The 72,089-nt window shown below is 44.6% G+C and overlaps 3 protein-coding genes and 2 pseudogenes across 5 annotated transcripts in view; 3 read left to right on the top strand and 2 right to left on the bottom strand.

Moving 5' to 3' along the window:
* LOC120677448 overlaps positions 1-798 on the top strand; it is a 4,588-nt gene extending 3,790 nt beyond the window's left edge. Inside the window, exon 5 of the mRNA XM_039958602.1 lies at positions 159-798. Within this exon, the coding sequence (XP_039814536.1) occupies positions 159-184 (26 nt within the window). The 3' untranslated portion in view covers positions 185-798. The remainder of the gene's footprint in view (positions 1-158) is intronic.
* Positions 799-14,324: 13,526 nt separating this feature from the next.
* Positions 14,325-20,239, bottom strand: LOC120677447 (annotated as a pseudogene).
* Positions 20,240-34,421: 14,182 nt separating this feature from the next.
* On the top strand, positions 34,422-35,114 carry LOC120679951. Its single transcript, XM_039961611.1, has one exon. It carries the CDS (start codon positions 34,593-34,595, stop codon positions 35,076-35,078), a length of 486 nt encoding a protein of 161 aa, XP_039817545.1. The 5' UTR covers positions 34,422-34,592; the 3' UTR covers positions 35,079-35,114.
* On the top strand, positions 35,110-55,331 carry LOC120679949 (chitin elicitor receptor kinase 1-like). 3 transcript variants are annotated; one of them, XM_039961610.1, is made up of 11 exons: positions 35,110-35,705; positions 49,465-49,614; positions 50,135-50,180; positions 50,214-50,334; positions 50,548-50,637; positions 51,620-51,713; positions 51,800-51,951; positions 52,065-52,159; positions 52,259-52,397; positions 54,592-54,696; positions 54,803-55,331. In XM_039961610.1, exons 1-11 carry the CDS (start codon positions 35,414-35,416, stop codon positions 54,917-54,919), a joined length of 1,401 nt encoding a protein of 466 aa, XP_039817544.1. In that variant the 5' UTR covers positions 35,110-35,413; the 3' UTR covers positions 54,920-55,331. The 3 variants fall into 3 exon arrangements, 2 of the variants coding, with proteins under 2 accessions (XP_039817544.1, XP_039817542.1); XR_005677395.1 differs by having other exon boundaries at positions 50,135-50,334; positions 52,259-52,368; XM_039961608.1 differs by having other exon boundaries at positions 50,135-50,334.
* Positions 55,332-60,914: 5,583 nt separating this feature from the next.
* On the bottom strand, positions 60,915-66,396 carry LOC120679618 (annotated as a pseudogene).
* Between the last annotated feature and the right edge of the window lie 5,693 nt (positions 66,397-72,089).

The following is a 72,089-nucleotide window of genomic DNA, read 5'->3' as shown; positions in this document are numbered from 1 at the left end:
TTTGTTCTAATAGACTGTATTGCATTCTTGTATTACATTGTATTGTCATACATTAAAATTTTACATTTGATAAATCTTTGCAAAAGGAACAGCGAGCCAACAGCCTCGGTTTAACTTTTAGCATGGTCAATTTAACAATGAAACTATGTGTTTTGCAGTACCCTTTCTGGTCTCCTCTGCATGACTAGGCTTAAATCGTTTCACTGGTGATGCAACCTTTGGCTCAATTAATCATGATTCTGCTGTTCAGAGAAGCGTTCAACATTATACTGCAAATCATGATTGGTGCTATTTCACAAGCCCATGCAAACGCCACAAACCGAGGTTGTATGGCTGCTTGAAAATGAGCACAATGGCAAGGGTCTTGACTGTGCAAGGATGACTCAGTACATTGTAAACTCCTCACCAGCGCATAACCATACTGAAGTTAACCAGATTTAGTGTCGATTCATGCTCTGTTCTGATGGTGGCTGGTTTCTGCCAAATATGGGCATCTCCTCACCTGTTTCCCCCACGAAGGAAATTGTAAAAAGATATAGAGCTGATCGGAAAAGATACAGAAAAGATGTGTCCAATGGTTGATTTATATGATTTGTGTAAGAAAAGTTGTGTCAAATGACCGATTTATATGATTTGTGTAAGTAATACGTGCTTAGGCACGGTCGTGGAAAAAAAAGGGTACCGGAGTTGCGGTGAATGAACCGTCTGAAGTGTCTGAATGTCATTCATGGTACTGCGTTCCTCAAACTGTTAGTGTTGAGGAATGTATGAATCAGGTTCAAAGGCACTTGAGTTTAACAGACTGTTGGCTACTTGCTTTACTGATCCAGGTTTCTACACATGTTCTCAATTTTATTTGTTTGCGGTTATACATGAACAATCCGTAGAAAATTTATCCAGGAAAAAGAAAGTCCTCCACCTTTGCTCTCCAAAGGTGGGTGCCGTCCTCTTTTTCTGAAGGAACACCCGACAGAAGACACGCTGAAAACAACCCTCTCGAATTTTCGCTTGTCGCCTCCCTCCCCGTTCTCGTCCCCCTCGCTTGCCCCAGCGGCACACGGCACTGCTGTTCGGTCTGCGATCTCGTCGCCGCCTCTCCGTCCCCGTCTCCACCACGGCCGTCCGCAATTGTGCTGCCTCCTGGCCCCTCACTCTGCGTTGCCTGCTGAGCTGCCCATTCCCCAACCCTCCATTGTGCCGGCACGGGTCAGACGAGCTCGTATTTTCACCAAGTTTGCCGCCCCCCACGTGTTCGGTAAAATGCGTATGCCGATGCTGCTCCCTGGTGAGGTTCTGGATGAGCCGGGGGCCCAGCCATCACAATGCTTCCATCCAATAAGCTGCCGATAAATGAAGCCCGCATAGAGGTTTTGTGGAAAACTGAACACACTGCCATGCACGGTCGCGGGGTGGATCGTTGGTGGATGCAAACACTGCACAAGGGGCTAGTCTGTTTTGATTTCATCAAGGTATGGATTCTTGAGATCTGCACTGCAATCACTAATTCAGCTAGGTGCTGACTGCTAAATCACACTAGATGCTATTTCTGTCGGCTCCAACTTGTGTGATTGTTTACAGCTTGGTCTTTACAGAGTGTCATTTGGAAGCCTGATTGGATCTCGGCAGCAAACCTCCAAGAGCAAGGTACTAACATAAATCTTAGCCTGTTGGTGTCCCGACAATTAAATCATTGATTTAAGTCACCCAATCTTAGCCTGACTGTGTTCAATTTTCTTTCTATGGATAGCACGGGATCATTGATTCAGTTTGACAACAACTGCATACAAACTTCAGCGCTGTGACGGAACCGCCAAATTAAAACTCAAATTAAGCATAATGGCCGTTTAGTTTTACAAGCACAACTCACTACTTAAATATATAAACTACCAGATGATCCTGAGACGTTTAGTTTTACAAACTGAGATCAAATATACATATAATAATATAATCTACAAAACTTTACATTAAATAATATCGAAGTTTGGACGGAAAAGAACCTACACTATCACAATTTTTACCAGATCTGCTTTTACATGACCGGTCAGACCAGTCCAACCTGGACCAACCCTGACTACCGGCCAGACCAGTCCACTGACCGGTCAGACCGGTCGGCGCAAAAACTGAGGAGCTGCACAATCAGCCCTCAAGTGTGCCCTCCACCGACTCCCTAATCTAAAGTTCTCGCTCCACCACCTCCCACCCCGCTGCATCCCGGCGGGTGAACTTGATACAGCAGGGGCAGAAGTCAACGTTCGGGTGTCCTGAAATGGGTATACATAGCCCATTATCTAGACATGCACGGCTTTCTACCTAGTGGTTGGTTTTGCAGAAAAACATCTACAGTTGGATCCTTACTTTCAATATTTTAGCCACATATCTTATATAGATAGACTCTCATCTAATGTTTGCATATCTAAAGCAATCATGTTGGGGCATTACAATAATGATTCAAAATAGTTCCATCATTTATCACTAATATTCTAATTCATTTCTACGAGGCGGCAAAGAGATCAAGGCCCTCATATCCGCGAGACACAGCGAATCGATCTGATTTAACCTTGCAAAATGGACTTAACCCACACGGCACGCATAAGCCCCGTCGGACCACACGCACCAACCATTCCCCTCCCCGTCTCGAACTACAAGAACCAGCCCAACGACATATAGTCAGCCGAGCCCTACGAGAGACCGCCAAAAGTAAAACATGCAACCCATTTCTCCGCGGCCACTCGACTACCCTAGGAGTTGGGTGCGGGTTCCTGTACTTTCAACGCAAGGTAGTACTAGGCTTACCGGTTTCAACTACCTCCTACTCCCGACATGCGGTTAGTACAGTTCAATCCCTGATCAGCACTTCCGACAACGACCGGTCCTTAATCGACATGGACGGGACTAAGACACCCAGGAACCCTGTCATGCTGCCATACCTATATATCACCATCATTCCCCATCCGGTCTCAAGTTTCCATTCATTTCCATATTGCATTCCATATCTCAAATTCTGAAGTATAAAGGTAATTATAAATCTCGTGAGTAACCGGCAATTACTCGATTTCTAAATCTCCTACATCTCGCGAGTGACCCGAAATCACCCGTCTTCTACCGAGTCCTATTAAGCATGTCACCGCTATTGACCTATACATACTAGTATAAACTCATGGAAACCTAGGAATCACGCAACTAGGGTTCCAAACAATTCCTAAAACATAATGCACAAGTAATAAATAAACACACATATATATAGTGAATTATAATTTAAAATATTAGGTCATGCACCGGGGCTTGCCTTCGTGTTGCTGCACGGTGCTGGGGTGAACTGGGCCTTGGTCCGGGGCCTCACGCCTCTCCTCCTGCTGGGCCTACTCCAGGGGCTCCGGTGGCTCCGCAACCACCTCGAATACAACTTCCTCCGCCGCGGCTGCTACACGTGTGCATATGCATATGACATGAGGAATGCTTGTATGATTTATAAAATTAACAAACGAACAATAACCAACACGATTCCTAACTAATTACACTAACTACCTTAACTGAACCCTCTCATCTCAGCTAGACCGGTCAGACCGGTCCTACCCGACCGGTCAGACCGGTCCTACACGACCAACCACAGAAATCCATAGGAAGTCGGATGATCCGCTCATAAGTCGGATGATCCGGCCCAACAGTAGTTTTTGCCTCTGCGAAGTTTCGGATGATCCGACCCTGAGGCCGGATAACCCGAACCCCTACTACCGGTCAGACCGGTCCATCTGACCGGTCTTACCCAGACCAACAATGGAAACCTTGGCGCGGCGAAAAATCGCCCACCAATTCCAAAACCCATCTAGCTCTAGGTCCAGGGATGTAAGTAGGTGTGTTTGACCGGAGGCAATCGTCTAAAACCATCTAAAACAAGAGATCGAGCCAAATCACTAGATTACCTTGAATGGGCTCCTCCCCCACGGAAAACTTGGAATCCACAGCACCCCAAGGAGGAGCACGTGGAGAAGAAGCTCCCCCACGCCGATTTGATCCTTCCTTGGCCTTGGAATCGAGTTAGATGAAAGGTTTTGGGGTTCTAGGGTTTAGGGTGATGGAGGGGAGCTCGGGAGAGAGTGAGAGAGAGAGAGCTGGGCGTCGAGTGAACTGATGAGGGAGAGAGAGAGAGAGTGAGATTTAAATGAGGTGGGGCCCAAAACGATTGAAATAGGTTCAACCGGTCAGACCGGTTGTTACGACCGGTCAGACCGGTCCGAGTTGACTGCCCTAGAATTTGTTGAAAAGTGTTTCTCTAATGGTTTGTGGTGCTAATGACCATAATTAGCCTTAATAAAAGGTAATTAACACCAGAGGTGTTACAACCCTTTCTCCTAAAAGAAATCTCATCCCGAGATTTAACGGAGCTAGATTGCAGGAAAAATGGAGGGTTAGGTACCTTGGTAAGTTTGTAACATCTCCGGATATTTGGATTTAAGAAACTCTTCAGTTTCCCACGTGGCTTCTCGTTCGGAGTGATTGCTCCACTGAATCTTATAAAAATTGCTGGTTTGATTCTGAGTAACCCGAGTCTTGTAATCAACAATTTTTATTGGATGCTCCGGCTAAATCAGATCGGGCTCCAGTTGCAATTTCTCTATGCCAATCACCTTCTCCGGAACCCGTAGGCATTTCCGGAGCTGAGAGACATGAAATATATTATGAACCATGGATAATTGGACAGGAAGTTCTAGACGATACGCTACCGGCCCACATTGCTCAATGATAAGAAACGGCCCAACGTAGTGAGGTGCAAGTTTTCCTTTTACGCCGAATCGCCGAACCCCTTTCATGGGAGACACCCGCAAATAGACATGATCTTCCACTTGAAACAGGACAGATCGACATTTCTTATCCGCGTAACTCTTTTGTCGGGATTTTGCAATCTTTAAATTTTCCTGAATAACCCGAATTTGTTCTTTAGCCTCATCAACAACATCGGGTCCAAAAAAGTTCCTTTCTCCGGCTTTTGACCAGTTCAATGGGGTCCTACATCTTCGCCCATATAATGCCTCAAAAGGAGCCATTCTAATGCTCTCTTGATAGCTATTGTTATAAGCAAACTCAGCTAAGAGTAGACATTCATCTCATTTCTAGCTGTAGGTACACACGCTCTGAGCATATCCTCCAAAATCTGATTGATTCTTTCTGTCTAGCCATCTGTCTGAGGATGATAGGCTGAACTGCGGATCAGTTGTGTACCAAGGGCGGCGTGGAAGTGTTCCCAAAATCGGGCAATGAATTGAGTACCCCGTTCCAAAATGATTGTTTTTGGAATTCCGTGGAGACTCACAGTATGGTCCATATACAATTGTGCATAGTGTTTCGCCGTATGTGTTGTCTTTACCGGCAGAAAATGAGCCGACTTGGTAAGGCGATCCACAATAACCCATATTTAATCATAACCCTTGGAAGTTTTGGGTAAGCCGACAATGAAATCCATAATGATATCTTCCCACTTCCAGGATAGAATACTCAAGGGCTGTAAAGATCCGGCTGATCTCAAATGGCTCGCTTTAACCTGCTGACAAGTGTCACATTCGGACACATATTTGGCAATTTCCCGCTTCATCCTCGTCCACCAAAACCGCTGTTTCAAGTTTTGATACATTTTATTGCTGCCTGGGTGGATCGAATACCGAGAGATATGAGCTTCATCAAGGATTTGTTTTCGAAATTCTAAGTCCTTAGGTACCACTAGTCGATTTTTAAACCATAACACCCCCTCGTCATCCAAATGGAAGCATGCCACTCGAGGGTCTTTTTCTCCGAGCCTTTGCCTAATCTTTTCCATACCAATATTGTTTTTCTGAGCCGCAATAACTTGATCTCGAAGTGTTGGAGTGAGAATTATGTTAGCAAGAGTACCTTCAGCCACAATAGCCAAGTTCAACTTCTCCATTTCCTGGCATAAAGATGCATGCAACGGCGTCGCTGAGGTGCAGTTGCAATTTGCCTTGCGACTTAGCGTATCAGCAACAATATTTGCCTTTCCTGAGTGATAATGGATCTCTAGATCATAATCCTTAATTAACTCTAACCATCGTCTCTGGCGTAAATTCAACTCACTCTGGGTAAAAATGTACTTAAGACTCTTGTGGTCCGAATATATATGAACCGGATTACCCAAGAGATAGTGACGCCAGATCTTCAGAGCATGAACCACTGCTGCTAGCTCCAAATCATGGGTGGCATAATTTTTCTCATGTCGTCGGAGTGCTCTGGAAGCATAAGCAATTACTCGACGGTCTTGCATGAGGACACAACCTAAACCCGTACCCGATGCATCACAATATACATCAAAGGGTCGAGCAATGTCAGGTTGGGCTAAGACAGGGGCAGATGTCAAAAGTCTTTTCAAGGTCAGAAATGCCTGCTCACATTTATCATCCCAACTAAATTTCGCCCCTTTCTTAAGCAACTCAGTCATAGGCTTCGCAATCTTCGAGAATTCCGGAACAAAACACCAGTAATATCCTACTAGCCCGAGAAAACTCTGAATTTCAGGAACAGAGGTGGGAGCCTTCCAATTCAGGATATCCTGAATCTTGCTAGGATCCACAAAAATCCCCTTTTCTGAGATGATGTGGCCCAAGAACTGGACTTCCTTGAGTCAGAAATCACATTTGCTGAATTTGGCATACAACTTGTGCTCCCACAGGCGCTGAAGCACAATGCAAAGATGCTCGGCATGCTCCTCTTCATTCTTGAAATATATAAGAATGTCGTCGATGAAAACCACGACAAACTTATCTAATTCAGACATGAATACCGAGTTCATGAGATACATAAAATGAGCAGGGGCATTTGTTAGCCCAAAAGACATGACCAGATATTCATAAAGCCCATATATGGTGGAAAAGGCCGTCTTAGGAATATCTTCAACTCGGATTTTGATCTGATGATAACCCGAGCGGAGATCAATTTTGGAAAATACCTTGGCCCCGAATAGCTGATCAAATAGGATGTCAATCCGGGGAAGTGGATACTTATTCTTGATTGTGACGGCATTCAGAAGTCTATAGTCCACACACAACCTGAGGCTTTGATCTTTCTTTTTAACAAAGAGTACCGGACAGCTCCAAGGTGACGTGCTAGGACGGATATAGCCCTTATCGAGCAATTCCTGCAATTGTTTCTTTAATTCAGCCAGCTCGTTGGGTGGCATCCGATAAGGTCTTCTAGAAATTGGTGCCATTCCTGATTGCAATTCAATAGCAAACTCTATAGTGCGATCTGGTGGCATTCCCGGTAAGTCATCCGGAAAAATATCCGGGTATTCACACACCACCGGTATGTGAGCCAAAAGCTTGCCCTCGATGTGACTCAAGGTGGGAGTGGTTGACTCACGGCTCTTTAGAGATAGGGTCATACAACCATGAATAGAGGATTTAATATGCACTGATCGTGAGGTAGTGTCTAGAAGGACTCCTCGATCATCCATCCAGTTCATGCCTAATATAATATCCACCCCTTGAGTTGGTAGAACTATAAGGGCCGTAGGAAAAATCTTCCCTTGCAACTGTAGGGGTACTTGCTTAACAAATTGATTGGTGATTAATTTTCCCCCAGGTGAGTGAATATGGTACGGCTTGGACATGCTCTCAATTTTCAGCCCCAGTCTAATAGCACACTCTTTGCTAATAAAAGTGTGAGACGCCCCAGAATCAAACAATACGGTGACGGGACGATCGTTCACAGAAAACGTACCCGCCATCACTTGAGCTCCCTCCGGAATACCCTCAAGGGTAGTGTAGTGCACTTGTCCTGGCTTGAAGTGAGCTACCTTGCCCTTCTTGTTATGTTGACTTGATGGCTGGCCTTGCTTGGGCGGCATCGGACAGTCACGTGCAAAGTGACCCACTTGCCCGCAGTTGTAACATGGATATAAGTTGGGACGCGCCCCTTGCTGCGGCACCCAGACTTTCTGCTCAATCTGCTGAGGAACAGGAGGCCTGGCTACCCCCTGCGGCTGCGGGTACTGAGGCGGCCGATAGCCCCAATGCTGCTGTGGTTGTCTGGTCACAGGCTGGTGCTGGAAGGGGGCTCTCTGTGGTCCAGTCTGCACGAGGTGGAATCTCTAGGGGTTGCTGCTAGAGGACCCCACTGCCGGTGCTTTTATTTTCTTTTCTGCTTTGTGAGCTAGGTGGGCATCCTCCTGAACGATAGCCCCATTGACCAACTCGCTGAAAGTATTGAATTTGAACATCACCAGTCGATCTTGGAGCTTGCTGCTAAGCCCCTGCCTGAAGCACGCCTGTTTCTTCTCATCAGTGTCCACATGATACCCAACATATTGGGAGAGGGTGTTGAACGTCTGGGCATATTGCATTATGCTGCTGTTGCCCTGCTTTAGGGCCAAAAACTCGGTGAGCTTCCTTCTGATTACCACTGCTGGGACATGATGTGCCCTGAAAGCTTCCTTAACTCCGCCCAGGTAAACCAAGTGCCAGCAGGGAACATGGCCACGTGATTATCCCACCATGTGCGTGCGGGACCCCTGAGCTGCTGTGCTACAAATCCAGCCTTGTCATCATCATTGTATGGGTACAGGGTGAACTTCGACTCAATAGTCTTGAGCCAGCTGTCCGCTTCCAGTGGCTCATCCGCCTTGTGAAAAAGTGGCGGCTGGGTCCCCAGAAACTCCTGGTACCCAGGAACAGGTGGCGGGTGGTGGTGTCCTGGCCGCGGCGCTGCCCCCTGCTCCACAAGCTGACGGAGGAGTGCCGTCTGCTCGTCGCGTCCAGTGAGCATAGCCGCAATGGTCTGAACCAAGTCAGGAGGCGGCGGTGGCGCTCCACCACCCTCGTCTGCCATTTTGCATTCAACCATGATTGGTTTAGTCACATTATCTTTATTACACAAAAATACTAATCACGACAGCAACTAATATCCGAATCATGGAAGAATTTGCAGAAGATGCAACATTTAAACTCATTGTCAGGTGTTCTGTCTGCCCAAAACCGGTCGGACCGGTGCCGCCAATCGGTCAGACCGGTCTGCATGGTATTGTAACGGCTCAACGTAGAGGAACCGGTCAGACCGGTAGCAAGGACCGGTCAGATCGGTCTGCCCCCAGGAAATGAATTAAAATTCTATGTCTTAAGTGGTAAACCCCCAAATAAATTCCCAAATGCACTTTTCAATTAATGAATGGCATGATGCATGAGTACCAAAGTCATCTTCCACATGCAAGCGAAAGAACATACTTAACATGATGCATGGACGTCCTGCGTTAATCTCTCAACCAAAACCAATCCTCTAATTACGACTCTAACATAAACTATACAGGGCTATATAAGGCTATTACGAGTAATCCCCACCAACACTACTAAACTATTTTCACCCTAACTCAGAAATTCGTTTTTAATTTGTAATGTCTGAAAATTAGTCATGCTCGTACCACCCCCACTGCGTTTCGGCTCTGATACCAGCTGTGACAGAACCGCCAAATTAAACCTCAAATTAAGCATAATGGCTGTCATTTGAACACATCAGGCACATTAGCTTAATGGCTTAATTTGGCGATCCTTTCTCAACCCACGTCCTGATCGAAACATCACCGGTAGTCCCACGCAAAGGTGTGCGCAGATGGTACAAGCACAACTCACTACTTAAATATATAAACTACCAGATGATCCTGAGACGTTTAGTTTTACAAACTGAGATCAAATATACATATAATAATATAATCTACAAAACTTTACATTAAATAATATCGAAGTTTGGACGGAAAAGAACCTACACTATCATAATTTTTACCAGATCTGCTTTTACATGACCGGTCAGACCGGTCCAACCTGGACCAACCCTGACTACCGGTCGGACCGGTCCACTGACCGGTCAGACCGGTCGGCGCAAGAACTGAGGAGCTGCACAATCAGCCCTCAAGTGTGCCCTCCATCGACTCCCTAACCTAAGGTTCTCGCTCCACCACCTCCCACCCCTCTGCATCCCGGCGGATGAAATTGATACAGCAGAGGTAGAAGTTAACGTTCGGGTGTCCTGAAATAATTGTGGCAACAAATTCTGAGTATACTAATACTCAGTAAGGCTTACCCGACTATGGGTATACATAGCCCATTATCTAGACATGCACGGCTTTCTAGCTAGTGGTTGGTTTTGCAGAAAAGCATCTATAGTTGTATCCTTACTTTCAATGTTTTAGCCACATATCTTATATAGATAGACTCTTATCTAATGTTTGCATATCTAAAGTAATCATGTTGGGGCATTACAATAATGATTCAAAATAGTTCCATCATTTATACCTAATATTCTAATTCATTTCTACGAGGCGGCAAAGAGATCAAGGCTCTCATATCCGCGAGACACAGCGAATCGATCCGATTTAACCTTGCAAGGTGGACCTAACCAATACGGCACGCATAAGCCCCGTCGGACCACACACACCAACCATTTCCCTCCCCGCCTCGAACTACAGGAACCAGCCCAACGACATATAGTCAGCCGAGCCCTACGAGAGACCGCCAAAAGTAAAACATGCAACCCATTTCTCCGCGGCCACTCGACTACCCTAGGAGTTGGGTGCGGGTTCCTGTACTTTCAACGCAAGGCAGTACTAGGCTTACCGGTTTCGACTGCCTCCTACTCCTGGCATGCGGTTAGTATAGTTCAATCCCCGATCAGCACTGCCGACAACGACCGGTCCTTAATCGACACGGACGGGGCTAAGACACCCAGGAACCCTGTCTTGCTGCCATACCTATATATCACCATCATTCCCCATCCGGTCTCAAGTTTCCATTCATTTCCATATTGCATTCCATATCTCAAATTCTGAAGTATAAAGGTAATTATAAATCTCGTGAGTAACCGGCAATTACTCGACTTCTAAATCTCCTACATCTCGCGAGTGATCCGAAATCACCCGTCTTCTACCGAGTCTTATTAAGCATGGCACCGCTATCGACCTATACATACTAGTATAAACTCATGGAAACCTAGGAATCATACAACTAGGGTTTTCAAAGAATTCCTAAAACGTAATGCACAAGTAATAAATAAACATATATATAGTGAATTATAATTTAAAATATTAGGTCATGCACCGGGGCTTGCCTTCAGGTTGCTGCACGGTGCTGGGGTGAATTGGGCCTTGGTCCGGGGCCTCACACCTCTCCTCCTGCTGGGCCTGCTCCAGGGGCTCCGGTGGCTCCGCAACCACCTCGAATACAACCTCCTCCGCCGTGGCTGCTACATGTGTGCATATGCATATGACATGAGGAATGCATGCATGATTTATAAAATTAACAAACGAACAATAACCAACACGATTTCTAACTAATTACACTAACTACCTTAACTGAACCCTCTCATCTCAGCTAGACCAGTCAGACCGGTACACCCGACCAGTCAGACCGGTCCTGCACGACCAACCACAGAAATCCATAGGAAGTCAGATGATCCGCCCATAAGTCGGATGATCCGGCCCAACAGTACTTTTTGCCTCTGCGAAGTTTCGGATGAACCGACCCTGAGGCCGGATAACCCGAACCCCTACTACCGGTCAGACCGGTCCATCCGACCGGTCAAACCGGTCTTACCCAGACCAACACTGGAAACCTTGGCGCGGCGAAAAATCGCCCACCAATTCCAAAACCCATCTAGCTCTAGGTCCAGGGATGTAAGTAGGTGTGTTTGACCAGAGGCAATCGTCTAAAACCATCTAAAACAAGAGATCGAGCCAAACCACTAGATTACCTTGAATGGACTCCTCCCCCACGGAAAACTTGGAATCCACAGCACCCCAAGGAGGAGCACGTGGAGAAGAAGCGCCCCCACACCGATTTGATCCTTCCTTGGCCTTGGAATCGAGTTAGATGAAAGGTTTTAGGGTTCTAGGGTTTGGGGTGATGGAGGGGAGCTCGGGAGAGAGTGAGAGAGAGAGCTGGGCGTCGAGTGAACTGATGAGGGAGAGAGAGAGAGAGTGTGTGTGAGGTTTAAATGAGGTGGCGCCCAAAACAGTTGAAACAGGTTCAACCGGTCAGACCGGTTGTTACGACCGGTCAGACCGGTCCGAGTTGACTGCCCCAGAATTTGTTGAAAAGTGTTTCTCTAATGGTTTGTGGCGCTAAAGACCGTAATTAGCCTTAATAAAAGGTAATTAACACCAGAGGTGTTACAAGCGCCCAGACCTCTCCTTCAATAATTATTGGATACTGTAGTATATGATTTAGAAGTGCGTATACTGGTATTTTTTTGGAAAGGGGAAACTTTATTGATTTCAAGAGGATACATCAAGGTGATACATCAACTCGAAATGTTCCCGGCCTCTGCCGCAAATGCACACAGCCTAAAAAGAGTTTAAATATAATCAGGTACACTAGTGACCGTCAATCCTACGATTAGACTGCCACCCATGAGCCTGGGCAAAAAAATCCTTGGCCACCTGCGCCAAGAAATGAGATGCCGCTACAAGGATATTCTGCGAAGAAGGCCGTTGTAGGATAGCTCACGTACGAAGCCAATGTGTAGTCAAGTAGATAACCTGCAAAAAAGAAGATTGTTTGTTATCGAACACCACCGCATTCTTGCAGAGCCAAACAGACCAACATAAGATTGCCGCGCCCACAAGCACTAATGGCTTAAAATCTTTGGGTATTCCATTTAGCCAACTTTCGAACATATTAGACATATTGCGAGGTTTGGGTAATCCCCAGGCCGCATATACTATAGCCCATAACATTCTAGTGAACCTGCAGTCAAAAAACAGATATTGTATTGTTTCATTTTCATGACAGAAACAATACTGTTGATTTCCTTGCCAGTTTCGTCTCACTAAGTTGTCTTTTGTGAGAATGACACCCCTCCTGAGATACCATAAGAAGATTTTGATTTTCAGTGGGGTCTTCAGTTTCCAAAGTTTCTTATTCAGGTTTGGGGTATCTTGATGGATTAATCCCAGATAATGTGATTTCACAGAGAAAACATCAGACTGGTCTAAATTCCATCTAAATCCATCTCTCTCCTGTCTTAGTTCTATTCCCTCTAGCCGAGATAGAAGATTGTTCCACGATATCAGCTTGTTGCCAATTAGGTCTCTCCGCCAAGATATGTTTGGGATCTATGTACTTAATACATCAGCCACCGTATCATGTTTTTTCCTGGCTATATTGTAAAGCTGAGGGTATTGTTCCCGGAGAGTTATACTGCCTAGCCATCTATCCTCCCAAAAATGCACTTGTGACCCGTCTTTAACTATGAAGGTTCCGAATTTTAGGAATTCCTGTTTCGTTTTCATTAGGCTTGCCCAGAAATGAGAATCTCCGTTTTTCCATTGGACTTGCACCATTCATTAAGCTAGATACACCCATCTGGACCTTAAACCTGCAAAATGCATCATCTGAAGCTAGGATTAAACATTGTGATGCTTTGTTTTGGGATTACACTACTAATGAATTAAACATTTCGACAAGGTTATTGATTCATGGAAGTTGATTGAACTATTGCAGGTCATTGGAAGCCAAGGATGATGCTTTTCTTTTGTTGGACCTTGGGGACTTGCTGGTCGTATCATACTTGCCAAAACATGAATATTCTTCAGGTAATCCCCATTGATAATAATTCACCTAGCTAACTAGTGTTTTACAAGGACAACATACTGCCCCCCCCCCCCCTTAGGCGAATCTTTTTGAGGCAATAGATCTATTGCTTTTCACTGGACAGATATAATTATAGTGCAGCATTTATTGTTGGATGCACATTTTATCTATAGCCACTTAAAGTATAACCTTTAAAGTGTTCTGTTGAATGCCATAATATAACCAGAAACCATCCTTGTCAAGCAAACAACTATTTCATCCTGATTTATATGACCAAGGCATGATTGACTATCTAATGTTATCTGCACTTCGAACTTCTATAGACTTATTCTTGAAGACTCAATATGAGATTAAGTGAAAAGGACGGGCTGGGTGAACCAAACAGAGGTCACTCTTCCTTGCTTTGTCTGTTCTTGCTCCGCAAGGCGTGGAGGCTGGCCATAGATCTATACTTGCCCAGCCATTACACACAGGACAATGCCCGAGATTACAGTTCCGATATAAATTGGGCAGTAAATCCAACGAGAAACCTAAACTCGAGTTGGTGGCACTGAGCAAGAAGTTTTGCCCCCAAGTTCCAACCACGGAACTACCAACTAATCCTCCATATAATGCCTGTTTAACTTAAAACATCAACTAAAACTTCTTCGTGCATACTAAATTCATTTCCTTTTCCTCTTGCTTTCTTCGAAATAGAAGAGGCATTGCAACCCAATTCTACAAGAACGTTGACAAGCAAGGTAATAGAGGTCACGATGATGATCAATATAAGCCCTTGGATCAAACCAGATGGACATTTGATATATTTCCAGCAGTAATCTCACAGGCATAAACCGTATTCTGTTTTCTGTATTTTTTCTTAACCATGCTACACATTCTTTAAGGTCCATGAGATTAATTATAGGCTGAATCGAGCCCAACTAGCTGCTTGTTATTGGCACTGTATGCCACATATCTACCTTGGCTCAAGCTCCGAGATGGAAACCTCGTTCTGGGAAGCTGTTGCCGTCGACAGCTGTTCATCGCTCAAGGCACCAGCTCGGCAACTAGATTCAGTGATGAAGTTGGAGCTGAAGACGAAGGCCGGCCTAGACGGGGCTGGCCTGTCATCAGACGTGGAGGTCGGGCTGCTGAGCATAAGAACCACCGTGGAGGCATCTGGGCGATCTGCCGGGTTCTCCTGGACACAGGAGCCCGATCTCTATACAGTTGAGGACCTCGCTTTCGGGGTACTGTGACTCAGCAAGCGATGGATCCACCACATCCCCTGTAGAACCAGCCCTCCACTTGTCCCAGACCTGCACATACGGCCCATTGATGTACATGTAAGTGAAGCACATGTGTGACATGTCCTTACCACATTGTCCATGCAGTACCGTGCACTTACAAGGCTCAGCACAGACACGGAGTCTGAGGTGTCGCTGTACGCGCTGTTGTTCCTACGCCCGGTCACCATCTCTAGGACTATGACACCAAAGCTGAACATGTCTGATTTGGTTGAGACATGGCCCCAGTAGGCATACTCCGGGGACATGTACCCGCTGCGTCCAGCGATGACATTCAATCAAGGGTTACTAAGAATTAATCAATTTTGGCCAGTTGAGTACTATACTGATTGGCGCGTTGCTTGGCTGTTGGTACTTACAGGGTTCCAACAGGTCGTCTTGTTATATCTCTAGATTGGTCTCCGCCGAAAGCCCTGGCAAGGCCAAAATCTGAAATTTTGGGGTTCATATCAGCATCAAGCAACACATTGCTCGGCTTTAGATCTCTGTGGATGACCTTCAGACGGGACTCTTCATGGAGATAGAGAAGTCCCCGTGCAATACCGCAGATGATGGCAAACCTCCTGCTCCAATCCAGTTGCTGCCGTCTCACTTGATCTGCACATACACGAAAAGAGCATAAATTAAGAGGATGAATGCGTGTGAGTTCTCTTATTTGAATTTAAGCAGTAGTTTGATGGATACCAAATAGGAAGGTGTCTAAGCTTCTGTTGGGCATGTACTCGTAGATGAGCAGCTTCTCTTCTTGCAGGCACACGCCCAGGAGCTGCACAAGGTTCCTGTGCTTGAGCTTGGCAGCCAGCACGAGCTCGTTCTTAAGCTCGTGGAACCCCTGTGAAGAGTTCTGTGAAAGCCTCTTCACAGCTATTTCTTCCCCATCTTGTAATACGCCCTGTAAAAAGTACCTGTTCTTACCCTTTTTGACAATCTTTAATTTGGTATATGCAAATTGTACCTTTTCAGCTAGTTCTCATTTCCCAATGATTGCTTTATCATGCCTGAAGTCCTGATTGTTTCAGCTTATAGGCTATGGATTACAGCTTACAGGTTACAATCCAATAGAAAGAAAGATTCAAACTACTATTTTTATGTGCATGTGCAATGTGGACAATATGGAAGACAAGGAATGATCTGGTGTTCAATGACAAGGTGATCTCGAAACTTGAAGCAGCAATCTACAAGATGGTGTTTCTGTCACACTGGATGAAGCTCCTGGCCGAGAGGAACATGCAGCAGATGGAGGTGGTGATCGGAGAGATTGGCCAAGCATGCGGTCTGGATAGGTGATGATGGAAGTTGTTTTTTTTTATCTCTTTTCTTTAGTCTAGCCTATATATACTGGTCTTGTTTTACTTCTGGTGCAGGGGGAGTAGAGTTTCCTCCTTGGCCTGTTTGACTCTGTTTAGGTGTCGAGGTAGTTCCTTTTGGGGCTTTTAGCCTTCTTTTGATGCCCTGGATCATGTGGTGCCCGTGAAACGCTGCTGGTTCTCGTAACCAGGCATCGACCTGATATAATATGCTCGTTACGCTTTTAGTAAAGTTGGGCATAATGTCTTTGGTCGGAAAAGGTTACAATCCAATGAGTCTCTATCCTGTAGCTTGCAGATTCATAATGTACTAGTTTTTTTTTTTCAGATTCATAATCTATTAGTTGAAACAAACATATTCCTACTATACTACTTCACATTTTGTGTGTATAAAGATGAAAATGTACCTTGAACACTTCTCCAAAACCTCCCTCTCCAAGCTTGTTTTCTTCCGAGAAATTGTTTGTTGCAGCTCTTAACATGGCTACATTAAGTTGCTCGGGCTCAACATATCTGATACCCCCTTCTTTGGTATTATTATTGTTGTCTGTTAGGGCAAACAACATCTACATTAGGAAAAGGTGGACTTAATTCTGGTGAAAGGCTAACATTATTGTTAAGTGGAATCTAGTTTGGTACTTTTTTAGAAGTAAGAAAAAAAAGAAGTAAAACTCAATGCCAATGCAAGACCATGGACATCAACCATATGCCAATATACAGCTGGGACAAAAGAAACGCAGCTGGTTGTAGGAGTTTGCAGGCGTACCAGGCTGTGTTTTCTTGCGATTGTCCATATTTCTTCTGCATACAAGGACGACAACGACTGCGACGAGGACCGTTCCAACAGGAAGCGCGACGGCGAGGGCGACGTCCGTCCTCTTCTTTCCTGCGTTTGTCAGGTACGTAACCCGTCAACGTGGAGTGCTTTCTTTGGTCATACTCGTGCCACGTCTACTTCTACTTATATTGCTATTAACTAATTAATTTTAAAAATCTTACATATCCTAATATTCAAGGCACCTTTAGTGCTTCTTGTAAGGAACATGATCCCATTAGACCATTATTTGCAACATAATAAATGGTTTTTTGTTTTTGTTTTCTGAATGGGCATCACCACCGATTTTCCCTCCCCTAAAAGATACCCGACCGTTGGTGATGCACATTTTAAACTTGCGGCAATGGAGTATGATGGAGTAGTGCGAGCAGAAAGTAGGTGTGTAATTCAGTATTCAGTACATGCACATCTTGGGGGTCTGGGATTGCTCTACGGTGTATTTTGGCTTGACAAAATTAAGTTGTTCGGCGCAGATAGCTTGAGAGGAGGATATGTACACAAACATTTGGCCATAATAACGTACAAAGTGTGCCAATCTATTGTCTTCTAATCTTATTCTTGATCCGATGGTCACAAATGCTTGAGGTTAGTCCTATCCATCAATGCGGAGGCTAATAGCCACTACTATAGATGTCCAAACGTGCAGCCCAGCCCAACACTGCACTAATACTATTCGGCACTACACTACTCGACAGTAAGCCTTAGTCATGCCGTATCATGCGGCACTGCGTGCTGGCCACTCGGCCCAGACACTACACTATAGGCATTTAACCGTGTCGTGTCGTGCCGGCGGCATGGTTAGCACACCGTGCCAGTGCCGCCCGAGGCACTACCACCACAAAAAGGCTCAAAACACTCAAAATTCGAGTTTGGGTACGAATTCGAGGAGACCGGAGATGGGAGAGGAGGATGGGACTAGAAGGGGAAGAAGTCCTGCGGTAGTGCCGGGCCGGACCGACGATGGAAGCGCAATGCAGCTTCACCGGCCGGACCGCGGCTCCAATCTAGATCTGACAACCGAGGACGAGAAGAGAAGGGGAGTCGAGCAGGAGGACGACGGTGTAGCACAGGAGCAAGACTAAATGGCTCAGGACAACGACCATCGGCGCCCGGCAGCGCAGATCGGCGGCCGGAGCCGGAGAGGCGAGAGGTGAGCGTGAGAGGTATCGTTCGTGGCATATATACGCCGGTCGCTGTAACGGGTCTTAAGTGGGCTCCCAGTCTGGTAAACATGTAAGGCTAACGACTAGTAGATCAGGTCTAACGGCTAATATCAAATAGGTACCGTGCCAGGTTCGTGCCGGCCCATTATCCGTGTCGTGCACGTGCCATCACTATGTGCTGGGGTAACGGCCCACGCACTATACTATGCCCGTGTCGTGCTGGCACTGACACTAAACCCACCGTGTCGTTCCGTGTTCGTGTCGTGTTTTTAGTACTGTTTTCCGTGCCGCCTAGCTGACCCAGTCCATTTGAACATCTATAGCCACTACTAAAAAAGACTTTGCCGTGGGTAAATCGGCCTTTGCTGTGTGCCTCAAGTGTCCCGTAGCGAGCCAAGGCCACACTGATCCGTCACGTTCACGGTTGCAGCATTAATTGCTACCACAGGACGGTGCCTGTTAGACCATGTGGCTCTCGAGGGAGCTCAAGTGACGACCAAGTCAATTCTTAAAAGTCCAAGACGCATCTAGCTAGGACTAGTCTACCATGAGATATAGGCAAGTTCACTAGTCATTTATGCTTCCCTATCACCACTTCTAGATCCCACAACGCACAGGCATTTGCTAGTTTGGTACAAAAAGAAAAAATGACTGTAAATAAGGATGGTAAAGCGTATATAGTAATTGGTAAGTATAACAAAACTGGACAAAAAATAAAAATATTTATTTGGATGTATTTATTAATTAGAACCTAAATAAATGGGAGGAAAGAAAATTAGCTTGCATAGGTCTCGTATTTAATCATAAATTTTTAACAATTATGTCTCCGTGTAGGAGCACTGCTTGGTGGTAATGAACGATTCTATTGATTTTTACCAGGGAGTCAAAGATGGCAGTAACACATGACATGTACAATCATGAGGTACGGTGCATGCAACTGAAGTTATTCTTGTCAAATGATAAAGTAAATAACTCAGGAGTATGCAGTTTCAGAATTAAGCTCACCTCGCCGTTCTCCGACGAAGCTGGACGGAGGCGGTGCCGGGCGCCCGGGAGGCGGCGCATCGAGCGCAAGATCATAGTAGGTGTAAATCTCCACGCGCAGATTGCAGTTGTAGCCGAGCACCACCCCGCCCTGGTGCCCATAGCAGCAGCTCGGCAGAGCTGGAATCGACTCCTGCAAGCACCGGTTGCACTCGGCCGCCGTCCGATCCCTCATGCACTGCAGCAGCCCGTGCATGGTGCCGTTGGGCGCGGCGGGGTCATACACGGCCTTCCCCACTGCGAACATCGGCGCGGCGCCGCCGCCGGGGCCGGAGCCGTTGACGAGACGCTCGGCGAGGCCCCTCATGAGCGCGTAGTAAGTGTTCTCGAAGGCATCCTCGTCGCCGACCTTGCCGCTGTTGTAGAGGATGGAGCGGAACTGCAGCTCTTTGTCGGTGGACGCGTTGGTGTCGGCGTAGCTGATGAAGCACTTGTCGTGCCAGATGCCGGCGCGGCGGCTGCTGCTGTTGCATCGGCTGATGATGCCGCTCGCGGCGGTCCGGAGGTAAGCGGCGCAGTCGCCCGGCGCGGAGTCGCCGCGGCAGATGCCCCGGACGAAGGCACGGTCGCTGCCGCTGCCGCGGGAGAGAGACGCGAAGCCCGCGGGCGCCGCCGCGGACGGGAGGTCGTCCAGCAGCGCGACCACGTTGGACCGGAACGTGCTGTTGGCGGAGGAGGAGGTGGGGGACGGCGAGGGGGCTGGAGAAGGCGACGGCGACTGGCAGTCGACCGACGTGAAAGGGTTGTCGTTGTTACTGTCCTGGGAGGTTACGGTGGTGGAGAGGCTCGCCACCACGGCGAGGAGGAGGAGGGCTCGGCCATGGCGGTGGCTGGACGAAGACGATGATGGCATGAATTGTGTACGGGCGAGGAGGTAGCGATCGAGCAGGCTAATGATCATCAGCAGCATGCGCACTGTATTAATAAGAGCAAGGCTTGGGCCTTGTCCAACGGTTAGCGACGTCGCTAGCTTTCTCAGAGCTGGCGGAGAGAAACAACAAAAATCGTTACGCTAGCAAGTAACTCGTCGCTAGCTGCAGGAGCGCCTTTCGGAGCGCTGAGTGTAGCAGCCAGCAAATCGAGAAGCTCAGCAATTTGTTTTTCTTTCTTTATTGTTTCACACCTCCAGGTCAGCTAACGATTTCGTCAACACAGCTGGACATGACCTTACGGTTATGGCTGCTCGTGGAGACGTCGACCTCTGGCGTTCCAGCTCAACCAGCGGTGCTGTGGTGGTGGCCCCCATGTATCATTCAATGCTATACAGAGTCTAACAGCAACGTACAAATCGCTCGGGTTTAGGGTTGAAGGGAGAGGTGCTTGGCAGGTGCAGCACTACTAGAAAACACGCCATGAGAACTGGTTGAAAACACTCTTTGGGACCGATTTTCAACCGAGACCAATGACCTCGCTTTTAGACACTGGGTTTTTCAACCGATGCCTTAGACTTCCATTGGTACCGGTTGTAAAGACCAACCGGTACCAAAGAGACTGCCACGCTGCCGCAAGGTGGCAGCCCCTTTGGTACTGGTTGGTCTTTCCAATAGGTACCAATGATTTTTTTCCTTTTTTTCTAAATCTAATTTTGTTTGTTATATTTATTACTGTTTATTTTTTTATAATTGCTAAACGCACTCAAGCTCTACAGTACTATACGTTCATTGGTCGTTCGTGTTCGTTTTCAGAGAATATTTGAAACTAACTAAAAGTGAAATGCGAGCATATAATTAAGCTAATTAGATGAACTAATATATTTACAAATTTACAAACATCAAGACATAAAGTTTAAAAATATTTACAAATGTACAAGTCATGTTTGTAGTCCAACTAATGGTCCCCTCAGGAGCTCGATGGAAGTCCTCTATGGATGTGACCGTCGTGGTAGAACTCGCCTCTAGGATCTAAGATCTCGTTCAAAATGAATCTGGCGAGCTGCTCGCACACGACGTTGATCCGATCAGTAGAGTAACATTCATCCCCCATTTGAGACATCTATCATTTAGGAAAAAAGAATTAACATCATGTGCATTAGTACAATTATGAAAATATACTAGTGAACGGTTTGGACGTACTCTCGTGTCTTCATCAGTAACCTTCCCGCATGGAGTCATGATGTGCAAGTACCGCATGGAGTCATGATGTGCAAGTAGTCGCATACATAGTACCCGCACCAATCAGTTTCTTGTTGTTGTCTCGCACATTTAAGGAGAAACAAATAAATTACTCAATTTAGAATAATTTGGGATTATATACTTAACTAGACAAATCTTTATGAATCAACATACTGGATAATCCATGTTAACGTTCAGTTCGGGCCTCCATTATCCACGTCCTTTGTTACCACGTCCTTTGTTATTTTTCACAAATTTTTTCCAAACCCTGTGCTCAAAGTTAAGTTTGATATTCAGGAATGGTTATTAACAGAAAAAGGATTTAATTGTGCAAACTGAACTTACTTGTTTAAGGGGTCTAGGATATGTTGGATTGCGGACTTTGGATTTCTCATTGAGTCAAAGACTATAGATTGCCGGTCTCTACGGAAAGTATGAGTAAAATCCAATGATAACTGCAGATATAGATAGGATATATACATACATGCATTAGACAACTTAGTATTTATTTAGTACTATAATAGAGGATTGAGTCGACCAAGACTTACCCAAAGTTGTATGGTATGAATATATAGGATTTGTAATTTTGCCTAGTCAACGAATCATACGTGTTTTGGCACGTTTCCTTGTAATTTTCGTTGAGCACTTTCTGGTTGACTAGCAAAGGAGACATGAAGCCGATCTGATGGTGCCATCTATGTTTTCGGCTTCTTTGGGTCTCCTGTCTAAACGATATAATAGAAATTTTATAATACACACATATAATTATGTTCTTGTTAACAAAAATTATTAATGTAGAGGTAAGTGATACTTACAAAATCCAAATGGTGATGATAGAGGCGTCGAGGGCTTGTCGATGATAAATGTGATATAAATTTTCGAAGTACACCCAGAAGTCGTCCTCCCCGCGGAAGAAATCATGGTCACGATACTTGACTCCAAACATTTTCCCTTCGTCATTCGACATTCGCAGGTACCATCTATGCAAATTGAACATCTGTGTGCCTAGACTTTTCTCCTCTTGCTCAATGACAAAAGGTTTTCCATGCTGGAATGGAGTAAGAACGGGAGCGACAGGGATTTCCGCCTGCACTTGCCCCGTTGCCTCCTCTAGCGTTAATCCAGTTTCAGAAAGAAATATCGCGGCCTGTAGGTCCGCCTGGAGTTATACGTCCGTCGGGTGTAGGAGTGGCAACCCTGGCACTCGGAGGGGCTCGAGTTCTTTTTGTTGTGTGCCAAGCTGAGGAATGGTCTTGCCACATTTTTTCTTCAGATTTCTGACCTTGTGTGCCTTTGTCAGAGTACGATCATAGTCCGAGGGTAAACTTTTTGATTTTGGTGGGTTGTCTGGGTTTGCGAGAAGCTTTTTCCCTAGTTCTAGAGGTACCTTTTCCGTTGGCGGGGGGACTTTAGGCTTCAATTGTTCTTTTATATATCGAGAAGTCTCATCTTCCAACTCCTCAGCGGTTTTCTCGTAGGTTAATTTTATTTCGACCGTTTTCTGCTTCTTCTTTGAGGGTCCAGCCGCTGGTAGGGATGCTGTCTTTTTCTTTTCTTTTTCTGGTGCAGGAGGAGTTGGAGTACTCGTGGCCCTTTGCGCCGGCGGAGACGGTGGTGAAGGAGGTGGTTGTGGGGACGGCGGTGAGGGATGCCATGGAGACGGGCGATCGGTCTGCATGGGAGCCGTTGTGCTTGCAGTAAGTTTGATGTCGGCTTTGCGCCATAGAACGACCCCATGTAGTGCGTCTCCCAATATCTTCTCTCCATCCCCTCTAACGAAGTTGAGCTCAAGATCCTCATTGTTTCCATCTATCTGCTCGACTGTGATGGAGGTGTAGCCAGGGGGTATCGGCCTTCCATGAATTGTAGTAGAAGGATTCAGGGGCAGGGCTGACCCGTATGCGACATGAATGGATATATTTCATGCTCGCACATGAAGCTCGCACGGTGTCGGCATGGTGACATCATCCACTGGATACCTCTGGTCATCTACCGCCGTTAGCTCAATCTGGGGTTGCTGTTCCACTTGTACGTCGGGCGCCGCCGTGGATGCACAGCTGCTGCGTCGCTGAGAGGCCGGGCTTATCACAACATCCGGGTGCGACCCAGCAGTGCCCCTTTGGCTCAGAGCTAGCTGCACTGCCTGATTGACCCTGGCATCCATATGAGATTCCAAGGACGCATACTTCATGTTCATCTCTTCTTGTATGGCACGAAATTTCTCTTCTTGTTCGGCTTTGCTCTTTCGGTGAGTCTTGTAAGAGGAATCTCCGGCCCAAGCAACTTTCCATGGGACCACGCTGATGCCGCGGGCTCATCCAGGGTGTTCCGGATTCTTTAATGCCCTTGTCAGCTCATCATTCTCCCTTTGAGGCTAGAATGTTCCTTGTTGGGTCTCATCTATTGCAGCGACTAGATCGCGGGACACTTCTTGCATATGCTCGGGTACGATCAAACTTCCATCCAACTGGTTTAGTGTCACGCCATTAGCAAATAACCACCACTTGGATCTATCCGGCCCATCCCAAGTCGTCGGCCTGATGCCTCTATCCATAAGGTCCTGGTCCATCTTCTGCCATTTTTTAACTGACTTCTTGTACCCGGCAGCCCCAAGGTGGTGGCTATACTTCTTATTTGCTGCATTCACCTTGGCCTCTCCGGATTTTTCTTGGGCTTCCTCTGATAGTTTGTATTGTTTGAACTCCTCCCAGTATGGTTTAACCTGAGGAAGATCGTCCCAGTAAGGCTCCTTATCTTTCTTGATGTAATTGATGTACCACTTCTTCTTGAAAGTTGCAAAGGCAAGGGCCATCTTTTTCAAGGCACATTTCTTCACAAGTTCTTGGTCAACTCCTTCAGGAAGAGTGAACATATCCTTGAGTTCCGCCCATAGCATTTCCGTCTGATGTGCAGGCACGGCGTGTTGCTGTTCTTCGGGTTTGCTCGTTTTCGATAGTCTTGTGGTGATCGGAATTCTTGCCCGAACAATAACCCCACATTGGTGGACAAATTTTGTGCTAGCAGCCTCTGAAGCACTTGGACAACCCTCTACGTCCACTTCTGTGACGACCTGTCTTCTCTCAATTTTCTTGGTTGGCCGGCGTCTCCCTTTTGACTGGCTCAACGAAGTCGATGCGGAGGTAGACTAAATTACAGAAAAGATATGTTAATAGCAAAACTAATCTACCGAAGTCACGATGCATATAGTTTTAAGATTCATACAGGAACATGCTGCTGTTGATTGGGCGGCGGCGCAAAGTCATCATCTTCTTCATCGGCATCTCCAGACATATTCAGGAACTGAATCAGCTAGTCCGAGCATCTTCTTCAGCGATTGGCTGGGTGGTGTTGGCCCTCATATCTTCGTTTATTGAGTCCAACATGTATTGCTTGGCGACCTCATCATCACCGAAGGGGTCCATCCTTAACTGAAACCGTAAAAATGTATTAGAGTATGTGTCCATCCTTAAATGAAGTAGGATAATTCAATTCTTTGAACGAATATGCGTGTTTGAGAGAGAGAGTGTGTATGTTAGAGGGACAGAGAAAGAGAGAGAGTGTTAGTGAGTGTGTGTGAGTCAGTGTGTGTGGGTGTGTGTGTGTCTGTGTGTGTGTGTTAGTGGGAGTGTGTGTGTGTCGTGGAACGGGGTCGAGGAACAGGGTTGAGGGTTGAGGGTCGAGCTCGAGAGTCGAGGGACGGGGTTGAGAGTCGGGATCGAGGGTCGAGGTCGAGAGTCGAGGGAAGGCGAATGCGTGAGTGAGTTAGAGAGCGAATACGAACGGGTTCGAGCTCGAGAATTAATTTAAATCAATCTAAATTACAAATGCAATACATGTAATCAAGAATTGTACATAAAATTATTACTCGTCGTCATTACTCGTCGTCGTCATTACTCATTGTCGTTGTCATTACTCGTCGTCGTCATTACATTATACAGTGAAATACATGTCGTCGTCGTCTAACCATTAAATATATGATTAAATAAAATCTTTGAATGACACAATTATACACTACATAAGACATAATAATAGAAATTCTCTCTCTAAATTCTCTTCATTTCCTTCTATATATGAAATAACTAAATTCTAGATAATATCAAATAATAGCAAAAAAAATAATAACTACATTCTCTCTAACTAAATTCTCTCCATTTCCTTCTCTAACTAAATTCTCTAACTAATGTATATAAATAAATTAACATGCGATACAAGTACATCTAAATTACACATGTAAAGAAAAAATAAAAAATTATACATATATACATATATAATACAAACTAATTATACAGAAATTATTTAAATTCTATCTAATTATACATTATATAGTATATACATATACATAACAAACTAATTATACTAAATATACATGAAACTAATATAGATAAATTATATACTATCTAGTTATCACTAAACAATTAAATTTTAAACTAAATAAAACTATACTATCTAGTTATCACTAAAACAAATAAATTTTAAACTAAACTATACTATGCGTAGGAGGGCGCCGGCATCGCAGTGGGGTGGCCGGCATGCTGCAGGGTGAAGGGGCGGCGCGGTGGAGGACATTGAATAAGGACATCAAATTCTAAAAATACTACATCTATAATTAAATTCTAAAAATATCTCTATATAATAATGGTAACACTATATCTATAATTAAATTCTAGTTAATATCTAATAATAAAAATACTATATCTATAATTAAATTATAAAAATATCTCTATAATTAAATTCTAGTCAATATATAATAGTGGCAACACTATATCTACAACTAAATTAACAAAGATAACACTGACATCTAACAAGCACGAGTATTTTTCCTTCGAAGATCTAGATGCAACTAAACTAACAAAGTTGATTTTGTATTTTTACCATTTTTCTGTGATTTGTTATGTATTTTACAAAATCTCAGCCGAATTAAACAATTTTGGAAAACCCTAAACCCTAAACAGGGGCTGACATCTGGGCCCCACTGGTCAGTGAGAGGCCCAGCCCAGCCTCAGCTCGTTCACGCCATGGCACGGGGAAGCTCACCACGAGCTCTATTCGGGTCGAGGTGGACCGGAGCGGCGTCGAGGCTGGTGGTCGGCGGCGCCTCTCGTACGCGGCGGTCGAGGGGGCGTCGAGGCGTCGAGGGCACGCGCGGAGGTTGAGGTGGCGGGTCGAGGAGATGCCGCGGCGGCCGGAGCAGAGGGCGTGAGCGTCGTCGAGACCGGCGGCGCAGTGAGGCGGCGAGGTGGTCGATCGGAGGCCGGCGGCAATCACGAAAGGAGGGGGGAGGGGCGGGGGGAAATGGAGGAAGAAGGGCAGGGGCTTACATACCCTAAACCTTTGGCACCGGGTGATAATTTCAACCGGTACCTAAGAGCTCCTTAGGTACCGGTTGCAGTTCCGCCCGGTGCCTTAGTGAAGCCATAGGCACCGGTTGCAGTTCCACCCGGTGTCTTAGAGGCCCAACGGGCGGGAATGAAATTTCCCTTTGGCACCGGGTGGAGAAGCAAAACCGGTGCCTTAGGGTCTTTGAAATTTGCTTTTGTAGATTGCTGGCGGGATGAGACCTGAAATCCCTCGATAGCTCAATGGTAACTCTGTGTAATTTATGCGCCGCCGCCACGGTTCGAACCCGCGGCCAACCCCTTTTTTTTCGAATTGCCTGCCTTAGCTACCGGTTTATAATTCTAACCGGTACCTAAGGCTTTCTTTTCTTTTCACCTTTCTCGTTTTCTAATAAATTTGTTAATTCACTAATAAATCTTTTAATTGCCTAATAAATCTATTAATTCCCTATTAATAATAAATCAAATAATTGCTACATAATAAATTATTTAGGTGCATAACTAATTATTTTAATTGCATAATAAATCAAATAATTGCATAATAAATCATTTAAATGCACTATAATTTTAATTGCTACATAATAAATCATTTAGGTGCATAACTAATTATTTTAATTGCATAATAAATCATAATAAATCAAATAATTGCATAATAAATCATTTAAATGCACAATAATTTTAATTACTACATCATAAATTATTTAGGTGCATAACTAATTATTTTAATTGCATAATAAATTAAATAATTGCATAATAAATCATTTAATTATTTAATTGCATAATAAATTAAATAATTGTATAATAAATCATTTAAATGCACAATAATGCTAATTACTACAAGATAAATCATTTAGGTGCATAACTAATCATTTTAATTGCATAATAAATCATAATAAATCAAATAATTACATAATAAATCATTTAATTGCACAATAAATCAATTCATTACATAAGAAATCTGATAATGTTCACAGAAAATATTACACGACATAATCATTCAACTAAGGGAATATTAAGGATGGTTCGCTTTACAATCGTCCCTTCATTATGATCATGACGTGCGTACGGAGCCTCCTCTTCGGCTAAAAGAATACTTGTGTCAACCTCCACTGCAAACGGAGTCATATCTTCAACCTTATTGTTTTCTTCTTCATCTGTGACATCGTCGACTCCCACAATTTTCTTTTTTCCTGCCAGAACAATATGGCGCTTTGGCTCATCTCCGGCACCTACAAAACTTGATTTATTCCTGGACTTGTCCTTTCTCGGTTTGCTAGACATATCCTGTACATAGAAAACTTGAGTGACATCTTTAGCTAGGACGAATGGTTCGTCTTGGTAGCCAAGCTCTTTGAGGTCTACCGTTGTCATTCCGTACTCGTTGATATCGACACCTTTTCCTGTGAGTTTAACCCTTTGACAACGAAATAGAGGTATCTTCAACGGCCCATAGTCGAGTCCCCAGATCTCTTCAATGTAACCAAAATATGAGTTCGTTTGGCCACTAGAGTCGGTGGCATCTATACAGACACCACTATTTTGATTGGTGCTCTTGTTATCTTGGGCTCTTGTATAAAATGTGTAACCATTAATTTCATATCCTTGGTACATCAGGATTGAATTTGCCGGACCCCTGGCTAGCCAAGCTAGCTGCTCATGAATTTGATCATTGGCCATGACTTCCTTCTGCAACCAGGTGGCGAATGTATCGTTATGATGTTTTGTAATTCCATGTCTCAGACTTCAAAGGGTATATGCTTCGCACAATTTGCATGTGCTCGTCCATGTATGGAGCCACCAAGGCTGATTGTTGCAGAACTGTGAGATGTGCTTTGCTCAACGTGGCATGATCTGTGGCATTTATTGATTTTCTTCCAAGTGTGCCCTTTTCAATCAGCCGCCCCTCATGACGTGATACTGGAATCCCAATTGGGCAGAGTTCTTCCACATAGTCAGCACAAAACTCAATGACCTCCTCTGTGACGTAACCCTTCGCAATGCTTTCTTCTGGACGAGCCCGATTACGAACGTATTTCTTTAGGACTGCAAAGTATCGTTCAAAAGTGAACATATTATGAAGGAAAATAGGTCAGAGAATACCAATCTCTTTGACCAGGTGAACTAGAAGATGCATCATAATATTGAAGAATGATGGAGGAAATATCATTTCAAGACTGACTAAACTTTGGACAACATCCTCTTGTAGCCTGCTTAAACATGTGACAGTCATGGGACTTTATAATGCCGCATAGCTTTATAATTGTTGCTCGAACATAAGCTGGTAGAATACCTCTAAGTGCAACTGGAATCAATTGCGTCATCAACATGTGACAGTCATGGGACTTTACGTGTGCGAATTTCCTGTCTTTCAAGTTCAGTAGCCTCTTTATATTCGAAGAGTTGCCTGATGGGACCTTGATACTGTTCAAACAGTCGAACATACTTTGCTTCTCATCCTTACTAAGAGTGTAGCACGCAGGACCTAGATAATGATGTCCTTTATCCCTTTTTTCTGGATGTAGGGCGGCCCATTGTTTCATACGTTGAAGATCTTGCCGCGCTTCCAATGTATCCTTTGGCTTACTGTAGACACCAAGGAAGCCTAGAAGGTTCACACAAAGATTTTTTGTTAGGTGCATCACATCAATTGCGTGGCGGACATCTAAGACTTCCCAATAAGGTAACTCCCAAAAAATACTCTTCTTCTTCCACATAGGTGCACGTCCGTCATCACTCTGCACTGATCTGCTGCCGGGTCCTTTTCCAAATACTACTTTTATATCTTTGACCATTTCAAACACCATTTTCCCACAACAGTGCCTAGTCTTGGTACGATGATATGCCTTTCCATCGTAGTGAGCACGCCTCCTCCTTAATGGGTGCTTGATTGGAAGAAATCGACGATGACCCATATACACGATCTTCCTACAGTGCTTGAGGTACGTGCTGTCGGTTTCTTCTAAACAATGGGTGCATGCCCTATAACCCTTATTGGATTGTCCAGAGAGGTTACTTAGTGCTGGCCAATCATTGGTGGTTACGAAAAGCAATGCACGAATGTTAAAATGATCCTCTGCGTGCGCATCCCACATACGAACACCCTCCTCTTTCCACAACAATAGAAGATCCTCAATCAGTGGTTTCAGATACACATCTATATCGTTACCGGGTTGCTTTGGGCCGGGGATAAGCACCGGCATCATCATGAATTTCCGCTTCATACACAACCAGGGAGGAAGGTTGTATATACAGAGTATCATAGGCCAGGTACTATGGCCACTGCTCTGCTCACCGTAAGGATTCATGCCATCCGTACTTAAGCCGAATCTTATATATTTGCAAATGTTGGGAATGTTTTGTCCACTTTTCTCCACTGCGACCCATCAGCGGGGTGTTTCAACATATTGTCTTGCTTACGTTCTTCTTTGTGCCATCGCATCAATTTAACATTCGTTTTGTTCATGAACAAACATTTCAGACATGGTATTAGAGGGAAATACCACATCACCTTGGCAGGAGCCCTCTTCTTGACACGCATCCCCTCAACGTTGCCTAGATCATCTCGAGGGATCTTATACCGGCATGCGTTGCATACAGGGCATGAATCCAAATTTTTATACTCACCTCGATATAGGATGCAGTCATTAGGACAAACATGTATCTTCTGTGCCTCTAATCCTAAAGGACAAACAACTTTTTTTTGCCTCGTATGTTGTCGCCGGCAAGGTGTTACCCTCAGGGAGTAAGTTTTTTATAAGTTTCAGCAACTCCTCGAATCCCTTGTCAGACAAACCATTTGATGCCTTCCATTGCAACAATTCTAATGTCGTACCCAACTTCTTTTGGTCTTGTTTGCAATTAGGGTACAACAATGTTCTGTAGTCCTCCAATATACGCTTCAGATCTCTCGATTCCTTTTCTGTTTCGCAACCTTACTCAGTTTCGCGCAGCAACTGACCAAGATCATCTTCTACAACGTATCCTTCAATATCTTCTTCAGGCTCACCCATTGCAGTGTCATTGAAAAAGACATTATAATTGGCTGCAAAGTCAAGAATCCTGTCCTCTTCTTCTACATTATTATCCAGCATAATTCCTCTTTCACCATGCTTAATCCAAACATAGTAGTTCGGCATGAAACCACTATTGAACAAGTGACTGTGGATGGTTCTTGATGATGAGTAATCCTTCTCATTCTTACAGAATTTGCATGGACAACGAACAAAACCGCCATACTTGTGTTTCTCGGCCGCTTCTATGAATTCATGCACGCCATCAATGAACTCCTTTGAACGCCGGTCAACCATGTACATCCATTGCTGACTCATCTGGGTCCACAATACATTTATATACATCATTGTAGTGTACAAATAGTTCATTCATACTACCAATTTATAACTAATATTGAATACACTATTAATAAAAGTGAACTACAAAATTATAACAATGCATATGGCCTTCTGACTGCATGACTGTGTAAAAACTTTGTTTCTCTATATGGAACTTTATATTTTTGTACAAAAAGTGACGCATGTGGCCTTCTGGCCTAGCTGAGCTGCGGGTCTCGAATTTGCTCAGCATGCATCTCGACTGTGGAATCTTGTAAAGTTTTGGAATTTTGAAGGGAACTAAATAAAGCACCCTTGTATATGTAATTGATAATATTTCCATACAAAATTTGAATTCAAATATATAATTGATAATGCATATAACTATAATAAATAGATACTATTCACTTATCAAATAAATTGATAAAACATATAAATATAATAATTTGATAGTATTCACATATCAAATAAATTGATAACCCATATAACTAAAATAAAATGCTACAACTAAAAATAATTATCACATGTATAAACTAAATTAAGTGATAACTGCTTCTAAAAACCAATTGCTAAGTTATGGAAAAAAACAACTAACCTTTTTTTAAAAAACAAAATCGCCTCCCCTCCCCTCACTCAGCTGCCATGAACAGTGAGTTCACGGCAGCTTGGAGGGGGGGAGGGGTTGGGGTATTTATAGGCGTGACTCAAAGGCACCGGTTGGTTCTCAACAACCGGTGCCAAACAATAGGCATAGGCACCGGTTGAAGTTACCAACCGGTGCCTTTTTTGTGGGCACGTGGCGGCACCCGGTCATGGCAAAACCCGGTGCCATTGTCCGCCCTTTAGGCACCGGTTGGTTCCAGCAACCGGTACCTATTCCTCCTTGTTCTTTTGGTACCGGTTGGTGGCATTAACCGGTGCCTATACTGAGGTTTTGGTACCGGGTGATGTTTTAACCCGGTACCAAACCCTTTACCTTTGATCGCCGCTTGCCAAAGGTACCAGCTGCTTTTGCATCTCGCTCACTTGTACGCCAAACATGCTCTCTGAGTGAAGGCATGGTGATTGCACCGATGCCTCAACTTTGGCACCACTGGTTCAATCGGTGCTACTTGAACTTCTCTATTTGGCTGGGCATTGCACGGCCCATTGCACCGGTGATAGGGCACCGGTGTATCCCAAACGTACCAGTTAGACCGGTGCTTAGTCACCGGTTCAACCTATGCTACTGGTTTCTGTAGAACTCGTCCAATTCGATATTTCTTTGAGTTCTTTCTTCGTGTTTTTCTTTGCTTGGCCTTTTGCTTCATCCTTGGGATCTATAAATATCCACTTGACAAACTCATTAGTTCCATTGATTGCAGTGTCACTCAATCACCAAAATCACAAACAATGGCCTAATGGGACCATGTTCCTTACACTTGAGGTAGGTGGTTCGAATTATGGTTTACGCAAGTGTGCATATCTCGTCAAAAAAATTGTAACTCGATAGGAGAGGGGCTTGTGGTGGTGGTCGGTTAGTAGGAATATTTTCTCTTTTTTATTTTGCTGTTTTTGAGTTTTTTTTCTATTTTTTATGTTTTGGAAAATAATTTGTAGGGACGGGTCATGACCTCACCCGTCCCTGCAAATCGATTTGTAGGGGTGGGTGAGCCCATGACCCGTCCCTCCAAATTATTTGTAGGGGCGATTGTAACGAACATGGCACCATTTATGCCATTTCGAGTGATTTTGGTGATCGAATGACAACACAATCAATGGGACTAATGGTTTTATTAAGTGAACATTTCTAGATCCTAGGGATGAAGTAAAAAGGCCATGCAAAGCAAAACACGAAGAAAGAACTCAAAGAAACGCTGAATTGGATGAGTTCTACAGAAACCAGTAGCACCGGAAGAACGCTGATGGTTGTCGGAAGATCCGACGCCCTGGTGTTTGATGCAAGTCTGAGCGCCTCTGAAGATCAAGTGAAAATCATGCGAGGCACCGGTTGAACCGACGGCATCACGTCAAGCATCGGTGCATTGGGCATACTATATTCCAGAGACGATGTCAAGCGCCAAGGAGAAGATTCTTCAGCACCGGTTCAACCGACGGAGCATCGGAGCAATGATGTCAGCAGAAGAGAAGAGCCCAACGGCTAGTCCAGTTGCTATGTGTGACCGGTTGAACCGACGTCCTAATCATCGGTTCAACTGAGGTTTCCCAGGAGTTGCTGCAACTGTATCAGAGAAGCCAACAGCTACTTCAGTTGCTGGGAGTGACCGGATGAACCGACGCTACCACAGCCAGAGGCATCGGTTCATCCGATGGTTCGCAGAATTTTGCTGACCGTTGGAACAACGGCTCCACGACTTGGAGGCCTATATATATGGCATCCCCCGACCATTTGAAGCTTGCTGGAGTTACTAGAAATCACACACACACCCAAGATCATCTCCAAGCCATACAAGAGCCCATTGATCATATCCTTAGCCTTTAGCACTAGCCTTGTAAAGTGTGAGTGCTAGATTAGCTCTTAGTGAGTGAGATTGCAAGGCCTTAAGCCTTTGTGCTGTGGTTCTTTAGTGAACCAAAAGAAGAGCTTGGTGCGCCGGCCCCTTGGAGTTGTGAAGCTCGCCGGCAACGTCATCGACCCTCCGACTTGGTGTGGAGCGGTGACGACACTTTGTGCGGGGGACGTGGAGACCCCCATCCTTTGTGGAGAAGCTCCTTAGTGGTACCCGGGGCCAATATGACCGTGATTGTGTTCACAGAAGAGACTTGGTGGCCGAGTAGCAATACTCTTAGTGAGTGCTACAACAATGTGGATGTAGGTGTGCCTTTGTGGCTAACCGAACCACGGGATAAACACCTGCGTCAAGAGTTTTCTTTCTCCTATCCCGCTCTTTAAGCTTCCGCATTTCATACTAGCAATTTGTGTGCCTTTACATTCATAGAATAGTTTCTTGATAGGAAAGACTATAGGTTGCTAAACTCTTTTGGGATAGGGATTTCACACTAGAACAACCATAGTTGCATATCTAGATAGCTTGTTTTAGTTTAAGTTTTGTGCAAACTAGTTGGAGCTATAAGTCTAAGTTTTTTTGAGTGCCTAATTCACCCCCTCCCCCTCTTAGTCTAGAGCACCCGATCCTTACAGCTGTCATATTACTCATCCCTACAAATCCGATTTTTTGCTGCGAAAACTAGGGGCGGGTGTCACGTCCGCCCCTAAAAATAGGTTTTTACCCGCCCCAAAAAATCGCTTTTGTAGTAGTGACATTCACATAATTTAAACCCGGTACTAATGTGAGCATTAGTTCTCGATCTAAGTATTATAAAAAAAATTCAAAATAAATGAGAGGTATGAATGTGAGTTTCCCTACTAGTCTGATCAACATTGCACGTGTTCAACCTATGGCCAGTCCAGTTACGTTGACAACACGGTTGCACGACGTGCAATATGATAGAGGGAGGAGAGAGAGAGAGAGAGTCAAAGTCTTTGCGAAGTCTACTGTCTACGCCGGGGAAGAGCTTCCACCTGCCTCGATCACACACCAAATATCCAAGTAAGATCGATGACCATTCGTTCGTCATGAGAGCTACCTCCTCCAAACACCATGCCCTCGTCTTTATCCCGCGACGGCCGTCGCCTGGTCCTCCTCGCCGTGGCTGTGGTGAGCCTCACCGTTGCTACCTCCAGGGACACCACGAGTCGTTTCACATGGCTCGACTGCCCCTCTCAGGCGTCGGCGCCGGCGCCGTTTTCGTCGTCGCCGCCGCCCTCCACCGTCAACAGCACCTTCCCCTCCAACGTGCTCGCGCTACTGCACGCCCTGCCGTCCGCGGCCGCGCCCACGGGCTTCGCTTCCCTGTCCCGCGGCGAGCCCTGCCGTCCGCGGCCGCGCCCACAGGCTTCGCTTCCCTGTCCCGCGGCGAGGGAACCAGCCGCGGCTTCGTCCGGACTCCGGAGCCTCTGCCGCGGCGACTCCGCGCTGGACGTCTGCTCCCGGTGCCTCCAGAGGGCTGCGCTCCACATCGACAGACACTGCAGTAGCAACCAGGGGCGGAGACAGGGGGCGCGGGCAGGGGCCTGTCCCCTATGATTCCCAAATTTATATTGAATATTTGAATTTTGATTAAATTTTTATATAAATTAGCATGATTGGTTCCCAAATAATTAAAAAAATAAATTCCTAGGTCCGCGCCTGGCAGCAACCGCCACCGCCGCGCGGGGATCTGGTACAAGTGCTTCCTCAGCTACGCGGACACCGACACGTCCACCACCTACGAGGAAGGCTTCCGGCAGGCGCTCTACAACCACCAGAACGTCTTCGGGAAGGACGTATTCCAAAGGAATAGTACATACCTTAATCTCGTGATCAAAATCTCTGATCTCGCCGCCAACGGTGGCTCGTCGGAGTTGGCGTCGGCAGTGCCGATGTTTGCGACGGGAGAGGCGGTGTACGACGACCGTGGATCCCCCAACGGCACCATGTACGGGATGGTCCAGTGCATGCGGGACCGAACGGCATCGGAGTGCGCCCTGTGCTTGTGGAACTCGACGGAGCAGCTCGAGATACGCAACCGGGGAGGGGAGATGCTCGGCTACAACTGCTATCTGCGGGTGGAGTTTTACGCCTTCTATAATCTCTCGCTTAGTGCCGTGCCCACTCCGCCACCTCTAGCACCGGCTCCGTCGAGCTTCATGCCTACCGTCGGAGAAAGAAACAGCAAGCTACCTACCTTATCCCAATTTCTAATTGTTCTGCAAGTACCAAGTTCGTTGTTACTTATTAGTACTATATATCTCCATTTCTAAATATACTAGCTCCGTTCCCAAAAATACACTGCGAGCAACGTGTACATGTGCCCCTTCCCGAATAGTAAAGGACACATGTGCCCCTGTTGTTTGGTAGGCACGTGTACATCGAGCCACCAGCAGCACAGAAAGGGTTGAACAACTCAATGACTGTGGTGACCCGTGTCGCGGGTGCAGATGGCACATGCGAGTGTTGTGGGTGTTGGTGACTCCCTACGTGGAATGTTGTGTCTTTGCATGGAGAGGCTGGAAGAAACTTGCGTGGGCACACTGCTAGAAAAAGTTGCATAGGTACCGCGCCGGAACCCCCGGTTTGTACCGGGCGCCGGCCCGGTACCGCTTGGACGGTACTAAGTGGGCTGCTATTTAGTACCGGTCAGGCCGCCCGGTACTAAAGGGATACATTAGTACCGGTCGGTTAACACCGACCGGTACTGAAGTGCCTGCCATGCAGGCGCGGCAGCTGGAGCACTTCAGTACCGGTCGGTGTTACTGACCGGTACTAAATGCTTTTTTTTTTCTTTCTATTTTTCCATTCTTTTGGGTTTCAATTAATTCGTATTGGTATATATTTGTGTATTCGTATTCATATATGTCTGTGTATTCGTATCTAGTATACAATTGAATACATTTATTATAATTACATAAACTTCAAATATTATATGTACTTCTAATATAAATATTTACAAGTCGTCGTGCACATAAGTTTTGTCCAACAAATTTATACAAGATACTAAGTGTCCTTGGGCGCCTCATCATCATCGCTGATGTCCTTATTCGGATCCGCTCGACCCATACTTATCCTTGGATTCACATAAAATTCTCCATTTCGATTTATGACCTCATCTAGGATGAATCCACATATTTTTACTTGAATTGCTTTGATTCTTTCCTGTTGGATGAGGTCATTCTCCATGCAAGAAATCTGTCAAGTACAAACACCAATATTTTGAATTAGTACCTAGACGCAACTAAATGCAAGTAATTGTTAGTAATGTTGTTGTACGTACATTGTATTCATGTTGTGACATCGAGCTGCGGCAGCAAAAACCCAACATGTACTCACAAACGTAGTAGCCACATAGGTTGTTTCCTGGCGCCTGTCTCATAATCTATATATATACATATATATATGGATTATGAAATATTTATATTGATTAAAGAAACGACAGTAGATTTGCGATATGTATTCGTACGTACCAGTGGGTGGTGAATTCTATCGGGGCTGGAGGTGACGATATTCCTATATGTTTTTGGAGGAAGCCAGCCCATACTTTTTGGATGATGTTTATGAGGTCCTGGTAATAATATGTTGGCTTCCTCAAGGAGTCGTACACCCGAACTCGGCATTTATCGATCTCTATAACAAGAAGGATCCAGTGAAATCTGTTTCATGCATATATATATATATGTATAAGAAATGTTGGATATATATACACATATATACAGTGAAGTCAAGAAAAAAATAAAGAACTCACTCGAAATTGTACGAAAGTAGAATGTATTAGCAAGTATTCTGCTTATGCAAGGCCCTAAGGATGTTGTTCTCGGTCCGATTAGGCCATTTCCAGCTGACACGCTCCTCATGTATATTACATGGGTCTATGAAGCCGACGTGATATATCCCTTTTCTCTGGCATTCTTGAACCTTCATTCTACACGATTAAAAATGAAGGAAGAGGATGAGAAAACACATAATTAGTAGAGCTATGGTACTATACACAAATGGTAGGACGAAGTATACTTACATAAAAAATACACAGAGGAGAGACTTGTGAAGGGCGTCTTGATGGTACAGATCATAAAGATTTTTAAAATCAATCCATATGTCATCCAACCCCCGATGGAAATGCCTATCTTGTATTCGGGCACGGAAACATACATCCTTCGATGCACTTGCTTTCATGTACCATGCAAGCAACTCACGCATCCTAGATGGTAGCGTCGGAATCAACTCTTCCCACATAAGAGGTTCCCCCAACACGAACCGTTTTTTGTTTGCCCCTGGGTGAACCTCGATTGGAGCCTCTTCGAGCAGCTTAGCTTTTGTGAGGCCGCTTTCCAGCACAAACTGAGCAGTACCTGCATCCTGGCCGGAGAGGACTTAGAGCGGGGGTATCGATTGGTTGGACTATTGTCCGAGCTGGGGAACTTGGTTGCACCGATGGTTACTTGGCTTCTCCCAGGACTTTGTGATCTGGCGGTCGTAGTCCGATAGGGGTGCCCTGTACTTCGGGTGGCGTAAAGATCTGAAGTATTTCTTATCTGCCTCTGCCCATTGATGCACCGGTGGCGGCTTTTTTGGCGCGAAGTGAGCTCTGACGTGCTCGCGCACACTTTCATTCAATTCCTCCTGAGTTATATAGTATGCTAACTTCTGTGGTGGAGGCTTTTCTTTCTTCTTCTAGGGGGTGTTCCTCTTCTTAGGAGGCGGCGCGACCTTTGTGCTCTTCCTTGTCTGCCGAGGTGGTGGGGGTGGGACCGAAGGCTTCGCGCTATCCTTCTTTGCCTTCGGAGGTGGTGACGGTGGGACCCAAAGCCCTGAGCTGGCACTTGGGTCCCTTGCGGGCTCGATTGGAGCCGGACTGGGACTCTTTTCTGCAGCCGGTGCTGTTCTGGGAGCCGGACCGGGACTCCTTTCTGCAGCCGGTGCTATTCTGGGAGCCGGACCGGGACTCCTTTCTGGTGCCAGTGGTGATCTCGGAGCTGGACTGGGACTCCTATGTGCTGCCGGTGGTTATCTCGGAGCTGGACTGTGACTGGGACCTCTTTGGGCTGCTGGTGACTTAACGGGCTCGACGCCGGGAGTTGGTGTATCAGCCAATCGTATGTACCACTTGTTCCAACAGATCCATGTGTGCGCGGTGTGTCCAAGTTCCACTTCTCTGTCGCCTCCAGGGATCTCGAGGTCGAGGTCTTCCCATTCTGGCTCGACTCGATCGACCATGACCCTAGCATATCCTTCCGGAATCGGCCTCCCTTGAATTGTCCCACCTTGGACAGGCACTTCAGCATTGCCGTGCGCGACCAGTTTGATCTTTTTCCTCTGCTGATACAGAAGCTCGCAGGGTGTCCTCACAGTGATGTGATCCACCCAGTAATGTTCTGACTCGTCCGCAACCATTGTGGGTTGACCTCCGACTGGGTGCTCTGTGGAAGCGACGCTGCTACGGCGTTGCGAGCCGGGGCTGCTCTCCAAATTGGCGGCTGATCTGGCTTCTTGTTGGTGTGCCTGGCTGCTACCTGCCATTGCCCCTTCAATCAAAGCTATCCTCTGTTCTAGGGCACGCATCTTATCTTCCTATTCAGCTTTCTTCTTGGATCTGCTTCGATAGGTCTCAATGTCAGCATTGAAGCCATGCTTCCATGGGACTACACCCATACCTCGCACACGTCCTGTGTGTTTCGGTGTTCCAAGAGTGTACGTCAGCTCATCTTTCTCTCTGTCTAGCTTGAAACTGCCTTCGGACAAGGCCTTTAGTGCCTCATCCAGCCTGTTGGCCGCTTCTCTTATGGCGTCGCTAGTAATAAGCGAGCCATCTTCCGGGTTTAGGGAGCCTCCATGAGCGTAGAAGAAATGCTTTGCTCGCTCTGGCCAGTAAAAAGTCGCCGGTACGATTCCCCTCGCAGTGAGGTCGTCTTCCATTTTTTTTCCATTTGGGGATCGCCGTCGAATAACCTCCTTGCCCAAGATGATGAAAGTGTATCTACTTGCTCGCATTCTCTTTGGCTTGTACTATCCTTTTCTCGCTGATCTCGGATAGTTTGTACTGCACAAATGCATCCCCAAATGGACGTTGCTTCTTGAAGTGCTTCTCGACGTCTGTCACGCGGCCCTTCTTTATGTAGTCTTTGTTCAAGTTCTTCTTGAATGTCTGGAAAGAAATAGCCTTCTTCTTCATGACCCAGTCCTTAAAGATTTCTTCTTTGTCCTCTGGGAAACCGAAGTGTTGTTTGACATCTGCCCATAGCATTTGCTTCTCTATTTCAGGGACGATGTTAGCATCATAAATCTGTGCTTTTGGTTTTCTTCTAGAGCTTGAAGCTAATGGGGATGTTCTCCCTGACATAACATCCGCACTGATTCACCACAGTCGTCTTAACCCCTTGGGAGACTTGGGTACCCCATCCGGGTGCAATGAGGTGATCGTGGTACAATCCTCCATCTTTTTCTTCGAGCCTCGTTTACGTTTCGAGCTCTTCGATCCGGAAGCCTGAAATTATATATATGTATATATGTTACTACATGTTTGTCATTCATAAGTCTCCCATATCCTGTGATCGAATTTCCGGTTACCTCGGGGATGTCATCTTCGACATGCATTTCTTCCATAGTGTTGGCATCGCCATCACCGGTATCATTGAGATACTGGCTGCCATCATCCTCGTTTTGATCCTCTTGAAAACACGCTGCGGACTGGGTGCCTTCTTGGATCATTTCTTGGAGGGCGTACTCGTCTTCGAAATCACGTTGAAAGGGATCCATTTCGATCCCTATGCAAACATATAATAATACGCCAAGTTATGTGTGATATGCAAAATTATATAAGATGCGGAGTTCTTGTATGGAATTACGTATTGTGATAATATGAATACATTAGAAATACATTAGAAAGTATAACAGAAATACGTATGGAATTACGTGTCGTGATAATATGAATACAACAGATAATATGAAATTTTCACCAATATAAGAGAAATTTATAACATGAATACATCAGAAATACATCATATTGCAATAATATAAAAAATATTAAACTCATATATATAATACATGATTATACAATTTTCCAACAATTTTCAACAATAAGGAAATGATTCTACGATTCTCTAACAAGTTTGGACAATAATGAAATGATTCCAAGATTCTCCAACAATTTTCTACAATTTTCCATGATCCTCCAACAATTTTCTAAATTATCTATGATTTTTCTACCTATTTCCATAGTGTTCTACCTATTTTTATAATTTCCTAACTATTTTCTCCTATTTATTTCCTATGTATTATTGACTTTTCCAACATAATTAAAAATCCTAACTATTTTCTATAATTCCCCAACTATTTTCTATATTTCCTAACAATTTTCTATATTTTCTAACTATTTTCTACAATTATTACAATAGTCCAAATAATTAAAAAAACCTGACGTCAGCACGTAGTAGTGCAGACGTCAGCAAGGGCTTACGTTGCCCTGCGTCGAACTGGGGTGGCGGGCCGTCTACGGCCGGTGAGCACGCGGAAGGGGCGCCGGCGGTCTGGGGGTGGAGGGGGGCTGGTCAGCGGTCCAGGGGCGGCGCGCGGTCGGGGTGGCCGGGGGGGGGGGGGGGGGGGGGGGCGGCAGCGGTCTACCGAAGGCGGCCCGCGTGGCACGTGTCGGCGTCGAAGGGGGCGCCCGGGGCGGTGGGTCGGCGACAAGGGCGCGGCAGTCTAGGAAGAAGCTAGCGAAGGCAGACGAGGGCGCGTGCGCGGCAGGGCGGCGTCGAGGCAGGGACCGGCGAGTGGGACGCGCGCCGCGGGTTGGCATGCAAGGGCGCGCTCGGCGTGGAGGTCCGGCGGCGGAGGTCGGCGTGGTGGTCCGGCGAGAGGTCCTGCAGCGGCGGCGGTCGCGGGACGGCGGCAGCGACGACAACGAGAGCGAGAGCGAGGGAGATCGAGAGATAGGGATGGCCCGTGAATATCTAAGTGTCGGGTTATATAGGGACGGCAGTTTAGTACCGGGTCGTGGCTGCGCCCGGTACTAAAGTGCCTCCTGGGGCATTTAGTACCGGGCGCTTCCACGGCCCGGTACTAAACTGCTCACATTAGTACCGGGCCAATCCTGTGCTCGGTACTAAACAGCCACCGCTGGCGGGAAATTTTGGTTGTGGCAGTTTAGTACCGGGTCAAGCCTCTGCCCGGTACTAAATTCTACAATTATTAATTGGCAGCTGTTATTTGGTTTATGAATTATCCATTTGTATTGTGTAATAAATTGACAATGGCATTAAAAAATAGAAGGATATGACATTTTGAGCATGCAAAAATCGTTTAGGGCACTTTGCATAATGAATAATTATAGAATACAGGTATATTAGAAAAAATGTTTTATTTTCCTTAAAAATGTTGTTGGTCTGTAACATATTTAAAAATAATAATGGAAATGCTAATATATGTAATTTAGATTAAGAAAAATGGTAATAGTGGAGTATATAATGAAGGAGATCATGTTGATGATTCAAACACAGGATGCATAATTAATACATATGTAGACAATACTAATTTATATTATTTATGATCACAAAATGAAAATATATATTACAAAAAATCACTTCATGAAATGAATAATAAAGTAATACATAATGGATACACAATACTATAACTCAACATTATTTAATGGAACATTTATAATTTTTTTTGACGAACGTCCCTTGGTCGTGATCGCAGCGTAAATAAGGAGCGTCCTCTTTGGCTAACAAGACGCTTGCGTCAACATCAACCGAGAACGGAGGACGGTCATCAAACTGATCAAAGTCTTCTGACTTGTCCGAAATATCCTCAACTCCAATGATTTTCCGTTTTCCTGGAAGAACTATGTGACGTTTTGGCTCGTCATCAGTCTTGGCTGAATTTTTCCTAGGGTTGCTTGATATGTCCTTCACGTAGAACACCTGTGCGACATCCTTGGCTAGGACGAATGGTTCGTCTTTATATCCAATCTTTTTGAAGTCCACAATTGTCATCCCGTACCAGTCTATCGTTATGCCGCCTCCAGCTTGGTTCACCCATTGGCACCGAAACAAAGGAATCATCAAAGGCCCATATTCTAGTTCCCATATCTCCTCTATGACTCCGAAGTTGCTGTCCTTATTTCCATCAGTGCCTATTGCGTCTATACGCACACCACTATTTTGATTGGTGCTCTTTTCGTCTTGAACTCTTGTGTAAAATATATACCCATTAATCTCGTACCCTTGGTACTGCATGATTGTCATTGATGGGCCCCTTGCTAGCCATTAAAGTTGCTCTGCAATCGTGCCGTCACCCATCAACTTTTCTCTAAGCCAAACAACAAAGTTATCAATGTGATGCCTAGTAATCTAGGCCTCAGGCTTCCCTGAGTTTTCAGACCTTACGATATTCATGTGCTCATCCATATATGGAGCCACGAGGGATGAATTTTGTAGAACTGTGAAGTTTGCTTTGCGGATTTCACTCTCTGGGATGTGCATATTAGATTTCTTCCCTAGTATGCCCTTTCCCTTCAGTCTTCCCTCGTGGCGTGACATGGGGACCCCTATTGGATTAAGATCATCAATAAAGTCAACACAAAACTCAATGAGCTCCTCTGTTCCATAGCCCTTGGCGATACATCCTTCTGGTCGAGAACGATTGCGAACATACTTCTTAAGAATTGACATGTATCCCTCGAAAGGGAACATGTTGTGTAGGAATACAGGTCCCAGAATATTTATCTCTTTGACAATATGAACCAAGAGATGTGTCATAATATTAAAGAACAAAGGTGGAAACACCATTTCAAAACTGACAAGGCATTGCATAACGTCATTCTGTAGTTGTATGAGCTTCTCTGGATCGATTGCCTTCTGTGAAATTTCATTGGGGAAAGCACATAACTTCACGATTGCCAATCTAACATTCTCCGATAGAATACCCCTCAGCACTACTGGAAGCAATTGCGTCATCAGGACGTGACAGTCATGAGACTTTAAATTTGTGAACTTTTTTCCTTCATGTTTAATCTTCCTTGTATATTTGACGAGTACCCGGACGGTATCTTTATATTGTTCAAGTAATCAAACATGCTTTGCTTCTCTTTACTGAGAGTGTAGCGAGCAGGACATAAGTAGTGTTGTCCCTTCTCTCTCTTCTCAGGTTGAAGATCTTCTCATTGTTTCATTTCTTTCAGGTCGCATCTTGCTTCGAGTGCATCTTTTCCCTGGCCATAAGTACCAAGGAAACCTAGTACATTCATGCAAAGATTGTTTGTCAGGTCATGGTGCATGACGTCAATTGCATTGGGGACCTCTAAGGCTTCCCAATAAGGTAGCTCCTACAATATATACTTCTTCTTCTACATCGGGGCATGGCCGTTTTCATTATTCTGAACTGGTTGGCTGCCGCGACCCTTTCCGAACACTACATGAACATCCTTTATCATCGAGAAAACACACTTTCTGTCAAGGAATATAGGCTTAGCACGAGTTTCCGGTTCCCCTTTGAAATGTTTCCCTTTTCTTCTCAAGGGGTGTTTGAGGGGCAGAAATCGACCATGGCCCATATAGACGACCTTCCGAGAATTTTTCAGGTACAAGCTGTCGGTTTCATCTAAGCAATGGGTGCAGGCCTGATATCCCTTGTTCGACTGTCCGGACAGGTTGCTAAGTGCAGGCCAATTGTTGATGGTTACGAAAAGCAATACTCAGAGATCGAAATTCTCTTGTTTGTACTCGTCCCACACACGTACACCTTCTGGCTTCCATAACAATAAAAGCTCATCAACCAACGGTCTTAGGTACACATCAATATCATTGCCAGGTTGTTTGGGGCCTTGGATAAGCGTCGGCATCAATATATACTTCCTCTTCATGCATAGCCAAGAAGGTTAAACACATAAAGGGTCACAGGCCATGTACTGTGACTGCTCCCCCACTCACCGAATGGATTCATTCCATCTATACTTAAACCAAACCTTATGTTTCTTGGGTCATTGTCAAAATCTGGGAATTGTCTATCCATGTTTCTCCACTAAGACCCATCTGTAGGGTGTCTTATCAGCTGATCTTGCTTGCGCTCTTCTTTGTGCCACCGCATCAACTTAGCGTTTGTTTTGTTTCTGAACAAGCGCTTAAAGCGTGGTATTATCGGGAAATCCCACATCACCTTAGCCGGTACTTTTTTCCTTGCGGGCTCACCGTCGACATCACCAAGATCATTTTGCCTGATCTTATACCGCTTTGCGTCACAGATAGGGCTTGCATCCAGTTCCTCGTATTCACCGTGATAGAGGATACAATCATTAGGACATGCGTGAATCTTCTGTACGTCTAACCCAAGAGGGCAAACAATCTTTTTGGCTTCGTAAGTTGTCGGGGGCAGTTCATTCCCCTCTGGAAGCATCTTCTTTACAAGTGCTAGTAGCTCCTCAAATCCCTTATCTGAAACACCATTGGCTGCCTTCCACTGCAACATTTCCAGTGTGGTGCCTAATTTTTTAAACCTCTGCTTGCAATCTAGATACAACATTTTTCTGTGATCCTCCAACATCTTCTCAAACTTCTTTGACTCCTTCAAAGTTTCAGCGTCTCTGTGTGCATCGACTAAGACCAGACCTAGTTTGTCAGGTGGTTGTTGTTCTTCTGCAGCATTTGCTTCTGCCTCATGCATTGGTTCATCTTCAAAGACACCAGCTTCATACAAGTGAGCCCAGTCTGAGATGTTATCATCATTATTATCTTCTTCATTGTCTTCCATCGGAACTCCAGGTTCACCGTGCTTGGTCCAAATAGTATAGTTATCCATGAAACCCTTCTAAAAAAGGTGGACATGTAGAGTATGTCTTTTTGAGAACTCCTTTTGATTTCTGCAAATGTGGCATGGACACAACATGAACCCTTTCGACGACTTGTGGGCCTCAGCAGCATCGAGGAAAGTTTTAAGACCGTTAATCCACGCCATTGTGCACCGCTGGCCGTACATCCATTGTCGATCCATCTACAATTTTTTAATAACGAACATTTTTATTACATCCAACACAATTTATTCAACAACACATACATAGATTGCATTCGAAAAACTAACACAAATATCCCAAAACCAAACATGCAACTTAAAAATTCGCACAACAACACATAAGTTTTCAACCGTCCTTGCTTGGCCCAGAAGAAGATGGCGGAGCAGGAACCTCCGGGTTTGGTGGTGACGGACCATAACGCCGCAACAAATCCTCAAGGTCAAACGGAGATTCCTCGCCCCTTGCCCCATATTCTCTATATTCTTTTTCCAAATAACGGAGCGCTGCCCTATGAAAAGCACTAGGTTTCTTGCAGCGACGACCTACTGGAGTTGTGCCCTTTTCTCCAGAAGGACAACGATCACTCCCACCAGCGCCACTCCCTCCAGCTGCTGAAGCCATTTTTACTGGAAAATACTATTACTTTACACATGATTATAAACTGCCACAATTACAAAAAAATCTGAATAAATTCCACAGTTACAATACATCAATAAAATAATAAATCACATTAATTTGCACACTTGCTGGTAAGTGTCTATAATCTCACAGTTACAATACATCAATAAAATAATAATTACAATAAAATAAAATAAAATAATAATTTGCTCTCACAATTACAATTAAAGTGTACTCTTGTTACCACCAAGTCTGAAATATAATCAAATTAGAGTTGCTAATGAGACATTAGTCATCATTGTGTGCCGTGCTATGTCACAGATCTGTCTAAGGCCTTATTATTCTTCGGTCATGACCTCACCCCTATCTACATAATGAAGGGTCTAGAAAGAGCTGTGACAGAGCAGGCACAATGTGACTAATGCCCCAATAGCAACACTACTTCGTTTATATTTCACAGTTGCTGATAAGTGTCTGTGAACTATAATACAAAATCACATTAATTCTCAATCCGAAAAACCTAAATAAATTAATTGAAATAAATATCTAATTAATTAAAATAAATCTCTATATCTCCTAATTATTTTAACACCCTTCAGTTTCAGGCGAACACTCTTTTCAATATCCAGAAATCATCTAGTAGGAAAAAAACTTTATTTCGAAAAATGTATATGTCGGTAACCACGACCCTGCGGTGAAGACAATGCCTTTCGAGGGAACACGGTGCGGTACAAGGATGTCACCAATCGGCCAGTCGCAGCACCAATATTTTCGGTTAATAGGAACACAGCGCTTGGCACAAGCAGCGTGCTCGTTGATATGCTCTCAGTGCAACAACGGCTGCGCTGACTGCGTCAAATGCTGTCTTCGTATCAATCGGAAGTACTGGTGATGCGACCAGCCAATTCGCGATGTCCATATAGCTCATCGTGTATCCCCGAAAGGTAGTGCCGTCACTGTTGGATTGAGATTAATGACGTATACTTGTTTTGAAATAAAGATTTTTTTAGCTTCTAGATGGTTTCAATGTGAGCCTGAATAAATACATCACTAGAGTGTCAAAATAATCCATTCATAATACAAAAAATTCTATTATACTCCTTTCAATAATTCATTAAAAAATAAACTATCCACAATATGGTCATGTCTACTACAATCACTGAAGTGTCTACACTTATTCTAAAAATTTCTACTATCCACATGCTCATCTGAATCTAAAAATAAAAAATATACTACAATCATTTCTAATATATAGAAAATGATTGAAAAATATGTCTAAAAATTATCCACATATAACCTAGCCAATAAACCTACTCCCACATTCAAGTCATCGGTTCTATATATCTCAAATCATTGCATAAATCAAAGAAATCATGCACATACTCACTATTTCCAAAAGTCACAAATTTCTCTAACTATGGAGCATAAAGTGAAGCATAAAGACTATCAATCAAGAGAGGATGAAGTTGCGAACCTCTGGCTCACTTGGATGAGTACAAATCACACAAAAAAATGGATCAAGTGGTGGCACAACTCTAATACGAGAGAAGAAACCGAGCTCGAGCAAGCTCTCTGATGAAATGGGCGCTGGCTCGGTTTGGGGAGGAAGAAGCCCCGATTTATAGTGGGAGCATTAGTACTGGGTGGTGGCTACAGCCGGTACTAAAGCTCCATATTTAGTACCGACTGGAGCCACCAGCCGGTACTAATTTTTCTGGAGGCAGTTTAATATTGGCTGGTGCCGGCTGGAGCCACCAGCCAGTACTAATAGGCTCCCATGGCCACTGTACCATTGGCCCGGTACTAAATTTCCACGTTAGTACCGGCCGAAGCCGTGACAGGTAATAACGGCCGCGGACGAATGTGCAGTTTTCTAGTAGTAGCAGTGACGTACAGTTGGGGAAAATCTGCGTTGGAGTTGTCGTGGTGGCGGTGGGCAGTGTTACAGTTGGGCGGGTGGTATATTGGAGATCAGATGATCAGGTGGTAGAGGACTAGAGATAAGTCGCATGTATATCCTAGGAGAAAGGAGGAGACCCCCGTGGGAAGAGCTCGGCAGCGGTTGACTCAATGCGCGTAAGCTGTAGCACTATGGAAACAGCACATTTACCGTGTGCCCTAAAATTTGCCGTGGACAACTTTTGGGCACATGGCAAACAACTTTTTTACCATGTATCACCAAAAAACACAGGCAAATATTGGGCCCCGTGTGCTTTATTTTGGCACACGGCAAAGTTATGTTTTTGCCATGTGTTTTTTTCACATGATTTACTAATAAAAAAATTTTCTTATCACCTCGAAACTTTTTCTGTTCTTCACATACAACACCGTGTTAAATTTGGTACATTTTGTATTTTATTTGCTATATTTAATTAACTAATTAATTTGGTACAGGTAGAAATTTTTTAAAAATAGATGTTTGCCGTCTGCTCTGTCAGATCAAAGCACGACAAATGACCATGCTTTGCCGTGTGCTCTACATCTGGCACACGGTGTGCCAAAGTGAATTTCAAATTTTGTAAACGATCTCGGATGGAAAAACATTCAAAATAAAAGTTGTAGATCTCAACAAGTTATGAAACTTTGCAGTTGATGACTTTTTAATTTGAATTTATTTAGAGCTTCAAACAAGCAATTTACACTCAGTTTAGTATAATATGTGGGGAAAGAAAATGGAGTGTAGATACAAGTGAGAGTGTGGTGTAGTGGTAAAGGATGTTATACACGAGCAGAAGGTTGCGGGTTCGAATCCTACCGGCTGTGTAGCACGCGAAAAATGCCGCGACTTTCGACTTGGACGGGGATGGGAGGGCGCTGGCCAATGGGGTCCTTCCCTGATCAAAAACTTTTTTTTGCCATTTGTTTCGGGGTTTTTCCGATTCAAATTTTGCCGAGTGTACATTTTTGCCGTGGGCCAAAACAGCACACGGCAAAGGTTTTGCTGTGTGCCCGAGAAACAACCCACGATAATGATCTTTTTTTTTTGCCATTTGTTTTGGGTTTTTTCCTATTCAAATTTTGCCGAGTGTACATTTTTGCCATGAGCCAGAACAGCACACGGCAAAGATTTTGCCGTCTGCCCGAGAAACGATCCACGATAAAGATCCTTTTTGCCGACGCTTGTATACCATAAGTGTTTTGTCGTGTGTGACACACGACAAACATTTTGCCATGTAGTTTTGGTCTTTTGCCTTGTTTGCCTTTGGCACACGGCAAAGCGTGTGATTCCTGTAGTATCGCTAGCTGAATTAGATAAGGAACAAAGTCACATTTGTGTTTTCATATTGAATTACTACAATAATACACATATTTTTTCAGACTCCAAATTAGGGAGATAGTACATATGCAAGGAGCATCATACACTAGTAGGTGAACAAATCTGTGCATGTAATACTGATAAGCATCCTCGCCTTATGCAGTACATGCATGCATCTTCTGTCAGTTTTGCGAACTAATTATTCTTTCTGCTTTAAGGTTTTTAATAGAGATTCTAAACAGTTATTCATGTGAGAAAAAATGTATTTTTTACACATTTTTCAGGAAATGGAGGTTCTGTAGGAGTGATAGCAGGAGTTGGTGGTGGTTTTGCTGCACTCCTCCTGGGAGTGGTTTTATATATCATATTCTATAGGCGAAGAAAGGCTAAAAAGGCTGCCGTGCTTCCATTTTCTGAAGATTCTATCCTACATGGTAATGATACGTTGGGCTTCTCTTTATGTAAATTACCATGCAAATTACTCTTTTTTCATCTTCTGTAGAAAAGCATTTATAAGCCTGACTGTACTCTTGTAATAAGTTGATTTTTTTCGTTCCTACCAGCAACTTACAGGGCACATATGTTGGTTTTGGTTGTTGGAGTATCTTGTGCTTTGATCCTCAGATGCTTCAACTTCCAAAGCAATTGTTTTCTATGTCTAGCTAAGAAATAAAAAAATCATGTTTATTAAATAGCTAGCGTTTGTGTCCTACATATGTGTCTTTATGTGCACAAGGATCTTTGGTATATTCTAAATTAACCAAAGGTAATTTTGAAACACCCATAAGTGTATTTGTTAGTGCACAGAGACTTAGTTACCCTTGAGCACTGTGGTACTCCGTACAATGAAGTGTGCCTCTTTAATTTTAATAGTCGTTTTTACTGACTATTACTCCGTACAATCGAGTGGAGTTTCTACAATCTTCTGAGCTACAACTATCTATTTTCCTCCAGCTACTACATCATCCGTGGACAAAATTGCATTGTCAAGCAGTCAAGCTGACAGCCCCTCAGCTGTTCCAGGAATTACTGTTGACAAATCAGTTGAGTTCTCATATGAAGAACTTTTTAATGCGACAGAGGGATTTAGCATTAGTAATGAAATCGGGAAAGGTGGTTTTGGTGTTGTCTATTATGCTGAGATCAGAGGCGAGGTTAGTTCGAACTTTTTGCAGTTGCATGGATAGTAAACGTATAAAAGTAGGAGTACATTTTATAAACACATAAACATGTTACTGCCTTCCTACAGGGGTCAATGTATACAAATAGCAAAATGATATAAATCTGTGATGGTCCATGGATTCTTAATCATGCAAACATTACAATCTATTATTCGTTTGACATGTTTTTGCTTTGGGTGTCTCCAGAAAGCTGCCATAAAGAAAATGGATGTGCAGGCTACTCATGAGTTCCTTGCTGAGTTAAATGTTTTGACACATGTTTACCATCTGAATCTGGTTAGTGATTCCTTAGTTTATATTTTTTTTGGCTAAAAATGGCATATTAGGTATTAGATTTTGCACTTGGTTTCCTTTTACTTTCCCACAATAGTTTATCAGCATACATATATGTTTGGAGAAGTTACTGTCCTAGAAATTTTTTTAGTGAAAGTATCGACTTCAAATGCACATTATTTTGACATAGTACACACAAATTATTCTAATTATAGATATTTTTATCTTCTGCATAATTATCTATTTGTGCATTTGTTCCAGACCAGAAAAGGTTCTGACAGACTAAACAAATTTATGGACATTGTCGGTGAGATTACTCAAAAACAATTAACATCCTAGGTTAAAAATATTAACTTTAGCTGAATGTCAGGTAGCCAAATAAATTAACATTTTACCTCAATGCGTGTTAGGTCAATTTCAATGGGAATTTCATAGAGAATTTCATGCATTAAATTCTATATGCCACATCAGCATTTTTGATGACTTGACATGATAATTATCAGGTGAGAGGAGAGAGAGTTTCATGGGATGAGAGGAGAGTTTCATCTCCATGAAACCCACATGACACGATTACCTAGTTCTCTGTTTTTAGAAACTGTGCAATGAAACTTGCACTGAGATTGGCCTTAGGCATCTCTTATTTGAGGAAGTAGAACTTTCAGGAGCACCACCAAGGACTGTATTAGATAAACTGCCTTTTCGCATTGCTAACTTTTACAATTCAAAATTTTACTAGAAAGAGTGCAACGAACTTCACCCTTGTACATGAATATTGTGCGCATCAGTATGTTTCATATAATTTAAATCAGGCTTAGTATATGTATGGGTGTGGCCTTCTTATTTATCCTTTTTGTAACTGAATTAGTATGGATTTTCAGTAAGTAGGAACAGTAATATAATTTAGTTTCCTTATTATCTTCGTTCTGGTTAAACCTTTTCTTTGTTCATTCTTCTGTCATTGTAAATGTTTACTGGCTTGTCACAGGTGCGTTTAATTGGTTATTGCGTTGAGAGGTATCTGTTCATTGTTTACGAATATATTGAGAATGGAAACTTACGCCAACATTTGTGTGGAACTGGTGGGTAATAGGTCAGCATCTTAGATTGGTTGTCTGTACCTGTTCTGATGCTTCCTGCAAATGAATCTCCATGCACATTCATATAGGTTATGAGCCCTTGTCTTGGGCTGCCAGGGTTCAAATTGCGCTCGATTCAGCAAGAGGTCTTCAGTATATTCACGAGCATACTGTTCCAGTATACATACATCGGGATATCAAATCAGCAAACATCTTAATAGACAAAAACAACCGGGCAAAGGTTCGAATAGTGTTATTGTATTTTATTTGCTTAATAAATGCTACCCCTACACATTCTCAAAAAAAAAATGCTACCCCTACACCTCATGTAATAATTTTGTCTATATAATCCAGGTTGCAGATTTTGGTCTCACAAAACTTGCAGAAGTTGGTAATGCATCACTGCCTACGCGTGGAATTGTTGGCACATTTGGTTACATGCCTCCAGAGTACGTCCTGCGCCTCGCTAGCTATTCAAACTGCAGAGTAATTAACATTTCCTGTGATCAATATAGCATTGACAAACCTATGGTACGCAACGTTTGCAGATATGCTCAATATGGTGATGTTTCTCGAAAGGTTGATGTCTTTGCCTTTGGAGTAGTTCTTTATGAACTTATTTCAGCCAAAGAAGCTATAGTGAGATCAACTGAACCTGGTAGTGACTCAATGGGATTGGTTTATCTGGTAACTATAATGATAAATCAACTTGTTTATGTTATGCTTTTCATGTTTGAAAGTGATCGTGTGCTCTAGCCTAAGAGGGGGAGGGGGTGAATTAGGCAACTTAAAACCTTAACCTGTAGCTCCAACTAGTTCGCACAATATTTAAACTAAAACGTGCTATCTAAATGTGCAACTATGGTTCTTCTTAGTGTGAAGCTCTCATCCCAAAAGAGTTTTGCAACCTATAGCCAATCCTAGCAAGAAACTACACTAAAAAAGTAAAGGCACATAAGTTACAAGAATAAATGCGGAAGCTAAAGGTAGGATGAGAGGAAGCAAACTCTCGACGCGAGGATTTATCCCATGGTTCGGATTGCCACCAAGGTGCACCTACATCCACGCTGTTGAAGCACTCACACAGAGTATCGCTTCCCGGCAATCAAATCTCTTCCGTGAACACAATCACGGTCAGCTTGATCCCGTTTTCCACTAAGGAGCTTAACCAAGAAGGTGGGGGTCTCCACGTTCCCCGCACAAGGATGTCGACGCCGCTCCACACCAAGTCGGAGGGTCGTTGACGTTGCCGACGAGCCAACAAGGCTCAAAGAGGTCGGCGCACCAAGTTCTTCTTGTGGTTCACTCTAGAACCAGCTCACAAAGGTAAATCACCTTGCTATCTCACTCACTAAAGAGCTAACTTTCGATTCCTTGTGCGGGATATCCAATCAATTCGAATTCAGGTTAAAGAGGGTCTTTATCCTCGTCGTATCCTTTTATATGGAAATCCGGGGCCAGGGGTCATTCCCTTGACTCGTACTGATGAGAAGTTTTTTACTCCACGAGAAATTGAACAAAAAGTTGCCGAATTGGCCTATTTCTTGTGCGTGCCAATTGAAGTATTTTGAATACTAATTGCAATTTTTTGCAATTGTAAGGGGATTTTCGAGCATTTATCTAAAGGAAGGAACAAACGAGGATAAGAGAAAATTGCTTCTAATTTGTTTTGTCTCAAGGAGGTGCTAAGAATTAAAGATATGATCACTAAGCTCTTGGATGGTTTGGAGATGTTTTTGGGTGTGGGTGTGATGTTCCTAAACTCCAGCAACCTTCAAATGCCCGGGGGATGGCATATATATAGCCCACCAAATCCATAGAGCCGTTTGTAGCCGTTGGGCCTTTTCTGCGCAGGGCACCGGTTGCACCGGTGTAACCGGTCACTCACGGCTCTGAGCTAGCCGTTGGCCTCCTGACATGCTGACGCAGTAGTCACCGGTTAGACCGGTGCATTGCACCGACGCCTCGTCGGTTAAACTGGTGCTGAAGAATTGCGTCCTGGCCACTTGACATGCTCTCTGGTCAATAGTATGGTGCTTGCACTAGTGCCTCAACTTGGCACCACCTATTCAACCGGTGCCACTCGGGCTTCTTTACTTGGCTCATCTCTGCACAGACCAACTGTACCGGAGCCCCAGCATCGGTTTATCCGGTGATCACAGGTTCCACCGGTGCTGGGCCGTCGGTTAAACCGGTGTAGCTGACTTTGCATTTATTTATCCAATTCATCGCTGCGGTCATTTGGACACTTCCAATATATTCTATCTCTGCTTTTTCACTGCGACTTGTCATCTCAGCGGTGGATTGGACACATCTCTGTGGTGAATTGGACGTCTTGGAGATGGTTTGGACATCATCCATGAGACCTAATAATCCTATAAATGTAATCTCACAAACTTGTTAGTTCCATTGATTATGTTATCACACAATCACCAAAATCACAAGCGGTGGCCTAATGTGGCCATGTTCCTTACAATGTTCTACATTTTAGTGGTTCACCTGCCACTCTCATTTAGTGAAATTAATGCCAGAAGTCCTTTTGCCAATTTCTTTAGGAAAGAAAAACTTTCTGCTCTTTTGCATCATTACTATGGGGGCAGGTACTAATTTACTTGCACTAGCTTTTAGTAAATCCAGCTTTAATTTGAATGGTGATTATTTTGTTGATCTTCCAGTTCTCACTGTTGTCATGCTCATGGATGTTTAGGCAGTAGACAACAGAGAAATCACTGTTTGTTGTCGCAATTATATATATGTGTGAGTGCTTTTGAAGCCACGGTACAAACATTGGATGCTCGAAGTAGTAGTAGTACAACCATTTCCTGCCTGCAATAATACATGTTTCGGCTGACTCACCAATAATCAACCCTAAAAACTGCAGTTTGAGGAGGCTCTCAATGCACAGGATCCAAAAGAAGGCCTTCGGAGGCTGATTGATCCGGCCCTAGGACTAGGAGAGCATTACCCCATGGACTCCATCCTCAAGGCAAGAATCGCTCATGGACTGAGAAATGCAGCTGCAGAATTACCTTTACCCACTGTGCTATGTTTCAGAAATTACGGCCGCCTAACACATGGTTTGCCTTTCGCAGATGACGGTCCTCGCGAGGGCGTGCACGCAGGAAGACCCTGAGTCTAGACCCACTATGAGATCAGTGGTGGTGGCATTGATGACGCTGTCATTCATGGATGAGGGAGTTATGGAATGAGAACTTTGATCCAAGAGAGAACCAAGGCATGGTGTGAACCTCACAACAAGGAGGTGACTCATGTTAATATTATAGCCTACCTGCTTATCTGATGCGATTGTCTATTTGGGGCCTACTTGTGCCGTTTGTGATGCTGTATCTGGGTCTAATCTGGCAATAACACTCCAGCAACCCAAGTGGGCGAGTAGAAGGGGTATAAATAGTTCAATAAGAGCATATAGCCGTTGCTCCAATAGCTATAAAAAAAATGCAAGAGCACCGGATGAAAAATGCATTGTCATAGCAGGTATCGGCCGGAGACCATCCGTACACTTTTTTAGCTACATAGCCGTTTTCCCCCTTTACCCAAAGCAACTTTTGCTTGCGTTATTGATCCCACGCTTAATCCAGTGTTGCATTGTCTGGCGCTGAAGAGACTTCTTCCAAAAATCTTTTGTTATTTGACATCTTCTCTGCATAATAGTCTAGTAATTAGTCCGACACTCCAACATCCATAACCTTATGGTGTGTTTGGTTAAGCTGTAGTTTTTGAAAAAGTAGCTATGAGCAGTGAAATGTGGAAAAGCTACTTTCGGTTTTGGGCTTTGAGAAAGCTAAAAGCCATTTGGTGAAACAGATGTGGCTTTTTGGAAACACTTACGAGCGGTCCCCACATGTCATTCATAGTCCACCCATTCAACTCTCCCCCTCTCATGCACTGAGGAGCAGACCCCAATCGTCCATCTTCTTCCTCCTGGCCACCTCCTCCTCTCCTCTCATCTCCAACCACCACCAGTTGATTCTTGGTTGGTCAGTGATGTTGCACCTGCACCGGGGCTAGGGCCGCTCGCCGTGGCAGAGCTGCACCCGCACAGACGAAGCACGACCGCGCACCCGCTCCCCCGGTGGAGCTGCGTCAGCACTGGCGGAGCAAGGCTCGTGCGCTAGGAAGGGGTGAGGCGCAGGGGTGCCGGGGAGGGGCGGGCCGCAGGGACGCCTGAGAGGGAGCGGGGACGAGATGGAGGAGTGGGGGAGGGGCACCGGCGGATGTGGGGATGGGCGGTGGTGACTGGGATAGGGGCATTGCCGCAGGCTCGAGGGGAGGAGGCAAAGGGGCGCCACCACCAGAGGGCAATGCCACGTCAGGGCAGTAAGCGAGAGAGGCGTCGGGGAAAGAAAGAACATACCAGTACGCTCATAAGAACTGGCATTGTGGGTAATTTTGCTGAAATGTTCACCCTCAGAGCTGCTAAAAGCACCCCGATAGTGGTTTGGAGAATGAACTACGAAAAAGCAGATTCGTGGAAGCAGCTAGGAGGAAGTAACTCCCCTTAGTTTGGCTTTAGCTTATTTTGGAAGCCAAAGCACCTTCACAGCTGAACCAAAGGGACCCTTAGTATCAGATCATCTCGTACTGAAGAGATTCCAGCTCTCAAGTCTCTGCTGCTGTTGAGTAGAGCTTTGATCAGGTGCTTGTAATCTTGGGACTGTCGGATCATCTGATACATTAGACATGATCCGCTGGTTGTAATCAATTTCTGGATTTTTACTATGACTTGCACTTGCTATGATTTGGATGACTTGTTTTGGACAATCTTGGTATGATTTGGACCTAAAAAGGTGTAATGAACATGGCACCATTTATGCCATTTCGAGTGATTTTGGTGATCGAATGACAACACAACACTTGGACTAATATGATTGTTAAGATGATCATTCTCAGGTTTTTAGGATCAAGTGATGACAAAGAGAAAGAAAATATAGGCGTAGCAAGGACCGGAGGGCCGCCCCTACGGGGGTTCCGCTACCCGGTTAGCGGACGGGGGTCGAGGGGGAGCCGCCCCTCGCGGGTCTCAGGGCAGCGCCCTGAAAGCTCTTCGGATCAGGAGCACCGGAAGAACCGATGCCTAAGCATCGGTGCATCCGACGCTTGTCGGAAGAACCGACGCCTTGATGTTTGGTGCAGGAGGAAATCGAAGGCCAAGTCAGCCTATAGGCACCGGTTGAACCGACGGTCCAAGAAAGGGCATCGGTGCATTGGGCGTCCTATGTTCCAGAGACGATGTCAAGTGCCCAGGAGAAGTTTCTTCAGCACCGGTTTAACCGACGGTGCATCGGAGTATGGCATCGGTGCAATGACGTCAGCGCCCAGAAGAAGATTCTTAAGCACTGGATGAACCGGTGATGCATCGGTACAAAGCATCGGTTCAACCGGTGATCACTGCGTCAGCTGTCAGAAGCTCAACGGCTACTTTGGGTTGTGAGTGACCGGATGAACCGACGCTACCCCTGCCAGAGGCATCGGTGCAACCGGTGGTACGCAGATTTTCAGCTAACCGTTGGAGCAACGGCTACAAGACTTGGTGGCCTATATATACGCCTCACCCCGGCCTTTGAAGATTGCTGGAGTCCCAAGACACCTCATACACATCCAAGAACATCTCCAAGCCATACAAGAGCTCATAGATCATATCCTTAGCTTATAGCACTAGCTTTGTAAAGTGTGAGTGCTAGATTAGCTCTTAGTGAGTGTGATTGCAAGGCCTTGAGCCTTTGTGCTGTGATTCTCTAGTGAACCAAAACAAGAGCTTGGTGCGCCGGCACCTTGGAGCGTGAAGCTCGCCGGCAACGTCATCGACCCTCCGACTTGGTGTGGAGCGGCGACGACACTTTGTGCGGGGGACGTGGAGACCCCCATCCTTTGTGGAGAAGCTCCTTAGTGGAACCCGGGGCCAAGGTGACCGTGATTGTGTTCACGGAAGAGACTTGGTGGCCGAGTAGCAATACTCTTAGTGAGTGCTACAACAACGTGGATGTAGGTGTGCCTTTGTGGCTAACCGAACCACGGGATAAACACCCGCGTCAAGAGTTTGCTATCTCCTATCCCTCTCTTTAAGCTTCCGCATTTCATACTAGCAATTTGTGTGCCTTTACTTTCATAGAATAGTTTCTTGATAGGAAAGGCTTGCTAAACTCTTTTGGGATAGGGGTTTCACACTAGAAGAACCTAGTTGCACATCTAGATAGCATGTTTTAGTTTAAGTTTTGTGCAAACTAGTTGGAGCCATAGGTCTAAGTTTTTATTAGTGCTTAATTCACCCCCTCCCCCTCTTAGGCTAGAGCACCCGATCACTTTAAAAAGGTTACAAATATGTGCCCCATATTAGTCCCAATAACTATATTGTCCCTCAATCACTAAAATCACAATAATGACCTAATGTGACATTTTTCTTACCGTTTCTAACAATAGGATAAGATTTTCACTAGTTATGCTGTGTTCTTATTCAAATTAAAAGGTGTTAATCAACAAATGAGTTCTTCATATCACACTCAAGCTGATATTCTGAAGGAGTGAATGAATCATACATGCAAACAATTTTGCGTTTACTTTGTCATGCTTGTCCAAGATAATCGGTTGAATTTTGGTCAGTTGGCGTTTAGCTTGTTCAGATCCCCTTTTGAATTTCTTTACATGGTCATTCTCCTAGAAGTTTTGGGGATTGAGCCTGCTGACTCTTGTCAAAGGTTAAACTTAGCGAGTGGTTACATGAAAGAGATCTCATGCAAAATTTAATTAAGCAGCATTTAGCCGTGTTCAGCAATGAATGAAATGCCAAGCTGATAAACATCCTTTAGAGAGAGAACTTGGAATTAGGGATTTTGTGTATTTGAAGCTTTTAGGAATTTTACATCCAAAGTAGATGAACACGAGACACCAATGGAACATGGAAAACCTTTATGAGAAAGAACCGGAAGACAATTTCTATTGAGGAGAATTTACAACCATCGATAGTACAATTACAATAGCCTGTCTTAGATGTCATGCTCAAGGGTCTAGAACTTACTTAGACATAGGAGTTGATTAGGCACTACTTGTGGTGACAACCTACGTACTGAACTGTTCCTTCCGCTGTCCAATTTACCTCAATTCTTGGGTACTTAAGTACTTTTATTATTAGGAATAGTTGGAGGATTGGGATTCTCGTGAAGATGACATTGGGCAACATAGAAGAGGTGGTGAGCATGACAGATGGTTTGGTTAGGGCGGATCAGCTGAGGTGAATGACAAAGCTGGTTGAAATGGTGGATCATCATCAATCAACTGGGACCGTGCTGGAGGTAAAAACAAAACCAATCCTTCTATGTCTGATGAGAATAGAGATAGGTGTGATATGGATCAGAAGGATAAGGGTGTGGATGCTGTTAATCATGATGATGTGCATATGAGGGAAAAGAATACTGATAATGTGGAAGGGAGGAGGTCTCTTGATGGGCTGTGGGGTTCAGGAGTGGATCTCAAATTCCCTCCCAATAAATTTTGTTGTGGAGTCTGTTTCACAACCCAAAATTACAATATTTTTGGCTGAGAATATAGTTTCAAAAATAACTACCCACCGTCCGAATTTCGAGAATTTTCTAGATTCTAGAAATTATTCTCATTTTTTAGAGCTAAATCCATTTAATAGAAAGTTCTAGAATCTTTTCCTTGTCGTTCAAGTATTTTGTTTGGACTTCTCGTGTCCCAAACAATCTCCATAATTTTCATTGGATTTTTCTGGGTTTTCTCATGAATTAAAAGATTTATCTAAAGCTTTCTAGATTTATTTTAAGCTTAGAAATATATTCTAGAAAACTGCATTTCTTTTTCTCAACCTAGATTCAATCTGGCTCCTTGAAACCCTAGATCAATCCATGTTGGCGTTGTCATTTTTCCAGTCTAAAGAAATATTCATCTTCCTCCGTCCAGTTCCCTTAATCCGGCTGCCTTCCTTCTCTTGGACCCCGTCGGACCACCTCCCTCCCTCCCCCCCCTTCTCTCTCTCTCTCTCTCTCTGGCCAATTTTTTCTTGACCAACCTGTCTGACTTGCGTCGTTCTGTTCCACACCTCTCTTTTTCATCTTTCCATAGGCCCCAGCCCTTTGGGCTGAAATTATTTTGTACTTTTTCCAGACCCAAACTATCACCTCTTTTCCTCTGAATGGGTGACCTTCGCGCTAATGGGTCGAACCTGTGTTGACCCAAACCCAACCTGTGAGCTCGGGCTCTTTTCCTCCTCTTTCTTCTTCTGCAGCCTTTTCCCCTTTTGTCCATGACCGAATCTAGTTCGGGCCACACGAACCTATCTCGGCCTGGGTCGATCTCATTGTCCTTGGCTATATGTGACATTTGAGACAAACTCAATAGTTTATTTATAGACCAATTAGTTGTATTGAGCATATTAGCTTGTGCCAGATGTTATATATTCAAAAATAAATGGAGTTAAATCGAGAAGCTTATGGCCGCTTTATCTGATGAAGTTAAATGGAGCTGGTGCAGAAGGCAGAGATGGATCAAGCTCCATGCGAAGGTAGTAGTTGTAGCCGAGCACCACCCCGCTCAGGTTACCATAGCAGCAGCAAGGAAGACGAGGCACTGAGTCCTACATGCACTTGTCGCACTCCTCCGCTGTCCGGTCCCTCATGCACTGCATCAACCCGTATATGGTTCCGTTGGGGACAGGATCAAACACGGGCTCCCCCATTGCGAACATAGGCGCCACCGGGGCTGTTGATGATGTGCGCGATGAGGCAAATCATGAGCGTGTAGTAAGTGTTCTCAAAGGCATTCTTGTCACATTTTGTGGTACCCCTGCTCGTAGGTGGTTGGCGTGTTGGTGTCGGCGTAGCTAATGAAGCAGAACATCGGCGCCGGATACGTCACGGTGGAGCCATCGGCGCCGGATACGTCACTGCGTGGTGCAGTCGCCCCAGGTGGAGTCACCACGGTAGATGCCTTGAACGAAGGCGAGGTCGCTTTCTCCTCTTCTCACCAGATAAGTTTCAATTCCATGCTTTTGTCATCAAAACAAGAGTTGAATGGGATTGTTTCCTATGATTCCAAAAGCCAATTTCTATTCATCCAAACAACAGAATTGGAATATCGGTTCAATTCGATACCATGACTTATTTGATATTGAACCCAATTCAATACCGCATCCTCCAATATCAACATCCAAATGGACCCTTATAATGTTTGCTGATTTTTTTTAGGGAACAGGAGGGGCGTGACCCCTACTGATTATATATATTTAAATAAAAAGAGAACTTGGTTTCAGAAGTACACTTATAAGATACGATGAAGGTAGAAAAAGAATCAGCCAAATTATGAAAGGCTTTCTATCCATTGAGACATGTATGGAGAAGCACTCCCGGCGCACGCAAAATTGCCCAGGCAAATTCGTTTCCAAATTAGTGTTCCACATTAGCTTGTATGGAACGATATTTCTGAAGATCAAGTCATTTCGGGCCTTCCAAATGCACCAGGCCATGAGGATGATGATGTCCATAAAGAAAGGGACTTGTAACTGGTTTCTAAATTTTTCTTTACCAGCTATATATATGCTTTATGATCAACGCATATCTACCTCGGTTGAAGCTCCGAGATTGACATCTCATTCTCTGAAACAGTGGTTGTCGAAGACTGTTTATTGCTGATCAGCGGCACATCACAGCTCCCGGCACCAGATCTTAATGGGTGATCCGATTCAGTTAAGCCAGAGCTGAAGACGAAGGCCGGCCTAGATGGGGCTCGTCTGTCATCGGACGTTGAGGTCGGACTGCTGAGCATAAGCACCACCGCCGAGGCGTCTGGCCGATCCACCGGGTTTTCCTGGACGCATAATAGCCTAATCTCAGTGCAGTTGAGGACCTCGCTTTCCGCGTACCCAGACTCAGCTAGCAATGGGTCTACCACATCCACCATTGAACCAGCCCTCCACTTGTCCCAGACCTTCACAGATCATTGATCGATGTAACAATATACATGTACGTGTATGTGAAACATATGTGACATGGAAGTATCCTTACTACATTGCCAAAGCTGACTTACATGGCTCAGAACAGATATGGAGTCTGAAGTGTCGCTGTATGCGCTATTGTTCTTTCGCCCGGTCACCATCTCTAGGACTATGACACCGAAGCTGAATATGTCCGACTTGGTCGAAACATGCCCCCAGTAGGCATACTCTGGAGACATGTACCCGCTGCGTGCATCAATGGAGTGTAAGTGTATTGACAGACTTCACTGCTTGTTGTTTGTACTTACAGGGTTCCAACTGGTCATCTTGTTATATCTCTAGATTGGTCTATGCTGAAAGCTCTGGCAATTCCGAAATCTGAAATTTTGGGGTTCATATCCGCATCAAGCAATACGTTGCTCGGCTTTAGATCTCTGTGGATGACCTTTAAGCGCGACTCCTCATGGAGATAAAGAAGTCCCCGCGCGATACCACAGATGATGGAAAACCTCTTGCTCCAGTCCAGCTGCTGCCGTCTCATTGGATCTGCACTCAGATAACAAGAGCTGTAAAATAGAGGATAAATATATGAGAAATGTCTTATTAGAATTTTAACTGTAGTTTGATGGATACCGGAAAGGAAGGTATCTAGGCTTCTATTGGGCATATACTCGTAGATGACCAGCTTCTCTTCTTGCAAGGACACCCCCAGGAGCTGGACCAAGTTCCTGTGCTTGAGCTTTGCAGCAAGCACGAGCTCGTTCTTAAGCTCTTGAAACCCCTGTGAGGAATCCTGGGAAAGCCTCTTCACAGCTATTTCTTCCCCATCCTGTAATGTACCCTGCACAAGGCTCATCTTCAACTGATCAGTCGTGTATTTGATTGTGCCTTTTAGTTAGAAAGAAACATGCAACTGTGGTGGAAGTGCTCAGTACAAATCCACTCAATGTCTCCTTTAAGAGAACTCTAGTTGGAAACAAATTAATTTAGTGGCATACTCCCTTCGTCTTGAAATGTAAGTCATCCTGTGAGTGTTTTACTATGTCCAGATTCATAGAATATTCAATGAATCTGGACATACAGTTTGTCTAGCTTCAGAGAATGTTCAATGAATCTAATAAAATGCCAGAATGACTTACATTTCAGGACAAAGGGAGTAGTCTTATTTCTAGACTAGTACATGTTAATTTAAATGTGGGCATGATTTTATTTGTGTGGAATGTCCATAAGAATGATTTATTCACAGTTAAGTCAATGTATAAGCACCTAGTCAAGAAAAACATTAAAGTTACACGAGAAATTTTGCACAGATTCCTCTCAAAATAAAAAATTTCATGTCGTATGTTAAAAGGGGAGTAATCTTAACGAAAGACAATTTAGTTAGGAGAAATTGGAAAGAAAGCAAAACTTGTTGCTTTTGTAGTAACCCGGAAACCATCCAACATTTTTATGGCGTGAGTACATTTGTTCAGAGAGACGCATTGGCTCAGGTTTTGGGCTCTATTGCAGCGCATTGATGATAGAAAGGATGAGATTGTCAAAGCATGCCAGTGTCTAGAGTTAAGATGCATGGAGTTCTTCGCATCCCATGGATGGCTGTTTATTTTACACATTGGTCAATAATAATGGACCATATGTTTTAAATTCTATATGGAATGTAATAATTTTGGACCGATACCTCTTCTATAAAGAGGTTTGAAGTCAAATGTTTTCCATTATCTAAAAAATAATTAAGAGCCCGACACCAAGTACTGCACTGTCAACTAACACACATAAACAAAAACACACACAAAGAGACAGGGAGGGAGATGAACCTTGAACACTTCTCCAAAACCTCCCTCTCCAAGTTTGTTTTCTTCAGAGAAATTATTTGTTGCAGCTTTTAACACCACTAGATTAAGTTGCTCGGGTTCAACATAACCCATATCTTCTTCTTTGATACTGCTGTTGTCTCCCATAGAAAAACCTGCACAAGGAGAAGGTGGACTTCCTCCTCTTATTGAAAAACGTGCTCAGGCACGGTCTCGAAAAAGGAGAAGGTGGACTTAACCGGTGAATGATTGAATCACTGATAAGTGGAATCTAGTTTATTTGCTTGTTTTTCAGGAGTCATCAACTTTAAGTAAAAACTCAATGTCAATATAAACTTTGTGAAACGGGGTTTAAAGACATCTTAATTTATAGTAAAATACATGGGCGGTCCTCAAACTTATCTTGAGGTTTCATCTAGGTCCATAAACTCTGAAAATGCATTTTTAGATACCTAAACTTGTCCAAAGATGTCATTGGGGTCCCTAAACTCTCAATGTGTCATTTCGGTCTCTGAACTCTCAAAGTGAATTTTCATATTTCTAAAAATTACCATCAATTAGTTGTATTAAAAATGGACTGTTAGTAAACTGTTTTTTCAGCCAATTCATTTAGAAATCTTACCACTAAGTCCATTTTAACTATGAATTAGCAGCTTATTAATCATATATCATGGGTAAATCTAGATCATTTTATATCATTGCTGGATATTATAGTTTTTTCGTTTAACATGGAGATATCAATGCTAATTCTGAATGTTTCGTAAATATGCAGCATGCGCATTGTATAAATTTACTATAATAATTTGTTCCCATCCTCAATAAAAATCAAGATAGAAATTTTATTAAATTTGAAGTAGCAAAAGATTTTTTTATTAAAACAACATTTATATTAAATTAAACATAGCATCTTGAGAGTTTACGGACCTGCATGATACCATAGGATAAGTTTATGGACCTAAAAATACATTTTGAGATATTAGGGACCTTGTGACACCTTGAAACAAGTTCAGTAATTTAAAATAGTTTAGGGACCTAGATATGACACATCAAAATTAATTTATTTAGGGACCGTTGGTGTACTCCACTCCTTAATCTATATATAAGCTATGTAAGCACAAAATCCTTTTCGGTTGTATTTTCCGATCCCATCTAACTTTACTCCACAGCAGTAATTATTGAAAGTATGGGGGTACCTGGCCCTTTTTTCTTCCGGTTGAGATTTCTCCTGTACAGCGAAACACCAACGATGACGACTACGGCGAGCACTGCTCCAACAGGGATGGCGACGGCGCGAGTCACATTGACCCGGTTTTTTCCTGCGTTAGGAAGGCCGTTAGTCACCGGCCTAGTTCTTTCTTTCTCCATACTCATGTCACATCTACTTTCCCAAGTGCTACACCAACTAGTTCCACTTGTGGTAAGTTAACAGAAAGGATCTGCAACTCATCAGTTATTCAGTTGACATCAATACTTCCTCACATGTGTAATATAGGTGAGGCTATGATTTGTTTATTAACAAATTGGGCTGACTCTAGGCCGCTAGTCTTGATACCACAGTAAGTTGCATTAACTAATTGCCTAATATTCAGGGCACCTCCAGTAGTAGTAGTAAAGCCACTGGCATCAGCGAATACACTCTCTCACTAAGGTCCCTGTTCTGTTCGTTCACGCAGAGTTAACGGAGGCACGGCTCGCTATATGAATTACTGTATCGTACATAGTAGATACTAAAAAGTCAATGTAACTCTAGCAGAATTAATTGTAAACCCAGTATGAATTAACTGTAACTAGAAATTCAGGAGCGGGCGAAGCTTATTCCATACATGTTACTACTCCCAGGACTATTGAAGAAGAAGAAATGTGAAAGTAGGACGGAAAAAACTTGGGCGTGGAGATTTAATTATATACTGTCGATGGATGCAGTTGAGAAGCTCACCTGGGCTCTCTCCGGCTCCGGCGAAGATGGTCGACGGAGCTGGCGCTAGAAGCGGCGGCCCGCCGAGGGTCAGATTGTAATAAGGGTATACCTCCATGCGCAGGTAGCAGTTGTAGGCGAACACCACCCCGCCCGGGTGCCCCCTGCAGCAGCTCGGCAGTCGCTGCACCGCGTCCTGCAAGCACCGGCCGCACTCCGCCGGCGTCCGGTCCCTCATGCACTGTAGCAGCCCGTACATGGTGCCGTTGGGGGCAGCGGCGTCGTACACGGCCGCCCCCGTTGCGAACATCGGCGCGGGCGATGATGGCGTGCCGGAGCCGCCGTCGTCGACGGCGACGACGCGCGCGCTGAGGTTGTTCATCAGCGCGTTGTAGCTTCTCCCGAAGCCGTCGATGTCGGAGACCACGGCGGCGTTCTGGAACGGCGCCTGGAACGCGTCCTCGTAGGCGGTGGACGCGTTGGTGTCCGCGTAGCTGACGAAGCAGAACATCGGCGCCGGGATCGTCACGCCGGAGCCGTCGTCGTACCAGATGGCGGCGCGGCGGCTGCTTTCGTTGCAGCTGCTCCGGATGCTCAGCGCGGCGTCCCGGAGGTAGGTGGCGCAGCGGGCCGGCGTGGTGTCGCCCCGGCACGGCACATTCCCCGGACGAACGCGCAGTCGGTGCCGTTGCCGCGGGACAGGGAGGCGAAGCCCGTCGGCGCAGCGGACGACGGGAGCGCGTCCAGTAGCGCGACCACGTTGGACCAGAATGTGGTGTTGGCGAAGGAGGGGGACGACGGTGAAGGAGCTGGAGAAGGCGCCGACGACGGTTGGCAATCGACCACCAACCGTGAATCGGTTGTCCTGGGATGTCACGGCGGTGGAGACTGCAGAGGCTCGCCAGCATGGCGATGAAGAGCAGGTCACGGCCATGGCTATGACCGGATGGAGACGACGGCATGGCGATGATCAATAATTGGTGTGAAGCCGGTGGATGCCAGCGTAGACTTGGCGTTCGGCAAAGACGACTGAACTTCCCTGTTATAGTAGCACATTTGACCGGTGTGATGACAACCAAAATTGGCATTCGACAATACCGACCGGTCTGACCGGTACGCCCTAGCGGTCTGACCGGTCAGACGCTGTAGTCCGTTCGCCAGCAGCCGACCGGTCTGACCGGTAGGGTCGACCGGTCTGACCGGTTCAAGTGGAATCCGAGTACAACTAGGGATTTTAGTAGATTTAGATCTTGTAATAGGATTTCTTGCGGGATAAGTCCACCCTACCCTATAAATATAAAGGGTCACGGTCGATTAGGTATCCAATCGATCAAATCAATACAACTTTTATCTTTTTACTTTTCTCTTGCCCTAGCTTTTCCAATCTACTATTTGCTGTTCCTCCGTCGTCTCTACGTCGATTGTGGGCGTTCTAGATGGCCTGCCGATCCTAGAACAACCCTACGTGCGCCTGCCCCGATGGGTCCTTCCCGGGCGACGTTCGTTGGTCTCACCGCCGGTCTGCTCGGCGACAACCGGTCTGACCGGTATACCCGACCGGTCTGACCGGTCTGAGCATCGGCGCTGCATTGTGCCGTCGCTCGCTGCGCGTTCAAGCGTTTCCGTGTGTTGGCCCTAGTTCTGCTTCAACATACTTTTTGGCGACTCCGCTGGGGAAAGAATCAATCGGCTGCCATGGCCGGTAAAATTCCTAAACCTAGCGATGTTGATGCCGCCAACATCCAAAGGCCGACTGTTCAGCAACTTTCGGCCGAACAACAGAAGGCTCTTGATGACATCCAGAAGAAGATCAGAGAGGAGAAGGAGAAGGAGATCCAGAAGCTGGAGGAAGAAGCCATGAAACAGTACATCTCGCACTTCTCCATCGACCGACAAGGGAAGGTCACGGCGGATGCCGGCTTCGATGCTTCACAGTTTGAGGTAAAATTCGATGAGAGCGAACAGCCCGTTCTTAATTCTGAAATAGCTAATGCTATAGATGATGCTGTTTCTTCTCATGTGAATAATAAGTTGGAATTTATTTGTCAAAATATGCATGATATATTTAATGACCGTTTTAGCCGAATTGAAATACATCTTGGTATGAAGTCTGTCGGTAATAATGCATCTACATCTAATACCGATAAGACAATTCGTGGTTCGGCAATTCCAACTAATAATGCTATTGTGACTAATTCGGCTAATCAGCAAAGCCGAATTAATTATAATGCATCACCTCATGCCAATGTGCCATATGGCGCAGCAAGTTCGTTGCGACATTCCACACCGCCGAACTTTGCTCAACCTAGTAGTACACCGATCACAAATCGGCTTAACGCCGATGATGTTGGATCAGGTAGTATCAAAGAGGAGGTGATTAAGATATTTCGGCAAACTTTTGGTATAGAGCCTAAAGCCAAATGCCGATCTTATCAAAGGCCATACCCTGAGAATTACGATTATGTTGCATATCCTCAAGGGTTTAAAATTCCTGAATTTGTTAAATTCACTGGTGATGATAGTAGAACTACATTGGAGCATATAGGTCAATTTATTATACAATGTGGTGAAGCTAGCACTAATGATATTTACAAATTGAGGTTATTTCCTTTATCTCTATCGGGTGCTGCATTTACATGGTTTATTTCATTGCCACCCAATTCAGTTTTCACTTTTGCTGATTTAGAGCAAAAATTTCATGATTATTTCTTTAGTGGTGAAACTGAATTGAAATTGTCACATCTCACATCGGTTAAGCAAAAGATACATGAAGGTGTTTCTGAGTATATTAGAAGATTTAGAGATACTAGGAACCGATGTTATAGTTTGACAATTTCTGATAGAGATTTAGCTGATCTAGCTTTTGCTGGTTTACTTGATTTTCATAAAGCAAAGCTAGAGGGACAAGAATTTCTAGATGTTAGTCAAGTCTTACAAAAAGCTCTGGCTAATGAAAGCCAAGCTAAAGAAGCTAGAGATTCTCAAAAGTCCAATGAAAAACCTAATCGTCCTGTTTATGTGCTCGGGTGTGATTCCAATTGTTCGGACGATGAAGGTAAAGATGTTTATACCGCTGAATTTGTTTGGTCCTCTAATGATAAACCTTGCGCTTGTGGTTCTCTTAAGCCGATTCCTAAAGATCGGCAAGAAAGATTTACTTTTGATGTATCCAAATGTGAGAGGATATTTGATGAATTAAATAAGAATGGTTACATCAAGATGTCGCATGTCATACCGCCGCCTGAAGAATTAAAGCGGCGAGCTTATTGCAAATTTCATAATACTTTCTCTCATGCGACTAATGATTGTAATGTGCTTCGGAGACAGATTCAATCGGCTGTTAATGAAGGCCGAATAATTGTTCCACAAATGAAGGTGGATCAGAATCCTTTCCCTGCACATACACTTGTGCTTGAATTGAGTAATCCTAAAGTGTTAATTCGGCCAAATCAAGCCGAATCAACAAAAGAAAAAAATATAATCATTGGTGAAGAAAGGTCTGAGCCTTTGAAATCTCATCAGGAAGCTCCAGCAAAGAAGGTCCCTGAAGATTCATTGAAGAATTCAACGCTCGGGGGGCAAGAACAGAAGAAGGGCGCCAGGTCTGCTCAGACCGGTCTGACCGGTCTGGAGACCGGTCTGACCGGTCTGGAGACCGGTCTGACCGGTCTGGAGACCGGTCTGACCGGTCGATCTGGAATTTCTGGAAAGAATTCCAGAAACAAGAAAGAAAAAGAAAGACCGAGTTTTAAAGAACTCTTGGCCAAATATGAAAATAAAGGAGTCGTCCAGAAGTAGAGGGAACGACCGGACAAAGTCAAGGATACAAATCCATCATCGTCCCAGGAGCAATCGAGTTTGAGCCAAGGTAATTCATTTAATGGACCGATTGCTCCATGGTATTGCGGTATCCCTGTTATATGCCTTTGGATTATAGTAGAATGCACATGCAGTCATATTATATTCATTATCCTCCTATATATCCAAGCTTTGCTTCACAAAGACCGATTAGTGATAATCTGGTCAAAAAGAACATTGATTGCAGCAAGGAGTGTTAGAAGAACATAAAACAAGATTCAAAATATCTACAGCCGAAGTGGTGTCCTTCAGGTTTGTCTCACACCCAAAAGAGGAGGCTGCAAAGGATGCGCAAGAAAGATTCCATGGAACAGCAAGCAGAGGTTATACCAACAAGGTCGGCGACCATGAAGCAGGTATGGAAGCCCAAGCAAGTTGTTTCATCATCAACTTGAGGAAGAAGCAAGATACGGCCGATAAATCGTTATCGCCCGTAGACAATTTTGGTTCAGAAGAGTGTTCTTTGGCACTCAAGCTTTGCCAAAGAACAGGGGGGCATATGTTGACAACCAAAATTGGCATTTGACAATATCGACCGGTCTGACCGGTACACCCTAGCGGTCTGACCGGTCAAACGCTGTAGTCCGTTCGGTATCAGCCGACCGGTCTGACCGGTAGGGTCGACCGGTCTGACCGGTTCAAGTGGAATCCGAGTACAACTAGGGAGTTTAGTAGATTTAGATCTTGTAATAGGATTTCTTACGGAATAAGTCCACCCCACCCTATAAATATAAAGGGTCACGGCCGATTAGGTATCCAATCGATCAAATCAATACAACTTTTATCTTTTTACTTTTCTCTTGCCCTAGCTTTTCCAATCTACTATTTGCTGTTCATCCGTCGTCTCTACGTCGATTAAGGGCGTTCTAGGTGGCCTGCCGATCCTAGAACAACCCTACGTGCGCCTGCCCCGACGGGTCCTTCCCGGGCGACGTTCGTTGGTCTCACCGCCGGTCTGCTCGGCGACAACCGGTCTGACCAGTATACCCGACCGGTCTGACCGGTCTGAGCATCGGCTCTGCATTGTGCCGTCACTCGCTGCGCATTCAAGCGTTTCCGTGTGTTGGCCCTAGTTCTGCGTCAACATGGTGCATCTTTTTCCATGCGAGAATTCAATGACTGCAAATGCCCTCGTGCGTAAGGTGGCGGCTGGAACAGTTGTCTGGACTTTTGTTGAACTAAAGAAAAGATATTTTTTGAAAACGACAAGGGAATAATGGTTTTCTTTCTTTCTTTCTTTCTTGCTAAACCATGATGGGAGAAAATTAAGATATTTTTATTCTTGCACTAGTGAACACCTCGTTCTCTCATTTTCCTCTTCCCAGCTCTAATGGGAAATGGTACAAATACACAACGAGAATAAAATTTTGTTTAATAGGCTAAAAGAACAGACTGCGTAGACAATTTGAAATAGAAAAAACTAAAAACACACATTTGTCGTCACTATTAAGGAATTTACAAGATCTTTTAATATGCAAATCACTATACCACAACCCTAAAATACCGTCGGACGTGAGTCGGTAAAATTAGAAGATTACCAATGCATAGTTGGTCGGTAAAGATTTATATCAGATCCGTTATATCAAGATTGTGCGAGTCGGTATAAATATTTTCATTCACCATTTGAGCATGAATCGGTAATTAGCGGTAGTTGGGTTGGAGGATGTAGTCAGCATATATGGGCTAGCAACAGTTTTCTAAAACATGTTGCCACCAGCCCACTTGCGCCCAAAGTTTATTAAGATGGGCCCATTGTCAGGCACTTAACATCACTGAAACCTAGCTCCCAAATTTGCGGCCATGCTCTCCGCCTCTCCCTCACGCCACCGCCACAGCACTCCACCAAATTTCACCACTGTCTACTCCTTCTTCCCCAAATAGCCGCACAACACTTGGTAAGTCTCTTCCTCTTCCTCTTCCTCACTTCGACCATCTCTAGCACACTACTACAGGAAACTTAGTTGAGAAGGGCAATAAAGATTTACTGAGGCGGGCAAAGCAAACGCATTAGGCATAAGGTCACTATTAATTGAGACATTTACCGAGACGGTGGAGCAACCGCCTAGGTTAAACCTTTAACCATGGCAGTCGCACGGCACACCTCAGTTAAACTATTAATCGAGATGGTTGTATGGCTGGCGTCCCGGCCACCATTAACCGAGGCGGGCCGCCCGCCTGCCCGCATTAGGATCCATTTTAAAAGATCGCTGTTAATGGAATTTTGTAGTAGTGGCACACGCTTCCCTACCTGCATCAAGCTGATGAAGATCCAGCAGGAGCACAAGGCGGCGCCTCCCCCTCCACTACTAGAATCTCGGCCCAACAGGAACCCAATTTCTCTCAAACCCTACCTCTACCCCCTCTCAACTCATCGTCTCGCACCTCTTGGCTGCCGCCTCCTTTTCGCGAGTCGCGACCTCTCGTGGCGCTCCCTGCCTAGCCATCTCAGTCATGGCTCGGTGAGGAGCTTGTGAACCATGGAGCAGGCCAGCGGTGGCTCGGCAACAGATCCAGGCAGCGTACCGATGCTCCTGCATATATGTGGACATCCATGGAGGCAGAGGTGATGACGACTGGGCTGCGCCTCTCTCTCCTCTCTATTCTCCAACCTTCCTCTCAGATCTACTCTCTCTCTCTCCTACCTGTAGTGGGGAGGGCATGGCAGCCACAGTTTCGGCACTCCTTCATATGAAGAGCAACGACAGCAAATGTCAATGACACGAACTGGATTAAACCAGCAGACCAAACTAAAAATTTAGGTGAAAATCTTACTTGCTTTAGAAATTGGTATAGATATAGATATAGATAGGCATTGCAATCGATCCTAACTA

This window comes from Panicum virgatum, chromosome 6N (genome assembly GCF_016808335.1).
Source record: "Panicum virgatum strain AP13 chromosome 6N, P.virgatum_v5, whole genome shotgun sequence".
NCBI lineage: Eukaryota > Viridiplantae > Streptophyta > Magnoliopsida > Poales > Poaceae > Panicum > Panicum virgatum.
This window is presented reverse-complemented; position numbering and strand designations above follow the sequence as displayed.

Bases quoted from the DNA above. Each gene is read 5' to 3' on its own strand.
- LOC120679951 (XM_039961611.1), top strand. From the start codon at position 34,593: ATGCCCTCGTCTTTATCCCGCGACGGCCGTCGCCTGGTCCTCCTCGCC.
- LOC120679949 (XM_039961608.1), top strand. From the start codon at position 35,414: ATGTTTGCGACGGGAGAGGCGGTGTACGACGACCGTGGATCCCCCAAC. The intron at 49,615-50,134 runs GTAATGATACGT...ATTTTCCTCCAG, and splicing joins TGAAGATTCTATCCTACATG to CTACTACATCATCCGTGGAC. The intron at 51,714-51,799 runs GTGGGTAATAGG...ACATTCATATAG, and splicing joins CCAACATTTGTGTGGAACTG to GTTATGAGCCCTTGTCTTGG.